We start from the raw sequence: 72089 nt of genomic DNA, 5'->3' as shown, positions 1-72089 counted from the left end.
ACAACACACAGGGTTGCACAGACGGGCAGTTCCTAGATAGAAAGCTTGTTCTTGGTATCTACGTTAAGGTTTTTGGACAAATAAAGAGTGAGCTTATTTATAATGGTTTTGGCGAGTGTTTTTCGTAAAAGTAAAGCTCCGGAGATACCATTGATTGGAGCTCAGGCAATCACTTCACATTTGTTAAAATTAAGTGATTTTCGCGTACATTTAAAATACTAAAAGGCATGTTTCTTTACGCTGAAAGTATTTTTTTTTAAATAGCGAGCGTGTTATTTTTTTATTTGCTTTGGGTTTTTTGCAGAATTTTCGCTGAAGCAAGGTTGAAATGTGTCAGTTTGGTTTTGCAAGTATTACGTGTTAAGGTCAAAATAGTTGACTACATCAGTTAAATTCAGGCCAGAATAGATCAACGTTTTAATAGTCTTAGATGTTGTTTTCCTGGGTCTGAAAATTCAACGAATCGAACCGTGATATAGTTATTTTATTAATTACTAAGCTGTGTCCCCGACGTTGCCCGATTATATAGAGGTGTGTGTAACGGGGTTGGTTCAGCAACTAAAGCCTTAAAAAAACATTTAAAAAATGAATGAAAACAACTCAAAATAACAGGAAGTAACCGTGCGAGCGCAAGAAATAGTACTACTAGGCCGGATCGAGTCAGGAAGACGCAAGACGAAAAAGATGGACGTACGCAAACCGTCTTATCGCTGCGACAAACGTTATTGTGATGTCACAGGGATTCAAAGTACCCTGTTTTATTCGACGTCATTGCGCAAGTCTAGAATAACTTACACGAATGTCGACAGTAAAAAATCGACCCCTCATTGCGAATAACGGTTCAGTTGATGGTGAAAGAATGTATCTTTTTGACCAATTTGCGGGATTTATCTTCCGAGACATACATCTTGAAACGATACCAATTTTGTCACGTCCAGACGCGTCTGACGGAAGTTTTTCGAGACATAAAACACACACACACACACACTGTGCCTTTTATATTATTGCTTCTTACAGCTTTCAACACATACACTGTTTAATCTGTTCTAATATACATTCTTACATGTATAATTTTTTCTGTGATTTTTCACGCTGATTTTTCCAAAGGATTTGAGAATTACCGTTTATGAGTGATGAGTGTAAGGTAGTATATTGGAAAATATCGTAGTAATATTTAGTAGTAAGCATTTGGTGAATTTTATTACTTAGTTTTACATCTCATAAAAAACGTGTTTCAATTTGACTTGAAAACGGAAATATTGTAGTCAGTTCGAAAGCAAAAGGGAGAGTTACTCAGGCGTGCAGTTCTAAGAAAGCTACATTTAGTTTTAGGCACAAATAAATATTGCGAGATTTTATTGATATTGTTTAAGCTTTACGAGTGTTGTGCTTGAAGATATTTCAAAGGGGACCATCTATTAGAAGCTCAGCGGATCACTAGCTATGTAATTGACTATAAAACATAGGCAGGCTCACAAAGTATTTTCTCTGGGAAATCCTTTGAAGTGAAGCAAAAAAACATACAGTGCTTGACTACAGAGTCTATTTCGAACTTTGTCAACGCTTTAAGCATCTCCTGTTTAGATATGTCAACAGTACTCAATCTTAGAAGGAACTTTACTCTTATGCAGGCAGGACATTGCATCGGCAGTGACATATCTTTTCGAGCGGAACATTAATACCACCATTTTAACATCGACCATTGAACGATATTTGATGTACGTATTCCAATTACCTATGCAAACCCATGGATATATACCGGTGGAAACCGAATGTATCTTTTTTGTAAGGTGGTAGGCTATTTGTACAACTAAACGGCAACTCTGCCAAAGCATATATTATCACATCATACGTCAGTCGATTGTTGGGGTTTTGCTTTTTTTACTTTAAATTTTAAGGTTAAAGATTTCTTTTTTTTCCAGGAAACTTTTAACAGTGTAAATACACTTTGTTTTTACCAGGAGTTAATTTTCCTTCATTAAAGAAAGTTTTAGGTGACATACGGATACGTTTCTACAAAGAAAAACGTAATTTTCTTTAGCCATTGGGATGGGATTGCGTTTGGTAACAATTCTGTGCTTACACCAAACAATTTATTACAAATAAAAGTCTTAACGTGGGAAAGAACTGTGGTATTCATTCCAAAACCCATTTTAATATGGCGTTCTCAATATGATGATTTTGCAATTACAGCAAACTGAGCTACAGCAACGCGTACCAGGGTAAAGCTAGTATCTCTCTCTCTCTCTCTCTCTCTCTCTATATATATATATATATATATATATATATATATATATATATATATAAATATATATATTATTTTTTTGTTTTTACGATACGCTTTGAATAGATTCAACTATTTACGATAGTGATTTTTACTTAAATGCGAGTTGAAAATTTCCCCTTTAACCAATCTGGTAACCCCCACATGGTGAGCGGTATATATATATATATATATATATATATATATATATATATATATATATATATATATATATATATATTGTTTGTTTGTTTTTAATAATTTATATATATATATTATATATATATATATATATATATATATATATATATATATATACATAGTATAAATTTGATTAGAAGTGTATTCAATAGATACAATGTCCGTTGAGACAAAATGATTATTCATATTGTTATTTTTCATGTCTCAGAGGAGGGAAAAAAGATAAAATATAATTATGTTTACATCTCACGCAACATTACATCAGAATGTTATGATGGGGAAGTCACTGCTATAAGATAGTCGTGATTTAGCTTTTCTTTACTCCATTTCTAATCTTCTAAAAAGGTAAGAATAAACAAGATTATGTTATATATATATATATATATATATATATATATATATATATATATATATATATATACTACCGTGATAACCACTTATATATACCCATCTTTTAACGCCAGTGTTATTTATATACATTTATATATATATATATATATATATATATATATATATATATATATATATATGTATACTTAATATATACATAAAGTACATATATATATATAATCTTGATAAGCACTTATATGCACTACTTTAAATAAATATATATATATACATCAAACGCATTTTAATCTATATTACATGTATATATATATATGTATATATATATATATATATATATACACATATACACATACTTGTTTATTATTTTATATAACCGCATACACATTTGTGTAAATTTTCAGTATTTTCGCAGACAATGTACCATACGTAAATAATGTTAGGTTGTAAGTTTCGATAAAGTATATGTTGTTGAGTAACTAAGAACGTTAGGAGCTATCATGTAACCCCAGAACAAGTATTGTTTTAACCCACGAAAATCATTAATTACAGGATATAGCCTTACGAATCATCACCAAGATCACATTATTTCGTTAAAAGACATGATCTAAAATTTAGTATCCGTCTTATATATCCGAAGCTTTTCTCCATGCACAATAGTCGGAATGCATGTATGCTACAGATAAACAAATACAACATTAGTTTTATATCACATTTAATATATGAAACTAAGGCCGCTCGTAGGCATCTATCTTTTAGAAGAGCCGGTAAAATACTCTGTTTGGTAAGGTCCGCATTTACATTTTTTTTTTTAATTTGGTGCACTTTCATTTAATATATCGCCGCCATGTTATATATGTGTTTTTAATTAATTTTAATTGGCTGTGCTCGTCAAAGCTGGTTTTTTTTTGTCATGCTCAATGGAAATGAGAAGGAACAACTATTCTATCAGTAAAATCCCATTAATTTATATGTTAAGTACACTTCTGATATAGTCTTTCTTCAGACTGTTTAGGAGTTCTTAGCCTGCTGTCTTTTTGATCGACCATACTAAACTAAAGACTGTTACATGTAATGTGAACAAACATCTCTTGGCACAGCCGTCTATTTAGTGTACCGTTTTTAATAATCTCCTAATTTAGACGATTAATTTACGTTTATATTGTAGTATGTGTTATTCAATTTGTTATATACTTGTTTAGGTTTGGACTACGAATAAACCATATGGACATTATTGTTCATTTATTGGGACTTTGAAGGTTAGATTATATACTAGACTTATTCGACTCATTTCATATAATAAAATACCGATTGATAATTTTGTTTTGGTGTTTAAAATGTAAACCGAGAATAAGATAACATTAATATTTTTCTTTGAACGTAAATTTATTAAAATATGTTCCTTTTAAACTTAGATAACACAAGTATTTTCTCATATTAATTCTTTAATTTTCTAATAGTTCATACATATTTGGTATTCATTGTAGGTTTAAAATGTTAAATAAGTTCAATGGTTGCACATATGTTTTCACCTCTTACACTTTTTTAAACACGGATTGGTATATCTCTACATATACACAAATATGTTTTTAAATATAAATTGAACGAGTTAGGAAACATCATGGTTTTGGAGATACCCCCTTAACACGATATCAACGTGCGAGATTCGCATTTTCTAAGATCTACAAGAATATGCGTGAAAGAAGTACTGCAATCGTTTTGGTATAAGAGGCACAGATTTCTTCGAAGATTCCTTAGTTTAAAATAGCAAAAAAAAAAAAGAAGAAAATAACTTCGGACTTTCAAATTTTAATTTTAACTAATTATTTTCAAATTAAACTGTTTCATAAAACATTGTCTAAATCAGTCAAGCAACATTAATATTTGTCATTGTGTTTAATTATTATAAAGTTGTCGCGTTAAATAAAATACTGCATTTATTGAAATAAATAACTGACGTATTTCTATTTTGGAATACTACAATTCTATACATTATTTTCTCAAATATGATGGAATTCAAATTGCATCCCGAACGAATCAACTGACATATTTAGGTTTCACCTATAAATATGTACCCAAGCTCTTTAAAAACACATTTTACTAGATTTAAAACTATATTATAAACTAATTATTCTAATTGTGTCTGAACAAACTATTTCTTTAAATGGCATTTATTATGCCGGAGATGAAACAAACGTTTAATTTCTTTAAATAGGTTAAATGTTTATATAGTAAAATAATATAATCAGTTTCGTTTGCGCTAACATTCCATGAATTTTAAATATGTCGATATGCAAATGTTTTCATTTAAAATATACTAATGGTATTTAAACAGATAAAAGATAAGCATGATAAGGTTTTAACAAACGATGAAAGAATTAGGTCGTGTGAGTGAAATGTCAATGAATTTATAACATGATGCAACAGCATTGTTTCGGAGATAGACCCTCTAAACAATAATATAATACAATATAAAAGAGGCGGTGCTATAAAACTGTTTAATTTTTACGGGTTTCGTTAATATTATAAGTAGACCTGTAATGTACAATGAATAAAGTGCGTCACAGTATAAAAGATGCAATATTCTTCGTCGAATTCTATGACTTCACAGATTCAAATCTGGGCAAACTTCGGGATTATACGTTTTATTTTTAACCGATTATTTTCTAATAAAACAGCCTCAGAAATGGTTTCTTCAACATCATCTTAATTTACTATATTTGTAATTGTGTTTATTATTTATTAGCGTTTCTACTAACAAGCATTTGTTGAAATAAGAATCTGATATCCTTCTACTTGCGAATACTACACTTCCACACAATGTTTTCTTAATATACTCCAATTTAAATTATACCTTAACCGAATCTACCTAAATATTTGTTTCAACTATAAATACAATCGCCCTAAAGAATGTGTGTGTTACATGCAAGAGCTGTCCCCTTCTCATGTAAGTAAGAAGACGTAGCAGATAAGTGAATATGATAGTAGGATAAGGCTAGAATTGAACCCTGCAGGCAAGTGTTAAAGATAAGGGAAAATGGGATGTAAGAAATTCAGTCTATTGTCAATTCTATTAGAAATAGTTAAATATTGTTAATTCTATTAGAAATAGTTAAATATTGTTAATTCTAATAGAAATTGTTAAATATTGTTTATGTCGGAAAAAGAGTCGATTGCCCATTTTCCTAGAAATCAGGATATTAAATATGTCAGTTAAATAAATGCACAATCCGGCTTAAAATATATTGGTTAAAAAAGTTAAGACTTGGATTGAGAATTATTTGGTTGGCAATAAGGTTCTTTGGACAAAAAATTGTAAATTTACGTTAAGTAGTCACGACCGTAGACACACTTCTGACCTCATAAACAAACGAAATTTCTCAATATAAGAATCTGAGTGTGTGAAGTTAGGTAAGTGAATATGGATCAGATATTCAGAGCAGATCAAACACGGTGATAGTCAGTAAGAGAAGAGAGCCAATTAGAAGCGAATGGATGGAAAGAGACCATCTAAATCAAAGAGTGCCTTACTGAGATCACCGATCGGTCGATGAATTAAGAAACCAACTATGTTTGCAACTGTTGTCTCTTGTCGATATTTCTCACAACAAAAGGGTGAATGTGGTTTTATTATCATATTGAAAGAGCTCTTGTACAACCTTTCAAAGCATCATGTGTCCGCACTTTCATCAACAATAATCTAACTTCGATATGTGTAAAAAAGATTCATCACAGTCAGATATAAATGTCTCCATCATTATCATCGTCATTGTTCTGCTTGTCCGTTAATGTGTTCTACATGATTTACCCTTGCATAATATTTGCGTAAAATTTTTACAGGAAACAAAATTGTTTCCATATATATACTTATGTACACGTATGTATTTTTGTTTATATCTATCTATCTATCTATCTATCTATCTATAAAAGTGAACGTGTCTGTCTACGTTTTCCTACGATATAGCGCTCTCAATTCCTATGATATAACTCTGCCAATTTTCAGTCTACAGACTCGAAATGTATATAAAGGGTACTGAGATTTCGGAACATCTTTTTTATCAGTTGTTGGCCAGTAAATTGCCTGTAAATTGGTAACATTCACAACGATTTTACCTTTGAGAACTCTACCAAACAACTCCGAAAAAGTTGGGACAAACACTTGAAATTTTAGATGTAGGTTCCTTAGACATGGATCTAAGTTAATAACTTGATTTGATCCCAAAACAAATGATCGAGGGTCATAATAGGGGTCTAAGCTTAAAATAATTTGACCTGTGCTCTACCAAATTACTCATATATTTTCCCGTCTAAACATTTAAAATTTTACATAAAGGGTATTCAGAGATAGGGCAACATTTTAATCGGTTTGCGACATTTGATATACAGGTTACTGAGATTTGGGAAAATTTTTGAATTCCGTTTTCGGCCAGAAATTTGGCTGTTAAGGGGTCAAAGTTTAAAGATGTGACCTTTGAGAAATCTACCAAACTCCTCCGACAATTTTGGGACTAAACACTTGATATTTAAGATTTAGGTTCTTTGGACACGGATCTAACATAATATTAGCTGAGCCCAAAACAATAAATGTTAAGGGGAAATAAAAGGGGGCAAAATTGAAAACAATTTTACCTCTGCGGTCTCTACTGAATTATACAGACAGTTTCTGGTCTAAACATTTGAAATTTCACGTAAAGGTATTCAGAGATAGGGCAAGCTTTTTAATCGGTTTGGAACGAAAATGTTTAGTTACCAATATATAAATGTATGTATGTTTACATGTCTGCCTAAAACTTTCGACAAATGGGGCGGATTTTACCAAGCTCAGTAGCGTTTTCAACGTCAGCATTTCAGATGACAGATATCGAAAAATTGGCTAAGAACATTCCTATATTCACCTTAAACTTGCCACTTTCCTACAGGGAGGTTCGTTTTTTCGCCGATATTTTCGAAAGTAATCCTCTCTTTCCGATTGTCTAGCCTTGATTTAAACATAAGTCACCTCTGGTTAGGTTGTCATCGTAACAGCAAAGCCATCAGTTTTCCCGGTTCGTTTCCTCCTTCGCGGTACGGGTTCAAAACTGCCTTCCTACTACCGCTTTTTGTTTATTTACTTATGTTTTGCTCAACAGACACCTCCAAATACCCGGGCAACGCTATATATATATATATATATATATATATATATATATATATATATATATATATATATATATATATATATATATACTTGTTTATTGTTATATAAACATGCTCACATCCCGCTGCTACAAATAGCCACTTGTTTCAATCAAACAACAGATATCAGGCAGCGACTTGACTATTCAAAAGTTCAATGAATAATTGATTTTTATTTTAAATACGAACTTTTTAAAAGTTGGAGTTAAAAAACTTAAAACACAGCACTTTAATTATAAGATGTAAAGAGGGAGGGGCAATTTAAATAAAGTTAAAAGATTATAATGGAGAGAGAGTGATTAAAAAAAGAAATAGAGAAAGAAAATAAATAGAGAAAGAAAATAGAGAGAGAAATATATATATTATGGAGAGGAAAAGAAAATAGATATAAATGGTTATTATAAAGAGAATAAGGACTAGAAGGGAAAAGAAAGAATGATGAGATATAGTTAAAGAGAGGAAGAGAGAAAGAGAGAAAGTAAGAATTTGACAGTATATAGAAAAAGAAAAAAAAGATCTGCATGTCAACCAATTTATGAACAATTATGCAATTCAGTAATGAGAGGTTATTACAAATACAAACAGAAAATACAATCAAAGCGTTAGAAATGAACATGTCAAAAAGACAGTGAATGTATCCAACCAACATATTTATCATGTCACATACGCCAACGAGTAATATCAGTGCAGAATAAACATACGTCTACAATTAATTAAGCCCTTTATACTAAATGATATAATTTTAAAGTTTTCACGTTTTTATTAAATAAATATATAAATAAAAGACAAGAATAATAATGATAAAACAATATTAAAATTATTAATAATAATAATAGTAATAATAAATATAATAGCAGTAGTAATAATAATATTAATAATAATAATAATGATAATAATAAACAATACAATTAATATTTATTATCTTTTTTAATATAACATATTTAAAAATACGAGGGGATTAAATGAATTAAGTAGGACTAATAATTATAAATAATAATCTAATAATACGTATGTACATAAAAAGAATACAATACATATATACATACATATACACATACATACGCATACACATATACATATATATATACATACATATACATATACACATATATATATATAAACGCATGCATATAAGTAAAGGTGTAACTCTAAACTATTAAATTGAAAGTTTAAGCTAGTTAAGTATAAATATAAAGTCATATTAAATCACAAATTAATACATTCAAGACAGTATTACTAAGAACATAGAAACAAGTACACTTACATATATATATATATATATATATATATATATATATATATATATATATATATATATATATATATATCCGGGCAAAAGAAGTAATTAAATCCACAAAATACTCAAAAGTAGCGGCATACAGGTAGAGCGTAACAACAATAAAAATAATAAAATATATATGTATGTACCCACAGAGAACTACCAGACATGCAAATAAACATATATATATATATATATATATATATATGAACATACATACAAAAATACACAAATAAATGCACACAGTCACATACTAATATACAACAACGCACACACACATATATATACGCACACATGAATATTTATAATTCACATAAACTACATATATATATATATATATATATATATATATAGAGAGAGAGAGAGAGAGAGATAGAAATACATATGAACACGAATTATTTGGTAAGAGTACAGATAGATGCATACACACATAAAAGCATACAAATAGATTGAATAAATATGGGATGGTATACAAAATAATATAGAAATATATAAATCTAAGTACACACGGTCATAAAATAAACACATAGACACATACATATAGACACGCAAGTATATAAGATAGGGGAAGTAAAGAATGAAATCAGGCGAGGAGAAAGTATATACATAGTATTTTAATAAATTATAGAAATCAGTGACAATTTTAAATTTATTTAAATTTTATATCTAAACTAAATTACTTAAAATATGGTTTTTATAATGTTTGTAATTAATTGAATTTTCGTGCTTCTTATTTAATAATTTATCTCTTTCTCTAAAAGTAAGTATAAATACTTTCTCATGAAGACATATGTAGCAAGGTGAGTTTAAAGATGAACAGGTTTTAGCTTTCTTTAAAATTTTCTAATTTACTATTGGGGAGACACCTTGCTCTACTAGTTCATTGTGATATTTAGACAAGGAAGTTCTATTTTTGTACTCATTATTTTCAAAAGAGCACTTGTGACCGGTAAATCTTTCTTTAAAATTGTTATTTGTCATTCCTATGTAATATTTTTTTTCATTAGGATTTTCCTTAGTAGAAATAGTTGCTTGGTACACTACAGAAGTAATTTGCCAATTTACTTTAATAGGGGATTTGGATTTAATTCTACAGTTTAAAAAAAAACAAACATAATAACAAAATATTAAACAAAAATAGCACACCCATTTCTACCGAAGGGTGTAACTGTAGAATTAAATCAAAATGCCCTATTTAAGGAAATTGTCAATTGAGAAGCGTTTCGAGTTCCGTTACAATTCGTGATTTTTTTTTACTCAAGTATTTGTAGTGAACTTATTTGTGTTATAACATCCGAACATGGTTCATTTTATTTGCATTATTTTTAAATTTGCAATTCTATTAAAGATACATATGTATATGTATATGCATAAACACACAAACACATACATATATATTCATATATATATATGGGTATATATACATATATATATATATATATATATATATACATATATATATATATGCATCCGTCTTATAACTGTATATCTATTAAAGTGAAAGCGGTTGTGTGTCCGTGTAAATTTATTTCCCTATGCAATAACTCTGTCAGTTTTCCATCTACAGACTCGGAATTTTATATACAGGGTACTAAGATTTGGGAAAATCTTTTTGATCAGTTTTTGACCAGAAATTTATCGATTAAGGGGAAAAGTTCAAGGGGGTCTTAATAGGGGTGAAATAAAAAAAAAGTCCTTTTCTTTTGCTTACCATACACCTCCAAACACCCGGGGAAGGCCGGGCTGAAATTATAGTTATATAAAAGATTAGTACGTCACATACTCCCCATTTTTAATATACGCATATACACATACATTTATGAACAATACATAAGGCCCGAGCAAAGCCGGGTAAAATTGCTAGTATTTATATATATATATATATATATATATATATATATATATATATATAATGTGTGTGTATGTGTTGGATGTGATAACTAATGGCTACACATATGCAATCATGTTTCAGTGATCACCCTGCCAGGGAAAATCACGTCATCATGCCAAAATATCCACGTGGATATTCTTGGCCTGATTAGGTGATTTTCCCTGACAGGGTGGTCACTGAAGCATGTTTGCATATGTGTAGCCATTAGTTATCACACCCAACATATTAATATTGCTTTGTATAAACATTGAGCACTCTTTGGTTGACACATTTTGGTTTTGCTTAAATAATACTACAAATAATATGATATATATATGTATGTGTGTATATGTGTATATATATATATATGTGCGTGTATATATATATGTGTGTATACGTATATATATGTGTATATATATATATATATATATATATATATATATATACGCCAGTAAATATGGATATGCAATTACATTAAATATTTACTCATGTTCAAATTTTCACCGATGATTTATTTTCCTCTAGAAACATTTATTTTCAACGTACTTGTTAATTGAAATATTTGTGGCTCTAGGTCCCCGGGAAACAGATTAGGAAATGATTCCATATCTGTTTAACGTTAATTGAAGCCATTTAAAGTGTAAGCAAGTATAACCGCTCTCGTGATAAAACTCGTCTTATTTTCAAAATCCTCTTTTTGTTTTACTGATTTCAGAATTATTGGTTTGTGTAAGGCTTATCCGAAGTTTTACACAGAAAAAGATTAGAAAAGAAGATTCAGCTAATCGCTTATAAATTCATCCAGTAAATTATTTAGGATGAGCTTGGATGGGCATTACATTTTTACAGTGTGTCTTATATATCCCTACCTTAAGAATTTAGGTAACCGCATATATTAATGTGTTTTTGAGTAAAAGATTTGACTTATGACCACCGTTATGCATCGTGCACCTGTTTAAAAGCTGGACAGATTGAAGTTGATGATTTTAAACGAGTTCTTTCTTGGTTTCTAGAAACTATCTCAATTGCAAACCCCAAATTAATTTTGTTCCTACCTCCTGCGAAACTCTTATATTCTAAGAAAACATGTTCTTCCGAAATTCCAACCGCTATGTTTTATGTTCCGACGGTCTAATTCGCTGCCACTCTTACTAAAAAAATCGATCTACTCGTTTTCCGGAAGTCTTTAACCATTATTGTCTGTTATGATTTAACGGAGGGTTAGAAGCGCCCTACTACCCTAGTACCCGACATTTTATTTTACTATCTGTAAATATACCCTGTATACGCTCAGGTTTTCAATGAATAAAATCCTTAAAATTATTTCTTCTAAGAAACATAACATTAAGAATGAATGTGGTATTTAACGTAGAACGCACAGCTTTAAATAAGTTCAACAGTAGTTGACAGTTTACTTTATATGTATTGTATCTGTGTTTTTTTTAAAGATTTGTTGTAAATGTCATGCTAAAATAAAATAACTTTATTAAAATATTATTACACTGGTTACCAAAAATAAATTTTTGGTCTGAGGAGAGAAAGAGGATAGCTGTTTTTGTTAATTTTGGTGTGCTGAATTCAATATATATATGCAAATGGTTACGATTTGTCTGGGACAAACGAATAAAATGTTTGATCGCGAATAGACTAGTATTTAGGCATATAATATTATTTTAGTATTACTATTTAGACTTTTCTTTGGCTTTAATGCCAATTTTGGAGGTATATCTCATTTCTGCGTAGTAAAAATAAATAATATTTGATATGCCTATTGTGTATCGTTCGCGAAGGTGATCGTGATCACGCTATCGATATGTGAGCTCGAAGATTACGTGTTTAACTGATTAAAGCTCTGAAGTATTACTCGCATATTTGACAACAGTTCGTTATCCTGTAGCAGATGTGCTAGTTTTCCCCAGTATTGTTTTTAACTTTTTTCCACTTGTGGCACATCTTAATTAATTGATATAATCTTATATTTATTGCTTATTGTTTAGTCATTCATTATGAGAATAAGTTTTAAACAATTGTTCGTTAAGATGCTGACAATGGATTAAATGAACACGACATTATTTAAAAAAAAGAACTCATTATTGAAAGAAAACTCAACTACTTTTTTATATTATAACTGAAGAAGATTTTGGTGTCGGAGGCTCTGAGGCGTACTTGTATTTTGTTCAACTGATGGGAGTTTCTAGGGAGAAACATCAAGGTTCGACAAACTCACCCACTGGCATTTTTCAGGTTATTAACCGCGATGGGATAGGAATGTCAAATCTTGTAACTTTTTGCTAGTAATTACTTGCTTCTATATTGGTTATATCACCATATTTGTGCCAAATGATACCCTGACCTGCTTTCATTGAACGCGCTATGTTCAGACTAAGCTCACTGGAAACCGCAAAAATCCTACGCCCCTATCCACTGCGCCACTAAATGGCTGGATTTTCTGGTCTTTTGGTTCTAATTTTTGTGTTCTTGTCTGGTTTTCAATTGTTAGTGCTATAGCGAATGGTATCATTATTTAGAAATCATTTGAAACTAGTGGGACCTGTGGAAATTCCACATGCATGTAATATATTACTGTTTGCATTCTTTAAATGTGCAGTATAGATGGAATCGCTCTAATATTATTGTTGTTGTTTTGTAAAAATGCAAAAGTATTTATCTAAGTTAATACTAACATTGCAGATGTCTTATATATTATTATATTTTTATATATTATAAAGTTGCAATTTCAAAATTAAAACATATATTCATATGATGTGTATTAGCTTGAATGGAAACGGAAATGAAAACTTATTAATGTATATATATATGTGTATATATATATATGTATACATATGTATATATATGTATATATATGTATATGTATATATATATATGTATATATATGTATATATATGTATATATATATATATATATATATATATATATATATATATATATATATATATATATATATATATATATATATACTTCAGAATCATGTAATGCAATAGATCGACAGCTATGGAAATCCAGTGATTATTGGTCTTAGAAAATACTATTGGCTGCAAAATAAATGAACATAAAATATTTTTTTTATTCACAAATTGAATTTAATGTTGTGTGGATTTTGAAACTCATATACGTTATAATAAATAAATATAAATGTTTATGATAAAACAGCTTTACCAGACTTATACAATAATAGATTTAACGGACTCATCATCTAAACAAAGATCAAAAACCAAGAAATTATGCAAACTTCGGATTCTTACCGGTGAAGATTCAAAATATGGATTGGATTCCTTTACCTCATTGCAACCAAAAACTGTTTCGGATTTTACTCTAACATTTACATACGAAATCCCCTATCCTTTTCGATGTGAACCAATATATAAGTTTCCTTACTCTAGTTTAAAAAGAAAAATTAAAAACGTTTTTTTCAGATTTTCTATGTTTATTGTATTAAGCAGATTACGTATAAACCATTATACTTTCACCTCTGAAGAGATGAGTAGACATCAAAAACTTCTTGTATTCTTGGTCTTGCATATAATAAATATTCTAGATTTTCACTTAACCACTTCCCGTGTTAGAATTTAAATTACTAATTTATGATATATATATATATATATATATATATGTATATATGTATAGTACTTTAGATCATGTCATATATATATATATATATATGTATGCATATATGTATATATAGTATGTCAGGTCGTGCATGTATGTATTTATGCATGTATGTATATATATATATATATATTTATATATATAGTATGTCAGGTCATGGCATATGATACTGGTACCATTACTACCTGCCTGATGTTCGGGTCATCGGCGACTAAACTGGTACCCACACCATACTCCTTTGGTGAGAAGTGTGGCTAGTATCCCCGAAGGATTAAAAACAAGACCTTCGAAAGGGCGAATGAACCCTTTTTCGGGGAAACTGAAACCCAAACTTATAGAGCATTCTTGGTAAAATTATTTATGCCAATAAATAGAACAACATAACAGTTAAACGACCCGGATATTAGTGTGACATAGAAAATAAAACATTCGCTATCGTATTTATATATAGAGAAGGCTTCATAATTTGTGCATTTATTTTTACGGATTGTCACATTACAGTTGTTGTTATTTCACAATGGCTTAGACTGAAAACATCCAACCCCCTCTGCCAGGGGCCCTTACAAGAGGGGTAGGTTATATATTAGGTTTCATGAATAAATATTATTATGACGCCTTCATCACAAAAGATTATAAAAGTAAAAAAAAAAAATAATACTTAAGAGTTTGTTCCGAATCTTGTACAGGAATAAAGAGATATTATAATTCAGTCAAATAGCTCTGATTAATGTTATCGTGCAGGAAATAAACGCTGGCAATCTATTGTCCCCTTTTGAAGGCGACTGGTAAAGAAGAAATCATTTACATCTCGTTTCCCAAGTAGATTTGCACCCTAAGTGTCGTCAGCGTATTTTTCTTTTACTAAAAAATGTTGAAGCCTTACAATTAATTAAATTAGCAAAATTTGTGCTCCAGAATTTATTTTTCTAGATAGTCACCGTCATTCCCAATGCCCTTTTGCCATTAATTCAATGCCTCATCTACGTTACTCTCACACATACATGAAGGCGGTTTCTTTCGTAGATACTCACTATCAATATCTGCATCAAATTGATTAAATTTTTAAGGTCACGAATGTATAAGGTCACTCATAAAGTAATGCAATTTACAATCCCCTCGGATCGATTTGGGTTGAATAAACAATAGAACGCTCCTTTTCATATATGACTGCATATGTTGTTTAAGAATTTTCATTTTAGTTTAAGAAATAAAGACGTGTTCTTTTTTACTTTGAGAAGTTAAGCAATAACTCTGTCACTCTTCAGTTGCCTTGTCCCACTTTCATTTCACCCGGATATGAGCAACCAATTCCATTCGAACAAGGAAGTGTTTGAATATATGTGACAGTTTCAGTCATTTGGATCTGCTTAAAAGCTTCAGCGCTCACTCATTTTTCGCCCAAATTTCAAACAACTATTATAGTTTATAGATCACCTTCTCATCTATATAGTGAGAAACAAATCAATTTTCTTTAACTAAAACAAAAGTTATGATGAATTTTCTTATGTTTAATTTTTGAGCAGAGTGCGCACCTGATTATCAATGTCTATTTTAAAACCGAGGGACACAGTTTTGAATTTAACAAAAAATGCTGTTATTGCCTTCGTATATTCAAAACGGTCTCTGAATAATATGGCTGAAAAACGTCCGAATAATAAAACCATTTATTGCATTAATAGTACAAAATATAACATATAAAATTAATAACCAATCGACTAAGCAGAAACGACTTCTAAGGTGGCATATTGTCTCAGTACGCTTTCTATATAATTCATTCACCCGCGAGCTTTGCCATCGCTTTCCATTGTATGTTGTTTGAATGTTTTCATCGGCCATGTTTTTTATATTTTAAATAAAAGTTTCAAACATACCGTGAATATTTCGCTACTGGAGATGTTAATCAACTTGAAATTGGTTGACGCTCCTTAAAAAAAACTAATTTTGTTAGATTGTATATGTTTTATATTTTATATTTTTTAAAATTATTTTTTGTTTTATGTTTCGCATTGTTGAGGTACTTATGTTTTGAAATAACATAATGATGGCAGCTCGCGGCTTGTGTATTATTCGTAAATATTCATTAATGCTTCAGCTGGCTCGTTTTATTTCAAGAAATACAAGGTTTTTTGTTTGCGTTTTCGCGACCCGTCATGAATGCTGCTCCTGTTGTGCACTATCATCGATACACAGACTGCTTAGAGCATGGTATACCATTATATAGCAGATTACTCAATAAGAATAGGCATTAAAGAAGAAATATATATATGTATTTTTATTGTTTTAGCAGACTAGAAACTTTTTATTTGTAAATAGCTGACGGCATAAAAATGCATTCTTGCATTTAAAGAAACAATAAAATAGCGCTCATATATATGTATAAGCAATGCCCATTGAACTTCATATATGTAATTAGTCTGAAAAAAAAGGAACTGCTATAAGTAAGAGTTAATTAAACCTCGGAATCCAAATTTCATAGTTACGCATTTCAAAACTAAGCATCGCATTTTTAATGTATTCCCATTGTTATTTGCAACGGTTGTAACGATGTTTGAAAAAATAATAATAATCGAACCGTAAAACTGACAGGAATGATATAAAATTTTAAATACAGCGAGTATAGAATTCCGTCTTTTCTTTCGATTTCCTCTAATTTATTTTCATTTGAATAGCAGCAGTATTATAGTGTGTTACATTTCGGTGCCGTTGACGTAATAGCAATCAGTAATTTATTTCGTTCAATAAGGCCGGACGAACATTGTTCGACGTGATTTAATAATTTAAATTAAATTCTCCATCGTCAAATTAACCGATCCCAGATCGGGAATCAATTAAGCATTTTTAATATAACCATGACAGAAAAATTAAAAAAATTATACACATAGAATGCACCATATAAAAAAATATATATATATTACAAAAACATAACAATTATTAGATTTACGTTAAGAATTGTAACGCAAAACAATATGTTGTGTGTGGTAAAATATACCACTAATAAACACTGGCCAACACAACAAATATTAACAAGTAGCACAAATAGCAACAGTGCCCCTTGCTACTAACAACAGCATGTTTGTATGAACACAATAATTTTTTGTCACTACGCAAACACAAATATCGTATAAAATGCAGAACACACAATTAGTCATGCATTGGTAGCCCAGTGAAGTCCCTGTACACTAAATTAAAAAGCATTGCCATACACATAAATCGTCCTTCCAGAAATATTAAATAACACTACTTAATCAATAAAAGTGGATATCCTTGTGAACGAAACACCTTTGGTAAGCTTTGGATGTAATAATTGATTTTGCTCGAAAACTAAAATCCAAACCAGGTCAATGACACGAGTTAGGCCCACATTTTTAATATAATACAAACATACATAACATCTTGAAAAAATAAATAAAAAAGAAACAACGAAATATGTATCGGATAATTTACAATGGCATACATCCGTTGATCACGATGATCACAAAGGCAAATAGTCGAATATCAAATTACAAAAAAAAAAAAAACGACTACATATATGTGTATAGAAATGTATAATATATATACACTTTGGACATATGAGTAAATGAAGCGAGAAACATATTTGTGATAAACAAAGCAATGAAAATAAATAAATAAAGCATGTAGAAATATGTAACCCCCTCTTATATATATATATATATATATATATATATATATATATATATATATGTATGTATATGCATATCTATCTATATATCTACAAAAGTGAAAGTGTATGTATGTGGGTGTTTGTCTGTGTACATTTCCCTACGCTATAACTCTGTCATTTTTTAGTCTACAGACTCGAAATTTGATATACAGGGTAATGAGATTTGATAAAATCGATCTGATCGGTTTTCGGCCAGAAATTATGCTGGTAAGAGGTAAAAGTTCAGCGATTTTTCCTTTGAGAACGCTACCAAACTCCTTCGACAATTTTGGGTTTAAACACTTGAAATTTTAGATACAGATTCCTTGGGCATGGATCTAACTTAATAACGTGATTTGAGCCCAAAACAATAAATGTTTAGGTGGCATAATAGGAGTCAAAGTTAAAAAAAAATTACACTTTTTTTTTCTCAACATAAACCTCCAAATACCCGGGTAACGCCTGGCACCCATGCTAGTATATCTATAAGAGTGAAATCTTCATCTCTTGATGTGTTTGTGTGTGGATTTCTGTGTATATTTTCTGCACAATAACTCTGGCAATTTTCAGTCATGGAACTCGAAATTTGATATACAGGGTATGATAAGTTGCGAAAAGCTTTCTGTTCCGGTTGCGACCAGAAATCTGGCTGCTAAGTGGTAACAGTTAAACAAGTTGACTTTTTAGAACTCTACCAAACTCGTCCGCCAATTTTGAGTCAAACCACTTGAAATTTTAGATAATGGTTCCTTTGACATTGCTCTAACATAATAACTTGATTTGAGCCCAATACAATAAATTTTAGTGGTAATAATAGAGATCAAACTTAAAAAGAATTTGACCGTTCGATCTCTACCATGTTACTGAGAAAAAATCTGGTCTAAATATTTGAAATGTAACATAAAGGGTAATCAGACATAATGCAAAATTTTTAAAAGGTTTGGGTCGATAATTTGAGGTACCCGTATATGTTTAACACATATAGCATGAATAACAGGAGGCAGAGAAGTGAGCAAACTGACAGTAATCGAGAGTAATTGTCATGTCTCTATTGTTATGCAACACACCATCAACCCATACAACTAACGCCCCTTTGTCGATAGACAAAAATCTTAACCGTAAATAACACCTAATTTGATGATAAATTTTACTGTGTGTTTATTTCGGGATAAGCAAATATAATAATAAGATGTATATATTATTTTAGCAAACGTTTGAAAAGTGTAACTAGAAAATTTTATACACATTCAAAAAAAACAACAATAATACGAGAAATCTGTAAGGGGTTGAGGCCCCCTTGATCTCAGAAAAAAATATCATGCTTTTTTCTATTCACTTTTCTAAACAGATCTTATTGCACAAATAATAAAGAAATTCGATGAGAGATTCTTTTGAATTATATGAGAAGAAACCAACTTAAACAATACAAAATGACATAAAGAATAGAAAGCAAGAAATGCCAATCCGAAAGATCGATGAAGGGCCAGGAAATACATTGGTATCCATCTTCAGTAATCGCCACACGAATACGTGACTTCTCGCTGTTCGTTTGAAAGGATCAAAGCGAACACGTCATGTCCACAACAGGAAACTGGCCGGTAAAAGTTGCCTGGCAACAAAGTCTTACAATTAATATATATATAAATATAAATATATAAAAAAAAAAAAAATATATATATATATATATACATATATATATATATAAACAAAGTAAAAACAACAAAAAAACTCTAACTCACCAAATGTCTTCGAGAGGTGTGTTGTTTTAAAACCCACATCTTGAACAGACGGCGCTTGTATAGAATTAGATCGACTCCGATTCCGGCTAAATACAACAAAGAAAGCGAGCCTAATAGTAGAATATATAATCAAAATAAAAATAAATCACAAAAAGGTTTATATTTTTCCTTTTGGTGCAAGGATCGAGATATTTAATTTTGAATAAGAAGGCAAAATGCTAGACATCAAAATATTATTTTTTGCCGATGAAACATTTTTCCTTAAATAAAAAATAAAAAAAATATATTGAGTGTTTTAAAATAATTACTGAAAAAAAATAACGATAGATAACAAGTTTATTGCGATATGGGATGTCGTAGATTACAAAACAAACATGGTCGTCCGATGATGACGTCACGTGGTAATTTAAAATTTCGAAATGCAGTTATAGGAACGTAATGCGTTTTCAAAGCTTCTTGACACAAAAAAAATAAAAATAAAGAAAAAATAAAGACACTTATAATACCGAATTTTTATTGCATCTACATTTCATCCATCTTCATCAAGTGATATAGATGCATCCTAAATATTCTTTTCCTTGTCTGATCCATACACATTGAACTTCTCTCCCCAAAACTTTGCCAGGCCAACGCGCGGTCCATTGTAATTTTGTCATCAATAGAAGACACAACAATCTGTCGCAAATATTTCGTTGACATAAGTTTTACTTGACATTTAACAGTTCTCCAAGTTCTTTCACTTAATACAGCTTCCATGATGCTTTTCATCCCTTCATGTAGGGAATTTACATTTATTTTAACAATATAACTAATTTTGCGATGTTTAATGAAGTTAGTCGACCTTTTAAAACTGATGGTGTATTACTATTTGGCAACAATACATGTTAATTTTGACTATATAATTACAATGGTTTTGAAGTTTATGCTAGTTGTTGTTAATTTAGTTATTACAGACTAATATCCCTATCTTTGTGGCTGTTGTTTCACGACGATTTGGCCAACTACTCCTTTGGGCTTCATCAGGTGGGAACCGCGACAGGATAGGAACTCCGAATCACCTAACTGCATTCTCAGCTATAACTGTCATCCTTAATTATTGTCGTGTCAGCACGTTTTGGCCAGGTAAGCCCGTGCCCGGCTTTGGATAGTATTGAAACCGCTATCATCAGACAATTCTCACCTGAAAGACTCAACGTCTCTATCCACTGCGCCACGGACCCCAAGGGCGATCAAGAGTGGATTAGCCATTGAAAGATAATAAGGAAGACAAAAAAGTAGGATTACTGATTGCCGCATGAATTAAACGAAAATCAAAATATCGTCGTTTTGAGGTGCCTTCTACGCTCATTCTGTGCAACAAAAACGTACCGTTGTTCGAGCGGATTGTGACGTGTGAAGAGAAGTGGATGCGCAACGACAACCGTCGACGTTCAACACAGTTGTTGGATGCCAGAGCAGCTCCACAACACGACGAAAAAAGAAGGTTATGTTACTGTTTTGTTGTCTGCGGCTTGTTTCATTCATCACAGCTTCTTGAATCCTAGCAAACCGATTAAGGCGGAGAGGTAATGTCGACACATTGAGGAAATGCATCAAAAAATTCGACTTATGTGCCCGTAAGTGGTCAATATAAATAGACCAATTCTCATCTATAACAACGCTCGCTCACATGTTTCACAACTGACTCTGAAAAAGCTGAACGAGTTGGGGTACGATACGCTGCCTTCTCCGCCATATACACCGGATCTCTAGCCCACCGATTATCACTTTTTAAAGCATTTAGAAAACGTCTAGCGAGAAACATGCTTGAAAGTCGAGATGATGCCGAATCAGTCTTCAGTTTCTTCATCGCTTTCAGATCTCTGGATTTATATCCTAAGAGGAAAATAAACTTGTTTCTAGCTGGAAGAATGTGTCGATTCTAATGGGTCTTGTTAGGGCAATTAAATTGTTATCTTTTGAATATATATATATATATATATATATATATATATATATATATATATATATATATATATATGTGTGTGTGTGGGTGTGTGTGTGTGTGTGCGTGTGTGTGTGTGTGTGATGAGAATAGAATCCCGTTTGTTGTTTCTACGGTAGTTTTGTAAATCTCGGACCGGTGCGTTTGATCACGCGGAATTCACATTAAGATTTTGTACCTTAGAAGCGCTGGTTGAGTTTGAATCCAATGAAATACGCATTATATTCGTTTGAAGGCAAAACATCGCATTAATACAAAATACACAGACATGTATTTTGTTGGAAATTTATATTCGAAATACATTTATGAATTTCACATTATGATGGATGCGATAGAGGTAAAATAGTTTCGTTTGTTTTCTTTTCCTTATAAGGGAAATTTTTTCAATAATGTTTTATAGTTAAAGTGTTTTCTTTTATTCAATAAGTCTTAAGAAAGGCTGTTTTTGTTAAAATTTTCCAGCGACATTATGTTTGGACTTGTCCGAATGGTCTTGAAACAATTGTAACTAACAATGAAATACACAATCTGTTGCTATCAACCCATTCTTTAAAGGCTTAGTTTTGTTAAAACAGTATATATATATATATATATATATATATATATATATATATATATATATATATATATATATATATATATGCATATAATATATAAATATAATATGCATACATACACCCCCTCACACACACGCACACACACACACATATATATATATATATATATATATATATATATATATATATATATATATATATATATATGTATATATATATATATAAAGCTGCCCACTATAGACGTAAATGTTGCAGTTTCAATCTCTTTTAAGGAGAAGTTGCCAGTCTAGAGGCACATATGAGTTTTGATGCAACGAAACATTCCTGTATCCAGATGACTATGTATTTCAGCCGCCACACCGTCTTTGGATAGAGGATTATCGTAAACGTATCTCACCAGCTGCTTTATTGGCTATAAATCCACGCCCGCTCTTTGTTTTTGTTACGAACAACCAGCTCGAGGCTTGTAAACGTATTTACTCTAATGGGTACTAGTTAGGGTTATTTTCGAGCACCGGTGGCCGAGTGTCTTTTTAGATGTATATTTGTTGAGGTCATTTGCATGCACCGATCTAATGGGCGATCGGACGAAACAGTGCTGTGCGTGAATGTGCGTGTGCACATATATACATATGCATATTATATAAGGTGCTTGTCCGGGTTTGCCTGGGAGGACTTTTTAAATTATTATTTCGGTTATACATTACATCGCAGTGGTATGACGTAAGCTTACATTGTATTATCCATTGCGTCACTATTATGGCGGTATCTATAAACCATAGTATATATATATATATATATATATATATATATATATATATATATATATATATATATATATACATAGAGAAATAAGAAGGATCAAACCGTATTATGTGTTCATCAACGTTTCGTCTTGATTCCGAGACTTCCTCTGGATAAAAAAAGGCGACACTTTGATGAACACATAATACGATTTGTTCCTTTTTATTTCTCTACTTTTTCGTAATACTATTTGCAATAATTTCATCATATATATATATATATATATATATATATATATATATATATATATGTACATACATACATAGTATATTATATATATATATATATATATATATATATATATATATATATATATATATATACTAGCAAAGATACCCGCACATCGCACGTGACTTTTCTGCACACTTAGGTACACAATTTGTGGGCACCTCTCCAGTAAGTGGATGTTGTAAGATGGAAGTACATTTCAATTCGATGTTTAAATCCTGTCTAACACATTGAATACTCAGATCATATCAGTTTTCCATCATATCCTTTTGTAGAACTTTTCATTGAATATCCCCGTGGTAAACTAAATTTCTGCTTCTTTGATTTGGAGCTAGAATGTAGAGTTTTTCTGAGCTTCCTGCCCGGCTGATGGAGGCTTAGAACATGCCGTTAGTGACGCAGTCTGATGTCAAGTCTACGCCAATGGTTTTAAACGTCTGATCTTGACTTTTGTTATTTATGCTCATTGTAAAACACACCTTCACAGGAAACATTTCTAGATAGTACAATTACAACAACGCCCCAACATCCCACCGGCCACCGCCGATATCTCCCACCCCAATAAACACTAAATGTTTTTTTTAGTGGGGGGGGTCAACGTGTGGGTGCTCATGTTAGGCAAAATTATCATAGAAGAATGACCTCCCACTTTATTGAAACTAACATTTCTTGAAAAAGTCCTAGCGTCCAGGATTTCATACCATGCAAATGGTAAATTTGCGACTGGTTTGATTAGCAGATTTGGTGTCAGAAGAAAAAAAATCGGTGTGTGTCAAAGAACCAAAATAAATGTCTTTTTTTATCATAAAAATAATAATTTGCCCAATCATGAGAAAGTGAAAGGAGGTCTGGGATCATTTTTCTGGCTCGTTTGACTCTTTTTGGTGTTTTTTAGTAAACACAGAAATAACTTTTTCCACTGCTTCCGACGTAATAGATGTATGGAAACTAAAGCCGCTTTCAGGGCTGCCAGCAACCATTGTAAGAAAATAATAAAGAACGCAAGAGAGTTGTATGCTCAATCCGTCAAGTCTAAAGTAGCTGAGCAGCGGCTTGGTCCCCACCAGTTTTGGCAAATACCAAACAGAATCCTGAAAAGAAGCGTGTGCTCTATCCCAACTATCATCAATGGACCTTAGGTAATCTCGTCAGCATCAGACAAAGCCAAACTCATTGCCAAGCACTTTGAAGCTAATTCTACCCTTGCGACCAAGGCCGCCAACCCGCAATATGTCCTCCTGTATCTGAAACCACGCTATGTGATATACATATATCTGGACGTGATGTTGCCAAGCTAATCAAACACCTTGATTCCTGTAAAGCAACTGGCCCTGACGGTATTCCAATCATAGTACTCAAAATTCTTCCACCAGAACTAGCGCCCATACTTATAAAACTGTTTAAATGTTGTCTTAAGGAAAATAGGTTCCCATCACCCTGGAAAATTTCACCAGTATGCCCTGCATTAAGAATTCAGGTGATCGCTCATCCCCCTTCCATTACAGGCCAATAAGTCTCCCGTGCGTCATGAGTAAGTTGCTGGAATCTGTGTTAATTACAGAAGTAATCAAGCATCTCAACAAAAATAACATTTTTAGTGACACTCAATATGTTTTCCATTCTGCTATATCTACAGCAGCTGTGCTTACAGTTATATCTCATAGGATAAGAAAATCCCTCAACGGAGGCAACATTTCTAGGGCAATTGCTCTTGAAATTTCTAAGGACTTTGTTAGGGTATGACATAAAACTTTACTTCACAAGATCTCTAGCTATGGTATAGCTGGAAATGCCATCTAAATTATTAAATCATTTCTTTCTGATAGGTTCATTAGAGTAACAGTTGAAGGGCAAAAATAAGAGGATCACAGTATTAATGCTGGTGTCCCTCAGGGGGCCATACTAGGCCCAACAATTTTCTTGATCTACATTAATGATCTTCCAAATCCCGCCCTTACATCATTTGTAGACATTTATGCTGATGACACTACCATTTATGGTAGCACATCTAAGACAGTAAACGACCAAGTTATCTCCGATTCTCTCTCTTCTGATCTAGAGCACGTGGTACAATGTGGAAATGAGTGACTGGTTACATTTAATGCATCTAAAACCACGCTTCTCTCTTTACACCATCAACATTCTGATCCACATCTGCCTTCAATTGAAATGAATTTCTCACCTCTTTAGGAGCCCTCAAGTTTTGACAAACTTCTTGCCTTGACCATTACTCCTGATCTTAAATGGAACACGCCCATCAAATATGTTGCCAAGGCCGCTGGAAAAATGGTGGGATCTTTCTATCGATCCAGTAGATATCTCACGGCTAATGCAATCATCTATCTATATAAGAGCTAGGCACGCCCAAGGATGGAATACTGTTGCCACTTATGAGCAGGAACTGCTAGAAAGGACTTGTCCTGCCTTGATAGAGTTCAAAATAGACTTCGTGGCCTCGTAGGAGATGTCCTTTTCTCTTCCCTGCAACGTCTATCTCACAGAAGAGATGTTGCGTGTTTGTCTCTGGTATATCATTATTTTCATGGAAAGTGTTCGACTGAGCTTCAATCTATGGTTCCCCCTCGCCAAACTTTCACAAGAAACACTCGTTTAGCTGAAAACACTATCAATATTTCGCCCACTCTTTATCTGTGCCTTAACCTAAACGTAGATTCCATGATCAAAGCGTCTTTCTTAGAGCTGCACGCCTGTGGAATTTGGTTCCGTTTTCCTGCTTTCCAGATGTCTACAATATGGTTGTCTTCAAGTTTAACGTAAATAACTTCTTGATGAGCCGTTCCATATAAGTTAACAAATTTACCGAATTTTCTATTATTAATGATTACTATATTGTCCAACTTCCACTGTGCACTCTTTAACCCTTATCCTTGAATGGTCTTTTGGTCTTGATAATGTGGTGATGCCTGTGTAAAAAAAAAGAAGAAAAATGCATGGGCTGCCACCTTGCTTGCCAAACTGTAGTGATTACGTTGATAATAAATGTCTGCAAATATGAATAACTACTCGTTTGCGTAAGAAATAAATGCAATATTCGTTCTCAGCGTCATGCAAAACATACAAAAGTCTACAATTGAATTGTGAATGCACCGGGGTCGGTAAACTAAGAAAAAATACAGATTTATAGTAATAATTATACCATAGCGATGTATGTGATATCATATATGGTAACAATTATATTTTATATTAAACCTATAAAATTATAAAACTCAAATGACCTTGTAACGGGTATTGTAACCAACGATCCGCTTTACGACATCCGGTCGCGTATGCGTACATAAACATAAAAAATTAACAGCGTAAACAAATAAACATAAATCGCTACTTTTGTAGAATTCGACCTTCGCACTAAAATATTCACGCTTTTATTTAGAAATTATTTTTAACATGGAATGAGTGCAGATGTTTTGCAACTATTCTCTATTACAACTATACTGTCACAATTTTCTTACAAATAAATCAGCTTTAACCCATTGACAATGTATTGTTTTAATGTGTACGTTTTCAGCGCCCCAATTTTTTTTCGCGCTTAAATTATCCCAATAAAAAATTGCTAATACTTTCAGCATTGTTTTTACATCGTTCATTTCAGTATTACGTTTAAGTTATTTTAACGCAATTTTCTTACAAATAAATCTACATTACCCGTTAACAACTATAAAAACATTTTAAAACGTATTGTTTAGAGTACGTTTCAGTGCCCCAATTGTTTTGTTATCGTGTTTAAATTAACAGATATATCAAAATTTGAATTTAACTTTAAGTATTATGCTATCTATCTAGTGCTCATTTAGCTAGAAGTGTGGCAAACAAATCATTTATAGTTCAATGTCTGTAATTTTTTTAATCAAAAGTAAACAATTATAAACAGAACGATGAATTATATCGGCGTAAAACTATAAAATACAGTGAAAAACCCCGGATAACTCAACAATAACAAATAAAAAAGTTTGTACTCAAGCAGAGAGTGATCTAGACGTAAATTCAGCGCACGCTCGGCTTTCTCCGGAACATGACGTCAACAACCGGAGTAAGCCGAAAAAATTAAGCCGTCTGCCGAAACATAAATCTGAAACAATGACGATGTAGGGCGATGGATTTCAACGCGACGCGCGTTCGTGCGAGTTGAAAATTCAAAACAGCAGACGACAATTTGGAAGAGGAAAAAATGAAAATAAATTATTTAAAAAAAAACACACCATTTCGTACATTAACGTCAGAAAAAAACCTCCAAAAAACATCAATTTACAGGCTTTAGTGAGCAGCTGGAAACACAAACTGGTATCCTCGACTTTTGCTAAGAAAAAAAATACTGCTAGGGACGAAATCTTGTGCACGATGTGGACAAGAAAAGGTAAGCGATGGCTATGCCTGGAGGTGTCAGGCTACCACATGCCGAACCTTTACATACTCCGGAGTGGTACATTTTTGTTTTTGGCAAGTCTAGGCTACAATTGCCATTGCGGACGTTTGCGCGAGCAACACAGAAATACCTCCAGCGCGAATGCGGAATACGATTTACGGAGAAACACCATTAATAAAACACCGGTCTGAGGAAACAAAAATAATATATGTTTTAATATAAAAAAAGAACAAAATCCCACCCAGTTTGTTTCATTTTTTCCAGTTTTCAGGTTTTTCCTTGAGAGAAAAAAAATAATAATAAAAAATACGAAATAAAAATAATACCCTAAAAAACAAAGACATTTTTTTTCATTTTTCTTGAAAAAAAAAACCTTTACAAAAAAGTGTTTATTTGACTTATCTTTGAACCTTTTCACGAACGAACAAATCGGTCAATGTCAAGTTTCTTTCCAACTCCTAAAAACACATTTCAAAATGTTTTCGGTGGCGCTGAAAACGAATATCACATTTAAATTTGGGGCGGATTAGTAGTTTTCATAATATGAAGACATTTTTTTTTTCAAAATGTAGGGGACCAATTTTCTATATGAGTTTAACTTCTGGCCACGTAGTAATTTCTTCATATCAAAACGAATTGAACTGATATCCGTTTTCAGCATCACCGAAAACCGGCGCTGTTTTTTTTTTTAATTTTTTTGCTAATATTCGTTCATTTTTTCATCTCATAATATAGGACGCTAATTATGCTGTAAGTAAGTTTACAAAAACATACATTTTTTCCTTATATGACTTGTATAGTTGGTAACAAGTGCTACAGCAGTTAAATATTTCTCAAAAAATATGTTTACATTAGAGGGGTCTGGAGCACGCTAATGTAAACAGAGTTTATGTGAAATATTAAACGATTCTGCTTTAATGGTTTAATGGTTAATGTCGGCACGTTACTTACGAAAAAACGGTTAATTCAACTAGAGAAGCGCCTGTTAAAACAATAAAAGTTCTATAATTGAACACCTACCTAATAAAAACGCGCAGGCAAGCTTACTGACGACATTATTAGCGTCCTAACTCATAAAAAAATGAACGAATCTCATAGTTATAAAAAATAAAACAAAATAAAAAAAAACACGCCGGTTTTCGGGGGTGCTAAAAATGAAAATTATAGTTAAATTTTTTTAATGATATGAAGAAATTATTAGATGGCCAGAAAGTGGCTGCTCATTTTACGTCAAATTCATATGGGACAGTGATCCCCCACTTTCTGAAAAAAAGTATTTTTTTTCATATCATCCCCTAAATTTAAATGTGATATTCGTCTTCAGCACCGCAGGAGATACGTTGCAAGCTTTTATTTTATCCTTACTTCCATGGCAGGTGCCCGTCTGAGCTCCAAACCCTGGTCTCCCCTCGCCGATCTTTGCCGAAAAAACACATGTCTAGTTGAAACCACCGTCAAAAATTTTTTCCCACTCTTTATCTGTTCCAAAACCAAAACGTAGATTCCATGAGCAAAGCTTCTTACTGTGTTTCCATCTGCCTGTTTCCCACCTGACTACAACTTGGATGTCTTCAAGTCCAACATAAACAAATTCTTGATGAACAGCCCCCCTTAAGTAGACACTTCATCAAATCTCAACATTAACGTACTTTACACGCAATAACCCTTATCCTCGAATGGCTTCCGGGACTCGATAAAGTGGTGACCACTTTGTAAAAAAATAAATAAATAAATAACACTGAAAACTTGTAAAAGTCGCCATTTTAAAGTTTTTTGAGGAGTTGGAAAGAAACTTAACATTGACTAAAATATCTTCAACATTATTTATCTAAAAAAAATATGGTGCTAATGCAGAGAGTGATCAACGCTATTTTTTTAAATCGAATGACCACGTTTAATTACAGTTTTATGGTATTTGTTATTCAATTGTTAGGTTAAAGTACAGAATAGGTACAAAACACCCTCCCCTCCCGATCTTAAGAATGGATTTCTAAATAATAACGTTATTATTTCAGCACGGATCACTCTCTGCATGAGTATATATATATATATATATATATATATATATATATATATATATATATATATATATATATATATATATATATATATATATATATATATATAAAGCAAAACAAAAAAATATTATTATACAATTTTTCTCTACAGTTAATACAATTTAAAATTTAAGGTAGGTTTTCTTTTCTTGTTATGCTTTCATCGGCGACGCTCGGCTTACTTTCCTCAGCGCCGGTCGGTTTACTCCGGCAGTTGACGTCATATTCCGGCATGACAAACGAGACCACGGCCTCATGATAAACGAGACCAGGCCCTCATGACAAACAAGGACAAGACCAGGGCCTAATGACAAACGCCTTTAAAAAGATGGGTGGTCTAAGCAACAATAATAAATGCAGGTTCTATAGCACTGAGGTTGAGAGTGTGGACCACCTGAGTTGCAAAGTCCTACTTGGAGATGGATATTATACAGATCGCCATAACGGAGTTTGCAAATACCTTCACTGGAAGATATGTAAAAAACTCAACATTCAGTGGAGTAAAAAATCCGGGGAACATATACCCGAACGAACAGTTGGGAATGACAACTGCACCATTCACTATGACTACATAATCCCTACTGCTACATATCTAGAAAACGCAGCTGTTAAACCAGGTATAGTGATTTGGGGCAGAGCAAAAATAAAAGCGAGCATAATAGAGGTCAGTGTACCCAATGATACAGGGCTTAACAGAGCTGAGAGTGAAAAGATAACAAAGTATCAAGGACTTATGTATTATATGAAATTGGAAATTAAAAGACATTTCAATTATACCAGTTATCATAGGAGCAACTGGGCTTATGAATAAGAACTTTAAAAACTACATAGCAAGCGTACCCGGTGGACCAAGGGCAAGTGAAATATAAACGATTGCACTGAAAGGGACGGCTAGAATCCTGAAAAGATCTCTTGGTTGGACTCACTAAATAAGGGGTAAATGTCAGACATCTGGTTGGATGTTCCATCCCCTAGAAGAAATAGGTTAAGAAAAATGAAAACAAAAAGCCAGGTGGGCTCTGCGTTCACTCTGACAGACAGGAAGGAACACTAATATATTAATCATAATATATATATATATATATATATATATATATATATATATATATGTGTGTGTGTGTGGGGTATATATATATATATATATATATATATATATATATATATATATGCGTTTGTGTGTGTTAGTGCGTGCATGTGTGTGTTTGAATGTACAAGCGTGCCGATGAAAATAAAGAAACACTCGTAGAGAAAGAGAATATATAAAGGGATGTATTACTATCAACTAAAACAGATGGAATTTATACAGTGGCATTTATACATCGACGTACATTTTTTTCGAATAACAATCTAGTTTAACTTTGCGTAACCCCATAAAATATATCTGAACATTCCATTATATAAACTGACCATATATACCTATATTGTGCATGAAAACTGTTGCCTGTGACGCTATGCCTTGATTAGCCCCAACAATTGAATTGCGGCCAAAAGGAAATGCAAAAATATGAATAATGTGTAACATTGAACATGTCGTGTTTTAGTCGCGGGTATATTTATAAATGCACACGGCTCTTAAAACATGTACACACAACGGTTCGCTGGTAACCGAATCATCGAGTTCCACTTTTAGAAATGGTTTCCGCAAAGAATCCGTTTGTCTGCTATCACTCGATAAACTATATCTATCCGTAAATAATTACTGAAGTATTCTTTAAAGGTTTTTACTCTGGATCCGCCGAGTTCTCTCTGTGGTTATGGACATTCCAATGCTAAACGCATGAAAAGTATGACATTTTACAACGCATATGTAGCCATCTATAACAGGGAAATAGTATTTATCTAATCACATTGTGAAACACACAGTGTCCTGTTCTATGACCGTCATACAAACGGGCAGATGTATAAATTACTAGGTTATTTAGCCAGATATTGTAATATGAAACAATCACAAAAGAACTGCGCTTATTACTGATGTCACATGTCAAATGATTTTGACCTTAATAGAGCTGAACGGGAAAAGATAACAAAATATCAGGGCCTAACAAATGGTCTAAAAACGGCATGGTCCCTGAAAGTAATACACTTTGTACCAGTTGTGATGGACGCCACTGGCTTAATAAAAAATATTTTCAGAATGACTTAGAAGCAATCTCTGGAAGACCAAGCTGTAACAAAATACAAATAGCAGTTATACTGGGAAAGTCATCTATTATTAAAATAGGTATCGGATATAAATTTTACGCAAAACAGAATCAAGTGTTAGCTACAGGAGGAAGTCCCTTGATCTTTTCTAACTTAGTGAAGTAAAATAAATAAAAACACAATTGTATAGCGACGTAGCTAGAAAACGGTGATATGGGAACATAATAAGAAGCAAGATAAGTAGAAAGTTATGTTCGCAATTTTGCTAGGTAATACAGAGCTGATGAGAAACGATGAGCAAATACCAACATCTTATGTGAAACAGTGCAATAGAATTACACTTTAGGAAGATCTCTATTATTTAATTAATTATAGGAGAAACCAGAGTCTTTCAAAAGAGTTGCAAAATCTCCCTGTTAAATATCCACGGCAAATTAAGTGCTAGAGGGATTCAAACTATAGCACTACAACGGACATTAATAGTCTTAGAACGACGTCTTGGTAAGAACTATTTGAGATAGCAGGTAGATGATTTACATCCGGCATGGTGCATATTCTCCAGCTTGAAGAAAATGTATTCGAAGGATGATTATAATTTAAACACATTCTACACGCCATTTTCGAGTCGCTACTAATTTCTATAGAATTATTTTTTTTATAAATATAACCTGATTGAAGACAAAAGTTAAGAATATTGAAAAAAAAGATGATCATTTTAACGCCTCCTATACACCAACGTTGAGGGTATTTTGTGTCTCCCTAGATACACTAATAAATTGGGTTATTTATGTCCATAATATTATTGAACGCATCCGTGCATGAGGTTATTTAAGTCTATGAGAAAATTCTGTAAACTATAACAAAATAAAATCGTATTTACAGAAAGAACTCGATTCCATTCACGCTGGCATTCACTGGATCAGTGATTAAAATTGCATATCAATTAAGAACAGATTTTTATCTAGACCAGATATACTCTCTTTCTAAAATCCTACAAATATGTATATATATATATATATATATATATATATATATATATCCTATAACACTTTTATTGATAGTACACACATGGCACTCTAGTCTCTTTCGATTTAATCTCCTTGGCGGGCCCCCAAATCTTCTTGGTTGCCTCACCGTTTTTACAGCTCTTTATCTTTTCAATATTCTCATAACGATAGCCTTCAGTGTTTTACTTGAGCTTGGAGAATAACCGAAAGTCACAGGAAACAGAATTATAACTGCCTTGATACACAGCTAGGTCATGACAACGTCTTGCTTTCTGATCTTCTCTGAGAATCGGTGGGATAAACTTCTTTTAACTTTTCCCTATCTTCAGTTTCTCGAAAAGAATTGTGTAAACAGTTCGCAAATTGACATCAAAATGTGCACATATTGTCTCTGTAAACATATTACGGTCCTTCTCCATGAAACCCTTTATTTGCCCAACCAAATCTGGTGTTCTGACGTTTTCACTTTTTCAGTACATCTCCTCGCCCGAACAGATCTCTTTCTCAATCCATTCAATATTTTGTGCGACTGAAATCTAGAACTCGATTCATACAAGTTTGTCCAAAAAACGTGTGAAGTATTTCATACGTTTTTGTAGCATGTTTTCTCATTTTTAGCACAATTTCATTGCATATCGTCGTTAAAAGTGTCTTCACGTCCAGATTGTATTTTTTTTTATTACCAGCTTTTATTATGTTTAGCAATAAACTTTCAATATTCTACAATGATATAAACGCCAGTACCAAAAATCCTGCAAACTTATTGAATGCACCCCGTCGCCAAGGGCTACAATATTCGAATTCCATTCCTTATTCAAGTTAAATAAACATGCAGATAGATTGCTCTTTAATATTAGTAACAATCATATGTAATAATTAGGGCCAGGGCAACGTCATATTCTTTGAATTGTTTTGACTCTCAAGTGTGTATGCGTTTATATCTTATATCTTTTTTTATAGAGGGGCATGGTTCTCAGTTGATTAACTCTTTCCAGCCTTGTCGGATATATACTCGAGAGTCAAAACAATGATGAGAAGTATTCTGTTGGTATAGCCCTAGTAATAATTCTACTGATTTCAGAGATTTAAAAAGAATGTGATTAAACGAGGAAATCTAAACAAAAACCGTTTGCTGATGTAACAAGTTAGGAATTGCTACAAAATTATATATGTACATATAAAGCCATTTTTAACGCTTAGATGTTAAAACCCTATTCTTCTAAAATATTCCAACGATCTTCTTTTTATATTTCAGTCATCGATATACGATTGACTAAATAAAGCCTTACTATTTTGCACATGTCTTTTAAAATACCAGCGGTAATTGATTACTTATTCGTTGTTTATGATTTTTTCTAGGATGATTGTTTTATTTTACTATAACCCTAATCATGCATAGTTTCAAATTTTTGCATAATGCCGTTGAATTAAGGAAATAAGGTTCTAATACACAGATATATATATATATATATATATATATATATATATATATATATATATATATATATGTATATATATATATATACTAGCCTAGCAAGTAGCCCGAAGTTGCCCAGTCTTAAATAATTACGCATAAATATTAAATTTAAATTCATAGGAAAACTGAGAAGTTTGCATGTGAGTATTATGCCCATTTCTATACAGTTCACTTCTTGTAAGCAAACATATACCTGAATTGATGTTGAAGCTAATACATAAATGCCGTGAATGAAGTACGATAACTATTGGACAAGCCTGCCACGTTGTAGGTATTTTCAACCTACTAATACTTAACATAAGTAATCTGTAATGTGGACTATTCGCGCATGCGCACTCAGGAAACTGTTAGAATCCAGATAACGACGCAGTGATTCCCACCTATAAACAACCTTCGGAATGATTGGACTACCGATATGAAAGTTTATATGTAGGATTTTGGACCTTAAGCTAATTTTCGATTTGGTAGTTTGCTAATTATAATTGCTGTTTAGGCGTGGCACTTTAAATAAACAGTTCACGATGTTAAATGCACTGGACGGAACATATTTTTATGCACACACTTATATTCATAGTTTAAATACGTCTATTTTTTAACTGTTAATATACGTATCAGCTAAATTATTAGGATGGATCGTTAAACGATTTGGTGCCGGTTTTAGCTCATGGCTAATGCCACTAACATGATAGTTTAAAACCTTTTATAAATAAATATATTACATTATGTAAAATATAATAATCGATAGGTAATTTGCTCTATAATGATAGATATCTTATCTGCATGAATAAGCCTGGGTGCCCGGTTTTGTCTGCTGCTTTTAGGTATATGTTGAGTAAAAATAAAGAAAGCTCAAACTGCGAATGGGGGAAAGGAGTGTAAAAATCGTGATGACTACAGCTGAATCCCTCGCCAAACTGGATGTGCCAAAAGTTTAAATTAAGGTTAACCAATCAAAACGAGGGTATGGCTTTCGGAAATATCGGCAAAAAGCTTGTCCTCTCTGTAGAAAAGTGGCCAGTTGAGAATGAGGGAATAAATGTTTTCAGCCAATTATTCGATATATGTCGTCCGACGAATCGAGTTTCAAAACGATCTTGAGAAAATCGGTCGCCTTCGTTCTAAGATTTAGGAGGACATAAAAAGATACAATGAAACAGACAGGTGATATTAATATTATAGATGTAAATACCATATTTAACGCCTAGGGAGTGCTAAGCAACGAACAATGAAATAACTGCAAGATAGAAAACTATGTAATCCGTCAGAATTATCTGATGATGTGATTGTCATGGATTTATTATCTCTATAATAAATAGCCGCATACTCATTCCAAATGTCATATACATATAATTCAATGCCCTGGTAGTAAAGTGCCCTGAACAATGTTGAGTTCTTCGACCGCCGTATTTTTGTTAAAATCTTTACAAACTCGGACTAAACTTTATTCTTTACAGAAACTATCTATGTTAGGAAGAGAATTTGCAAAAGAAAGCAATAAATATACTAAGATTATTTCCAGAAATTTATTCAGTAAAAATAAATGCAATTCAATTTAATGCGGTCATTGCGTATTGTTCCAGTATTTAGTTGAACGGACGATTCCGTTTTGTATCATTTCAAAAAGATCCATACATTTTAATATCTAAACCATTTAAATTGAAAACTCTTTATTTTGTTTGTTTTCATGAAATGTAATTTTCTAAATCCAAGCAGTTTATGCCCGACTTGGAATATGGATTGACGTCATTTTTTACATAATAAACTCTAAGATACAAAACCAAATTTCAAATTCAATCGATTGTCATATTTCAACGATACGTAACTCTCTGAATGTATACTTTTTGTATGCACTTTAACTTAGTAAATCTTAATCTAAAAATGTATATACATATATATGTATATATATATATATATATATATATATATATATATATATATATATGGGTGATGTATATCTTAAGAGCTGAATATGAATATATATATATATTTATATATATCAATATCTATGTATATATATATATGTGTATATGTGTGTATATATGTATATATACACACATATATAATTATATACATACACACGCATATATATATACGAATATATATACATATATGGATATATATATATATATATATATATATATATATATATATATATATATATATATATATATATATATATATATATATATACATAAGAAAAAGACAAAAAACTTAAGTTTACACTTATTACTTTAAAAAAATATAAATATGTAAGCATTTTACAGTCCGCTATCAAAAACAAAGAATGTTGATAGACAGTATGTAAATAAAAAATAAAAGAAAATATTGTGATTATGCATCTTTTAACTTATTACTTTTATACAAGATTGCACTCTTGTTGGGTTTGGGGAACCAGATTAAGGGACATTACAAACAATGCCGGAGTTTTGGTGCTATTTAACAATCTTTCGTATCCATTTCTAATCATTTCGATTTTCGGTCGATTTCTCGATTGGATACACCAGAAAGATTGAGATTAATGATTTCCCCTATTATATTTAAGAGAAAGTCGTTGCATTTGGAACAACAACAATTACGATTAGAGATTCTTTGTCGTCGGTTGGTGGATATTGTAAACTGATTTAGGGACGAAAATTTCGCCATTTTTATGTGAATTTGCTGCTGCGGATTTTCTTTTCTGGGGCTCCCTAATGTTAAGTTGTTTGTTAAATTGACGTTAACTCTAGAATCCTTTAATTAAATGTTAAATATAAACAGGTAAAACTATAGAGGAATAAAAGGCGAATTAAATTAGGTATAGGTTGTTTAAACAGTTACATTAAATTAAGTATAAATGTGCAGTTTAAAAAAAATTACAATTTACAAAGGTACAGCACGGAAATATAAAACTATTTCTGTTTAACAGATATCCTGTACAAGACAACATAGTGATATGATTACAAAAGATCCAATACTTCACATAATGAACTACATATAAAGCAATCTATCGAAATTGATTATCCCAAAAACGCTAAAGGGCAGATAATATGATGCAATCGTACAGAATGTCACATATTATTACCCATTTAAATGTAGATTTAAATATTAGTCATTTCTGTTCATTATTCTTCAAATATCAATTTAGTTTTTAATAGATCGTCCACATGTAAGTAAATACGTGAGCGACTTTAAGTATGAAATCCGAGAAGATGGATCATCTTTGATAAGTTCGGGAAATCTTTTTTTTCTTCAAAAAATATTCAATGTAAACCAAACTAATTAAAAGAAATATGAAAGCAATAATAAGACACCCACAGCACTAGAAGAAAAAATGTCAGAGCCACTAAAAGCTTATTGCCACCCGAACTCCAGTGAAGGACTATAGTCGATACCAGCGTGAAACAAGGAGTGAGCGGCAATATCGAATACTCAACTTAATATGGAAAGATTATTAGACCACTGATCGGACATGTTCTCAATTACACCATAGGACTACCAGCTCTTATCGACGTCGATAAATCTGTGGTGATTGCATATTAGAAAACGACAACAATAACAACAACAACAACATTAATAATAATAATAATAATAATAAGAAGAAGAAGAATAGATAGAAGAATAAGGCACATGAGTTATATATATATATATATACACACATATATATATATATATGTATATATATATATATATATATATATATATATATATATATATATATATATATATATATATATACATCTCATTCCATGTATAATCGACAAGGGGTTAAACCATGTCCGACACGGATTTTTTTCAAATTTGCTACACTTATAGATCTCCATGGAAGAAATTGATTGGCACCTGTTACACATCTCAAAATGAAGGGTTTCTGAGATATGACCTTGACCTTCTTACAAACATGTCAATTTTCATGAAGTGACTAAATTTTAAAGGCTCTGTTCTTTATGGACCTAAAAAGTTCATTCATATATCATTCTAAAGTAATCGGATAGATCTACAGATTTTTCTGGGGATATTTTTTTCAAGGTCAAATTTTTAAAAAGTTGACCTCCAGCTGGACAGTTTACCTGAATTATCCCTGAATTATTATTTTTTTTTTTTTTGGTAATTTTGAGGATAATTTGTCTATCTTCTGACAATATATATTCCAAATGTCATTATGGGTCTCCAACTAGAACCATTCTTACAAGCGTTTATAAGAAGTGGGCTGAATTTAAACTGACGGAATATTATGATATTTCACAATATCGTCACGTCTGATATCTTTGTAACGCTGTTTGATGCTGTTTAATATATACATAAAGATCATGGTCACAAAAGCTATATAAAAAATATGTTGATTAAGCTGAATTTACTACGATTTTTTTTAAATGCAACACATATTTTTTTAATGGAAAAAGATGATATTATTAGTGTAGGGATAATTAATCGGAATCTGTAATCGAAACTTTTGGAAGTATCACAATCAGAAAACGTTTAGCCTAATATGCCATTTCAAAAAAAAGATAAAATGAAGAATATTTATTTTTAAGCAACCAGTAAAAGTAAAACTTACTAACATAAACATGTAATGTGGATTTATTTCAGCTGTGTGATCCCCCATAAAACGAGACCTTCCGGTTTTGTCCAGTTCTTAAGCATTGACAAATATGATAAGAAAGTGCTACAAGGTATAAAAAATACTTTGGTTTTTCAATATGTTAGTGAAAGTGTTATCACCTCTATGCAAGACAAGCGTTCGTTTGATTTTTAAGATCCGGGATATGAACTTAAACTATATCAGATGGCGAGGCCTCAGCTTGCCGGTTTTCGGGAGTATGGAGACACCCTTTAATTACCATAGCTCGCAGGTCCACTCTGACCCAGACTGGTAGTAGCTGCTATGGCCCCAACTATGGTTTAATAGAGAACGACTTGAAAAAAAAACAAATATACTCTATTGAAAAATTCTTCTTTAAAATCACTGGATTCGGCCATAAATAACTTGAAAAGGGTTGATATGCCATAAAACAAAATCACCAACCAACTTTGATTTTTAAGTATATGTTTGTTAACTCGTAGAGACATCTTCCTGTTTACTGGTTATAACAAACAAGTTCTTTATATATAGTAGGGGAGTGGTAAAAATAAAGAAGCAATAAAATATTGTAAAATATTAATATTATTGTAAGCACTTTCCCACTTAAGTCTGTCTTGAAACGGATAAAACCCACAAATTCAAGATCAACATTTTTTCAGGCACCGTATACATGTAAGTTATATTTTCATGTAAATGTATAATTTAAGTAGATATTTTTACTATATATATAACTAATACTTAATACTATCATCATCATCATCATCATCATCATCATCATCATCATCATCATCATCATCATCATCAGTATCATCATCATCATCATCATCATAATAATAATAATATCTTATTTTAAATAAGTCGTCGGCAAAATTCTCCCAAACAAAAGTGGTATTCTACATTTTTTGGTACTCCTTGAGCATTGAGATCAACGGTGACCTAGATTATTTGGTTATTAGTCGCTCCTTTACAAAGGCTAACACACGAGCTGATATTTTTTTAATTATCTTGGCTTACATTTTGAATGAATATTAAAAGGAAATTAACCATTTATTGATAATTTCTCAATTTTACATAGTTTTTAATTTACATGCGTGGATAATATTTAAGTAAATATTAAAATTACGTCCACCTCCACATTGTTCTTTTAAATTGTATAGATAATAATATTAGGGGGCAGTGTCGGCCGCAGAAAAGTCGTTTTGTTTATCGCACTTAGATTTTCGGATTCAGCATAATCGAATGCAAATACAAGTCGTCATTTTAAAGAGAAATTGTGGAGGTGGATCTAATGTAAATATTTACTATAACGTGTACTGTGGTATTCGTTTTCAGCACAGCCAAACACCTATAAAAGTCATCATTTTTAAATAAATTGTGCACGTAGACTTAATGTAAATTTGTTTATGCTACGTGGGCTCTGTTATGATCAGATTCGTTCTCAGCAATCTCGAATACCCCTAAAAAAACAAATTTGAGTGGTTGGTGTTTTGTAGTAGCTAAAACCAATATTTACCATTTAATTTAATTTATTAAGTCTTGAAATGGAAACGTATGGTTATATAGGTATGGGCAAAAATGGGGGGGGATAAAGATAGAGGTACTAAGATTTGAAAACCAATTCATCATATTTTTTGTAGGATTCCGACTACATTTTCGTTGTATTTAAAAGATTAGAGACTTAAGATAATTTCCCAAAGGAAAAACTATATATTCGTACACATGAAAAAAAGTTGTTAAAAATGTTTTCACGACGAGTTGCCAATTAAGCTAAATTTTGGAAGTAAATAAATTCATTATAAAAAAAGCCTTTAAAAGATAAATATTAGCTTTCTGGGTCTATTTCAAAGATAATCCGTAAAGAACCGTCCTAAGATATTGAATTGAATAAAAAAACATCTTGTTCGTACAAAAAATGGTTTAATTAGCCCTTAAGGGCCAAATCATTCTGCTGTTCTTGAAAACGTACACATAAAGATTTGTAAACATAATTATACGGAAACAAAAAATTACAGCTAATCAAAACGCTGTTTCAAAATGAAGCCATGATATTAAAAGGAGGTAGGGGTGTCAGTTTTCTTTTTTCCCAGACGTGCATTCGTACATTCCTATTCTGGACGTTTGTATCAATTTTTATAATTTTTTTCAATTTAATTATTTTTTATGTTCATGTTTTTAAATTATTTTTTTACTTATTGTTCGAGATTATATACAAAATTATATTACGCCGAAAGATTCACGTTAAAATCATGCATATAAAATTATGCTAAATCTGTAATTTAAAAAATAAGTAGAAATATTTTTGCCAATCTATTTTTTGCGAAAATATAAAATAAACAATCCTTAATGCAATGGTAATATCGGTAATTCGAGCACTCTATCTTTTTCGAGTTATATCGAATTCATTAATATTAACATTAGAGGCTTTTTCCGTAATAGTCTTGTAAAAATTGACTTTTTTTGTAATTTGAAAAATTTACGATGCTTTATTTTCATAAAAAAGCCAAAATAAATTCATTCATTTTATACTACAGAAAACCATTACTTTAATAAAGGCATTTGATGTTTAAAGAAAAATAATCCATTTACAATAAGATTTAAATAAAAATAATGGGCTCGATAATTTTACCTGTTCATATTTTACTTTTAATTGAAATATTTTAGTATTCACGTCAATTAAAAAAAAAACGATCTACAAATTTAGGAGGCAAAAAAAAAAGTCCGCACCATGGAAAATTGTTATTTAACTCTAATTTTAGGGCATTAATGCAACACTAAAACCAAGAGGAAACCAATGATCTAGTTAATATTTAGTAGCATAGTCCTTCTGCAATTTGATAGCTTGCAATCTGTTGCGAATTCCTTTAATCTGACTGCGGCAATACTCCGAGGAATGGGCACCCCACTTTTCTAATATTTTTTATCCAGAGTTCTGCCAAATTTAACATTTAATCAGCGCGTACCTATTGCGTGATGTAATACCATATGTTTTCGATTGGATTGAGGTCTGGAGATTGTGCAGGCCAATCCAAACACGGAATACCATGTCCTTCTAGGCACCTCTTGGCATTGCCATCCCTGTGAATCGAAGCATTATCCAGCAAGAAGATGGTGTTATCGTCCCAATTTCGGCCCAAATAATGCAGAAAATGCTCAACATATTAATGTACTTGGGCGAATTAATTTTACATGTCAAGCAAACTATAGTATCTGGATCATTGGTACTAATAATGACCCACACAAAACCTGAATATCCACTACCTTGCAGCATTAAAACTGAGCACCTACGATTAAAATATTCGTCTGTCCTCCGGCGGGCGTACTGCCTACTGGCACTGCCTAGCCTATTAAACGTGCTTTCATCGCTAAAAAGCACTTTTGACCAAGATGAAGAGTCATGATCTTGATTGCATCTGATGAAGTCCAGACGGCGCTTCTGTTCTTTACAGAAATCATTGGCTTGCGTCTTGTAACATGTCCTCGCAATTTAAATACCTTTAATTTGTTGGTGACAGTAAAACGGCGAACTTTTTAACAAGATTGCACTGTTGTTGGGTTTGGTGAGCCTGTTAGAGGTAATTCAAGTGCAGCCAGATTAAGGGGCATTACAAACAATGCCGGTGTTTTGGTGTTATAAAACAGTGTTTCGTACCAATTTCTCATCACATTTCAATCTACGGTGGATTTCCCGATTGGATAAACTAGAAAGATTGAGATTAATGAGTTCCTCATGATCTTTAAGAGAAAGTCGTTGCATATAGACTAAATGTTACGATGTATAACCTGCAACAACAACAATTACGATTCGATATTCTTTGTTGCCGGTTGGTGGATATTTTAAACTGGTGAAGGGGCGAAAATTCGCTGGTTTTAAGTTTATTTATTACTGCGGATTTCCTTTTCTGGACCCCTCCTCTCCGTAATGTTAATTTATTTGTTAAATTGACGTGAACACTAGAATCCTTTAATTAAATGTCAAATATAAACAGGTAAAACTATAGAGGAATGAAAGGCGAATCAAATAAGGTATATGTTGTTTAAACATTAAATTTCGCATAAATTTTCAGTTTAAAAAAAAATACAATTTACAACTTTCTATTTGCCAGCACCGTATATGAATTAAATAATATAAAAAATGTTATATATATACATATATATATATATATATATATATATATATATATGTGTGTGTGTGTGTGTGTGTGTATATACATGTATATACATGTTATATATATAAAAATACATAATTGTCGATGAAATATTTTAAACTAGACAATTACATTTTTGATACTCGTGTTATATTTTTACGTTATTGCTCTGCTTACCACATTGAGCCCTCATATCCGGATTTCCTACTGGAATTATTCCATTATAACACTATGTATATATATATATATATATATATATATATATATATATATATATATGTGTGTGTGTGTGTGTGTGTGTGTGTGTGTGGGAACCGTGTGTGTGGGAACCGTGTGTGTATGAAATTGGTTGCCCATCATTTAATAGTTGCTTTTTATTTAAAAATGTATTGTTTGTTATCAATTCTGACCTCTTTAAGCGTATCGTTTTTAATTTAGTATTTTAATTTAGTAAGCTTACTAATCTATTGATCGAACATCTCCTTTTCGAGCTGAAGGAATAAGATAACTTATCAGAATAGTAATTAAAAGGAATTATTGGCAGTTTTTTCAGCTCATATTTTTATGAAACATGCTGCTGGGGATGGAGCCAACAATTGCATTTTATAGATGACTAGCGGGGGTACCCGGCGTTTCCCGTGTGTTTAGATGTGTCTGTGCTCGGGCGGCGTAGGGTAAATATTAACAAAAGTATAAGCGAAATAATCACACTGTTTAAATATTATAAAAAGATAAGGTAAAAGTTTAACAAATAAAAAAATCAAAACAAAAAATCTAACGTAAGGCAAACGAACGATGTTAATATGTTTTAAAATGAGAAAAACAAAAACATGGGGGGGGGGCCGAAAAAGAAACGTTAAAACTGATTTAAACCATCTGAAAAATGAAAAAAAAACATTGAACGTGAAAAATAGCTTAAATAACCTGTTTCAATATTAAACCTTTAAAACTCGAAAAAAAAAAAACAAAGACATCTAACACCAGCTCACAACCTTTAGATATTGACGCCGCGCTATTATCAACTGAGCTAAGAGGAGGTTGACGAAATTAGGTCGATATTTTCAATATTACAAATAATAGATTTTCCTACGTCATTTGCGCATTCGTAGAGCCGTCTTGTCATGAGAGGACAGTTTTGGGCTACCCACCCGGTAGAAAAATGGTTAGTTTAAGGTGAAGAAATTAATGTTTTAGTCCAATTTTTCAATATTTGTCGACGGAAGGTTTCATTTGAAAATGATACCGATCTGGCGAAAATGCTGGCCTGTGTCGAAAGTTTTTCGCGATACATGCAAACACACACATGTTCGCTTTTATTATATGGAGATGAAACGTTGTTCTTTTTTTTTTACTATCAAAATTATTTAATTACAATGAGGATCACACAACACGTTTTTACATGTCACTGTAATGCTAAAAGGGGCCATATATTTATGCAGCATAAATATAATTATGACTCTTATATGACTAAATCTTGCAGTGTGTCATCGCAGCAACACGTTGTTTACAATAAAGTGTGTCACCACCTTGAGCATGTTAAATACTTAATCGCAAGGATGCCGCTATTATTTCATTAAAAAGAAAGGGGCAGGCGTCTGGATATATTATATTGTCACTTTACTAGTTGGTGATCCTGTGATTCTTAGTTCTGGCGCACCCCATCATCAATGAACACTTAGATCTATATTTCGTGAAAATGTTCACCTCCAAGATCCGCAAAGAATGAACGAGTATAGAGTCGACACATTCTACGTTAATGTTCCTGGTCCGCTGAGCAGGAGGAAAGAGAAAGTCATTACAATGACTCTATATCAATAATATAATAGTAATAGACTCATTGAGACTAAAGCTGCTTTCAGGACTGCCGGCAACCACTGTAAAAGAGTAATAAAAAATGCAAGAAAGCTATATGCCCAGTCTGTTAAATCCAAGGTAGCTGATCAGCGGCTTGGTTCTAACTAGTTTTGGCAAATAACAAATAGGATCCTGAACAGAAGCGTGCGTTCCATCCCAACCATTATCAATGGACCAGAGGTCATCTTGTCAGCGTCAGACAAGGCCAAACTATTTGAAAGAACTTTGCAGCTAATTCTAACCTATGCGACGAAGGCAATCAACTCCCCATATTTCCTCCTATAACACAGAACAAGCAAGGTAACATACAAATATCCATGCATGAGGTCGCCAAGCTAATCAAGGATCTAGATTCCAGTAAAGCAACTGGCCCTGACGGCATCCCACGTATAGTGTTAAAAAAAGCTTCAACCAGAACTTGCTCCCATACTTACGAAACTATTTAAGCGCTGCCTTAAGGAAAAGTGATTTTCGAATCCCTAGAAGGCCTTATCAGTTTGCCCTGTATTTAAGAATTCAGGTGATAAGTCATCTCCCTCTCAGTACAGACCTATACATCTCCTGTGTCTTATAAGTAAGTTGCTGGAATCCATGTTAAATGGAGAAATAGTCAACCACCTCAGCAGGAATAATCTTCTTAGTGACACATAATATGATTTCCGCTCTGCAATATCTGCCGAAGATGTCTGATGGTTCTATCCCACAGGATTAGTGAATCTCTTGACAAATACTTCCTTTCTAGGGCAATTGCATTGGACATATCAAACGCCTTCGACAAGGAATGGCATAAGGGTCTACTTCACAAGATTTCCAGCTACGGTATAACTGGAAATGTTTTCTCAATCATTAAATCATTTCTCTCCGATAGGCTCATAAGAGTAGTGGTAGATAGACAAAAATCGGAGGCCTGCAATATAAATGCTGGAGTCCCTCAGGGATCAATCCTGGGCAAAACTCTCTTCCTGATCTACATCAATGACCTCCCTAAACACATACTTAACTCATTCGTTGACATCTATGCTGATGACACGACCATCTACGGCAACACATCAAAGGCTGTAAATGACAAAGTTCTCTCTGATTCTCTCTCCTCTGATGTCGAGCGCGTGGTTAAGTCGGGGAAGATGTGTCTAGTTACCTTTAATAGATCTAAAACTAAACTCCTATCCTTACATCACCAATGCTCTGATCCCCATCTGGCATCACTTGGGATGGATGGCTCTCGTCTGGGTGTAGCCCCGTGTTTTGACAAACTTCAGGATTTGACCGTATCTCCTGATCTGAAATGGAACACGTACATCAAGTCTGTTGCCAAGGTCGCTGGAAAGATGGTGGGATCCTTCTACCGCTCCAGAAGATATCTCACTACTGATGCAATTCTCTATCTAGATTAAAGCCAAGTACGTCAAAGGATCGAATACTGTTGCAATATCTGGGCAGGAGCTGCTAAAATCAGCCTATCCTGCCTTGACAAAGTACAAAATAAACTTCGTGGCTTAGTGGGGATGCCCTTTTCTCTACCCTGCAACCTCTCTCCCAAAGAAGAGACAATCTCTGGTCCCCCCTCGCTAATTATTCCCGAAAAACACCCGTCTAGCTGAATCCACTGTGAAAAATTCCCTCCACTTTATATCTGTGCCTAAATCAAAACGCGGATTCCATTAACAAGGCTTCTTTCTTAGAACTGCACGCCTGTGGAACTCTGTTCCGTCTGATTGCTACCCACCGGACTACAACTTGTATGTGTTCAAGTCCAATGTTAACAAATTCCTAATAAACCGCCCCCTTAAGTAAACACTTTATCATATCTCCACACTAACGTAATGTACTTGCAATTACCCTTATCCCTGAGTGGCTTCCGGGCCTTGATAAGTGGTGATCACTGTGTAATATATATATATATATATATATATATATATATATATATATATATATATATATATGGTTTTATACAGACAAATCAATATGATGATTATAAAATATTAAAAATTAAAATAAATTTAGCTAACCAGGTCTTGTTTCTCTCTCAACAGAGTTAAATCGATTAAAATACGATTTAAAAAAAGTAGTCATGAATATGGAGGGAGCGTAAAAAAATAAAATAATAAAAAAAACGAAAAATAAGCAGGTGGAAAAATTACATAGAAACTAAATCAAGTCCTAAAAGATGGTATATTTGTTTGCAAAGAGAGGATCTCAGAGATGTAATAAAAATATTTTCTAGAATTTGTAGATGAAAGGGTGAGGTCGACTTAGGCAATATCGGCTAGACGTCAAGGTGGAAAAACTTTTTGTTAACGGCACGCTTTACTATATGTACGTTTCACCTGTTCCCTCTGAGACTTAATTTATTTAAAATTTCTCCAAAAATATATGGCGGAAAAAATAATGCGAGGGAAGGAGTTCGCAACAATCGAACAGTAATCTTTCTTTGAATGTTTTTTTTTCTTTTATTTTACTTTAAAAATTTCCTTTTAATCCTAAAGTCTTTAGTTCATTATAAACTTTGACAAGTTTATTCTTCATGACTTGATATGTAAAGCCGTACATTATTCCTAACAAACATAATTTTCCGTATTTTGTATGGTTTAGTGGGGGAAGAACTGGCTGGCCACCTTTAATGCATCTAAAACCAAACTCCTATCTTTACATCCTCAACGCTCTGATCCCTATCTGGCATCAATTGAAATGGATGGCTCGTCTAGGAGAAGCCCCATGTTTTGACAAGCTTCTGGGTTTGTCCCTTATTCCTGATCTGGAATGGAACAGGTACATCATGTCTGTTGCCGAGGTCGCTGGAAAGATGGTGGGATCCTTCTACCGCCCCAGAAGATATCTCACAACTGATGCAATTCACTATCTATATAAAAGCCAAGTACGTCCAAGGATGGTATACTTCTGTCATATCTGGGCAGGAGCTGCTGAAAACAGCATATCCTGCCTTGACAGAGTGCAAAATTGACTTCGTGGTTTAGTCGGGGATGCCCTTTTCTCTACCCTACAACCTCTCTCTCTCTCACAGAAATGTTGCGAGTCTTTCCTTGTTTTATCATTATTTCCATGGCAGGTGCTCGTCTGAACTTCAATCTCTGGTCCCCCCTCGCCAATCCTTCACGAAAAACACCCGCCTAGCTGAATCCACTGTGAAAAATTTCCCCCACTCTTTATCTGTGCCTAAATCAAAATGTAGATTCCATGAACAAAGCTTCTTTTTTATAACTGCACGCCTGTGGAACTCTGTTCTGTCTGCCTGCTTCCCACCGGACGACAACTTGGATGTGTTCAAGTCCAACGTTAACAAATTCCTAAAGAACCGCCCTCTTAAGTAAACACTTCTATTAAATCTCCACACTAACGTACTGTACTTGCAATAGCCATTATCCCTGAGTGGCTTCCTGGCCTTGATAAGTGGTGACCACCGTGTAAAAACAAAAAAATCTGAATTCCGCAAAAAAAAAAAAAAAAAACAATCGAGAGAAATTCAAGTCTGGACTATTTCAGTTGAAATAAACAGGAATACATTCAGGGTCGTCTCATCATCATTAACGCTCATTATCAAGCCAACTGCAATATTGTGGAATACGTGCCTTTCTTCCAGAGGTTTATTAACAGTATTAACGTCCACGGATGAAAACGATGCTATGTCAATTGCATGCCACTTAGTACACTCTCGTTCCAAAATGAATTAAAAGTTACGAGGACTAATTCGTCCCGCATCGTGCTTAAAAGTTCCCGTCGAAGCGACACATTTAAATACCCCACCATGCCGCCATGGTGTTAAATGTGTGTGTCTCTCTCTCTCTCTCTCTCTCTCTCTCTCTCTCTCTCTCTCTGGCATATTCTTTTCGTCTCGGCTTCTTCTTCCTTATTAAGTGTGTTAGTTGTTTTACTGCATATCACCCCTTTTCAGGACATTTAATGCCAAATCCAGTTACTTTGAAAAAAATGTTTTTTTTTTCGCAGTAGATATATATTTTTTTTCAAGTCGATTTCTATTTAACCCACCGTTGGGACCCTAACAGGTACTGACACCCTGAGTCAGTTTGGACCTGGGAGCAATGGCAATTAAAGGGTTACTCCACACTCCCCAACGCCCGCAAGCTGGGGCTTCACCATCGGATATAGTTTAAGATCATATCCAGGACCTCCGTTCTTATATTGCGCTGTAAAATAACCTGGCCCAATGGATTGGCCATTTGAATATGTAAAGTGCCCCGATTCTAGTTGCTTCGTTGCTGATGTTTCATATCATGGAAAAGAAACGGAAGTAAAATGAGTATATTTTTATATAGATTACTACAATTAACATTGTTTATAGCAAGATATATTTTAATTCGAATCTAAAACGACAGCTTGTCTTGCTTTAATTTGAACACAAAATGTATATCCAACGATAAAAGCACACATTAAAAAGACGCATGTGTAGCATATATGTTATAGAATAAATAGGTTAACAAAATATGTTTTTATCAGGCACATGAACAAAAAGTAAAGTAAAACAACGGATTAAAAAAAATAACTCAGTACGAAAAGTCTGACATTTCCATAAAACCTGTCACGGGCAAGACGAACAGGCGACTAAAACGCATTTACAATTTCTAGGCGAAAAACTGGAAAAGTTAAATAAACGAAGAAAAAAATACACGTAAAGTGGGTATAAAAAAATAGAATAAACGCAGCGTGTGTTTATATAGGAAAGGTTCACCAACAATAGAGGCTGTAGGTAATATAAAAAAAATATTTAAAAAAGAAAAATGGAATAAACTACGTTGGAATAAAATCGAGAAGAATATTCATAAAAGATAAACAAACCGATCTCATGAACTAAAATGAACTGTAATCTCTTCACATAAAATAAATAACATAGCAATTTATTTTTAAGAAGATTCTCAATTAAAAATTTCTTACATTATAAATAAAGCCAATCCTTCGTTTTTTATCTTGACTTATGATTCCTTATGAAATAAGATTAAAATTATAAAAACCATATTATATTTATAGAGTAAATAAAAAATAGTAAAAATAACCTTTTGGTTCTTACTTCTTAGTAATGTAACAACGACATCTAATTAAATGAGAACACCCCTTTTCAATAAAAAATGGCACTTGTATCTGTAACAACAAAATCCTGCAATTTGTAATATATATTTTACCGGAAAAAATATTTCCACGAGAAAACTTAATAGCAACCCGCACAATCCGTTTCACCTCATTTCATTTCATCAGTTTAATATACACGAACTGGGAATGTAAACTTATCGGCTCACGACACATTACATTCGAATATATATATATATATATATATATATATATATATATATATATATATATATATATATATATATATATATATATACTGGCATTTCAGCGCGGGTGTTTGAATGTGTGTGTGGAGCAGAAAACAAAAACGTTGGCAGAAGGAAGGCAGGATCGGACCCGTACTGCGAAGGAGGATAACATGGAAAATCAATTTGACGTATTTGCTATTACGACCACTGTCAATCCGAAATTCACATAGGTTTTACTTAAGGCAAGACAAAAGGGGATGACTTTCGAAAATATCGGCGAAAAAAGCGATCCCCTCCCGTAGAAAATTTCCCAGTTTAAGGTGATGAAACTAATGCTTTTAGCCAATTTGCAATATTTGTCTTCTGAAGGGTCGAGCTTCAAAACAATTATGATCTTATGAAAATCCATCGCCTCTGTCAAAAGTTTTAGACGGACATGCAAGCATACATACGCCCATTTATATATTGAGAGCTCAAATTTTCGACCCAAACCGACTAAAAAGGTTTCCCTATCTCTGAATACTCTTTATGCAAAATTTCAAATGTTTAGACCAGATATTATCTGAGTAATTTGGTAGACACCGCATAGGTCAATTTTTTAAAAACGTTGACCCCTATTATGACCTCATGACCTTTACTCTTCTGGGGAGATTGGTAGAGTTCTCAAAGGTCAAATCGTTGAACTTTGACCCTTAAAAGCAAAATTTCTGGCCGAAAACGGATGAGCAAAATTTTGCCTAATCTCAGTACCTTGTATATTAAATTTCGCGTCTGTAGACTTAAGATTGAAAGAGTTCTTGCGTAGTAAAATGTACACACACAGACACGTTCACTTTTATAGATATACTAGTATTTCAGCATGACGTTTTCCGGGTTTTTGGTGGTGTATGTCGAGCCAAAAAAAAAAACGGTCAATTTTTGTAAATTTCATCCCTATTAGGACCCCTTAACAGTTATTGTTTTGGGCTCAAATAAGATTATAAATTTAGATCCATATCCCTGTAACCGTTATTTAAAATTTCAAGGGTCTAGACCCAAAATTGTCAGAAGAGTTAGCAAGAGTTCTAAAAGGTCTAATTGGTGAACGTTTACCCCTTAACATCAAAACTTATAACCGAAAACCGATCAGCTAGTTTCTCCCAAATATCAGTAACCTATATATAAAATTTCGAGTCTGTATACTAAAAATTTACAGAATTATTGCATAGAGAAATGTAGACAGAAAGGCAGACACACACGTACACATTCACTTTTATATATATATACTAACATGCGTGCCCGGCGTTGCCCGGGTGTTTTGAGGTGTATGGTGAGACAAAAAAAAGGTCAATTTTTAAAACTTTGACCCATATTGACCACCTAATATTGACTGTTTTAGGGTCAAATCAAGTTATTAAGTTAGATCAATGTCCATGTAATCTATATCTAAAATTTCAAGTGTTTAGACCTAAAATTGTCGGGGGAGTTTGGTAGAGTTCTCAAAAGTCTAATCGTTGATCATTAACCTCTTAATCGAAAAATATCTGCCCGAAAACTAATATCGATTTTCCCGAATCTCCGTACCCTTTATATCAAATTTCGGGTCTGTAGGCTAAAAAATTGACAGAGTTATTGCGTAGGGAAATGTACACAGATACAAAGACAGACAGACATGACGGAAGTTGTTTTCTTGTTTGAAAACAATAGTCTGTTTATTTTCTAATTTTTTAATTTTGTTAAATTTGTTTTTAGCTTTTGCTGACATTCTCTTTCTCTCTTTCTCTCACTATATATATATATATATATATATATATATATATATATATATATATATATATATATATATATATATATATATATATACTAGCATTGGTGCCTGGCGTTGCCCGGGTAATTGGAGGTGTATGCTGAGCGAAAAAAAAGCGGTCAATTTTTTAAACTGTAATCCCTATTATGTTCCCGTAACATGTATTGTTTTGGGATCAAAGTAACTTATTAAGTTAGAAACTATATCTAAAATTTTAAGTGTTTAGACCAGAAATTGTCCGAGGACTTTGGTAGAGTTCGCAAAGGTTAAATTGTTTAACTTTGACAATCTAATTGCCAAATTTCTGGCGGAAACGATCACATCGATTTTTCCAAATTTCAGCACCCTGTATGTCAACTTTTGAGTCTGGAGACTTAAAATTGATAGATCTATTGTGTAGGGAAATGTACACATACACACAGAAACACAGATACACAGACAGACAGATACACCGACACGGTCACTATTTTAGATAGATTGAGAGATAGATAGATAGAGAGATAGATAGATAGACTAACAGATTAAGAAAAAATATATACGTATACATAAATATGTATGGAAACAATTCTTTGTTTACTGTAAAGATTTTACGCAAATATTATGCAAGTGTAAATCATGTAGAATATTATTAAACTTAGTAGTTGACTCTAGATGATCATCCTTTAAGAAAACCGAAAAAAAAATTAATGGGGAATTAATTAAAATGAATGTTTTAAAGAATATGCAAATTAGCAAGATCTCTTGCAGATGATATCAATTCATATATAAGAAAATTGTATTTTTTTAAAACAAATAGAAAACCGGGTGTTTAATATGAATACCAATACCCACAAAAGTAAAACGAATTTATAAGAGTATATATATATATATATATATATATATATATATATATATATATATATATATATATATATATAAGGAGAAAAATGGAAATGTTATTCCGACGAAATAGAGAAATTAAAAGAAACCAACCGAGTTATGTGTTCATCAACGTTTCGTATTTATTTTGAGACTTCCTCTCGATGAAAGAAATTAAGAAAACAATAAACACCATTACAATTATTTGAAAACTTTCGTGTGACAACTGTAACGATGTTTCATTTCAGAGGCGGAAAAAAGCTTCGGAAATTTAAAAAAATAAAGAGGGGATGTCTTGTACTATTTTAGAGAGGGAGACCTTAATAACGTCATACAGTTGTTAATATAATTTTAAAAGAAATGAGGCAGTAAATATTTTTTTCTGGATTAAGATATGTTCGAAAAAATGGAAATATAGATGTGTAATGAATTTTTTTTTCTTATATAATTTATTGATTGATATTATCAGTTATTATTATTATAGGTTGTGTTTCTGTAGTGTGGGAGCGATAACCTTTGTCTACAATTAAATTATGTTCTTTTAATAGAAGTTACTTATTACACGCACTACCTTATCCACATTGTTTAATTGCACTTGAATTTGAGATAAGCATTGATTCACGAAGTCTTCGTTGCGGTTTCTTTTAAACAAATTTAACTATTTGTCCTTGTTTAAAATCGAAGCTATCAGTATGCTGCAATGAATGAGAGTATGTTGCATTAGAGAATTACTATTTTCCCCATGTTATATGTATATTGAGCCGTTTTTTCCAATTTCCGCTGAGGTCTAACAACATATCTATGACAGCATGATACGCCTGAAACAGTGAATGTGCCTGCATTGAAAGCTGGTTTATTTAGGCGTGTCTTTTTTGTTGTTTTTAGTAGTTGTTTTATAGTTTTACATGTGGTCTGTATGATTGGAATTCCTAGTCTGTCTAGTGGGGATCAAATTACTTTATTACTGGTGTGTGTAGGTAAAGGAAGATGTATGTTCATGAGGGAAAACTTTTGTGTCTAAGATTTTGATTTATTTATCCTGGAAAATATTTGTGTGGCTTTTTGACTTAGCATTTAATATGAAATATGTGGCATATTGTAAAGCTTTCGAAACTTGTGTTAGGTATTTAGATTCTTCGTCCAAATATTCTGGACTGCAAATTCTATATGCACGTAGGAAAAAAAACAATTAGTATAGTTTTTTTGTGTTATTATGGTGCAAGTAGAAATGTATCTAATACAGTTTTCTGTGTAGTTTTGCGATAGTTGTTTGCGGTATGATAATTGCCTTGTGCGGCGTTAATAAAATGGTCCGGTCCCTGACTAACAGACGGTTAACATCATCGCCCTCATTAGTCTCTTGACCACACGGAGCGAAATAGGAAGAGAAAAGAAGGATATCCAAAGCGTCTGCGCTAAAGAAACACTCTGTAGAGATATTGCTTTCTCCCTTTGTCAAAAATGCCGTTCATTGTACGAGGGAGTTCAATAAGTAATGCCCCTGATACACTTCCAATTGTATGATCTTGCTGAAATTTTGAATGTGCAATGATTTATATATCTACGGGTAATGTGGCAAATTACAGCTCTGAACTAAATGTGGTTTCTGTTTTACAGGTGTTTGAACTGAGTCAGGTGTTTAATGGAGTCTGTTGAATGTCGAGCACTGATCCGGTTTTTGTAATTGAAAAGATGCACACCGCAGGAGCCTTTTGAAGAAATGAAAGAAATTTATGGCGATAATACCCCATCATATGATCCTGTAAAACGTTGGCATCATAATTTCAAACATGGACGAAAGTCTGTGGAAACAGCTCCCAAACCTAGTCGCCCCCGCTCCGGCATTGATTAGGCATTTACCCGTCAAGTTGAGGCTGCCATTTAGGAAGATCGTGACATTACAATTCGCCAAATAGCTCAAGATGTAAAGATTGGTACAGGGTCTGTGGAAACTATAATTCATGGCCATTTGCATATGCATAAGGTGTCTGCCAGATGGGTTTCCAAGATTGCTCACACCATTCTAGAAGCGAGGACGCGTCGAGTGCTCGAGGATTAATTTAAAGATGAGTCCAAGTTTTTTAAAAGACTAATTGCACAGGACGAAACCTGCGTCCATCATTATGATCCAGAGAGAAAATCCCAGTCACTGCAGTAGAAGCACTTGGACGTACCACCTCCAAAGAGGAAAGGGTGCAGCTCTCCGCTTGCAAAGTCATGCTCACAGTCTTCTTAGACCAGGACAGAGTAGTGATGACAGCTTTCCAGGCAAAGGGTACCACAATTACAGGAGCCTATTATGCTTCACTTTTGAGGAAATTAAGGGAAGCTATCAAAATCAAGAGGCGGGGCAAGATAAGCAAATTACCCTCCTCCTGCAGAACAACGCTCCAGTCCACAATTCGCATGTCGCCAGATCAGAAGCACGGGCGTGTGGTTTTGAAATTTTCACCCATGGCATCCTGACTTTGCACGCTCTGACTTTCACCTCTTCCCAGCCATGAAGTTGTTTTTGAAAGGAAAGCGTTTCCCAGATGATCCATCCTTTATTTCTGGAGTCACTTCGTGGTTGGAGGATAAAGCTGAGGTGTTCTACAAAAACGGTCTCCAGAGTTTCATCAAACGATGGGAGAAATGCATAAACTGGGTGGTTTCTATGTTGAGAAAACTTATAATTGTGCTAAGTTTCGTTGCTCTACTGCTATATGAAGTGGGTCAGGAGTATTACTTAATGCACGCCCCTCGTAAATGAGGATTGAGGGACAAAATAGAATCAGCGAGAATTAGAGGCTGCTGAGAACGCATTCAGAACATGCTACGAGAAATCATCGCGAGAATGACGAAAGAAGACCCAGTAAATGGGGAATGTTACGTCAGCGACTGAGACGCGGGGGTGATTTTGTGCGATGCCAGCAGCCTTGCATTGAGCGTCCTATTAGAGATGGGAGGTGTAACTGTGGAAGACGTGGTGTTGCTGAGAGAAAAACGACTATTCTCATATCTACGTTGAAAACTGGAGGTCGCTATGAAAGGAAACCATTTGGCCCTGAAGTGGGGATTGAAAACAATTGAAATCAAATCCAATTCAGCAACGGTAGTTTCATGGAGCAGGTTCGCAGTGATTGGCGATAAGAGAGTTAGTATTAAAGGTGCTGCAGAAATGCTGATGAAGCGCAGGCTCGGAGCACTCAGAGATTTGATAGCGGAATACCAGAAAAAAAAACAAGGCGGATTCGATGACACGGGTAAAGAAGGTCTGGTTGCAAGAGGGAAAGTAGGTTTCCTCGGTATGCTGTGAAAAGGAAATAGTTAAAAAGTTACATGAAAAGCACCACTTTGGTCAAGAACGGGCATTATTCCTGGCAAGAGAGGTTTACCCGGAAACCACAGAGAAGGAAGTCAGGGAGGTAGTGGAGCACTGCCAGGAGTGCCAATCGATAGACCCCGGACAGTGCAGACACGAAGTAGGAGACTTACACATTGCGTAAAACTGGAAGCGGTTGTCCATTGATATGACTCATTATCGCCATTACATGTATCTGTCGATGGTCGACTGTGGACCGGGGAGGTTTACCATATGAGGAGAGATCAGTGCAGAAGCTGCATGGGCGATCCGAGGGGTCATCGAAGAAATATTTTTGGAGAGAGGGCCGGTTGAGGAACTGTTTATGGACAATGGCCCCGCTTTCCGATCAGAAGCCTTTAAAGAGGTATGTGATAAGTGGGGAGTAAGGAGATTTGTTAGGGCAGCGTATCGGCACGGTCGCAATGGGATAATGGAGAGGAATCATCGCACCATCAAGGCTGTCGCGGAAAAAAGTATATGTTTCACCCATGTGGGCGGTGTTTTGGTACATCTCACCGAAAACCAGACAAAATAAGACAACTGTGCCTCATAGAGCCATCTTCGCATATAATTGGCGGCATCCGTGCAACAAAATGGTAGGAATTGAGAGTGAAGAAGCTACCATTAAAGTGGGTGAGTAGGTGTGGGTGAAGCCCTCCAATGCAAAATGTACCACGCGGTAAGGGAGGGGGTCGTAACGGGAACGCAGTCAAAGAACAACGTGATGGCGAATGGCGTTCCCCGGCATATCCTAGACCTGCGTCGTGCAACCCTGCCAGTGCGCAGTGATGGAAGTGAAGAGGAGGAAGTCGAGATCCACCAAGAGACTTACGATGCACCCCAATTCGACTTAGCCCCACATTGTGGTTCTTTACAACTGGACGAGCATATCTATAGTAAACATGAAAACGTCAAACCAAAGTTGTCCCCCAGAGGCCTCAACGTGAGAGTAGGAGGGTTGCTTGGATGAAGGATTATGAAGTGTCTTATTGATCTCGAAGATCAGGGGGCGTGTGGGGTATATGGTTAAAAAAACGTACCGGGCGTATCTGCATTGATTTGTGGGAAATAAGATGGAAAGGGGGGATAGCTAATTCATATACACGAAGGGCATCTTGGGAAGACAGAGCATGATCAGAGAAGCTATTTTATCCCCTGTCTCTTCCTTTTATTCCTACATAGGCGGATATAAAAGCTGGGAAAAATTCCTAGGAGGACACAAAAAGAAAAGAGTCGCGAACATATTCTCTTGAAAATATTTCGTATTGCTGACGTTCAGATTGTGCAGTGTGACATTGGTGGCGAGTTGCCAGGTGTGGTCAATTGGAAAAGAAGAGGGCAGAAACGTGATGTTGTCGAGCGAGTACCTCACTCCTACCCGAACCGCGGAACCGGCTCCGGACTGTAAGCTTAGAGAAATTTTAATTTTGATCTACTGAACTGTCATTCCTAGGCTTTTGTGAGCTTCGCGTAGTTGGCATTTGACTGGCATTCTCAAAAGTTCATAATTAACTGTGGTAACTCTCTACTTTCGTAAAAAAATAAAAGCGGTGGAAGTGAAGAAAAGGAGAGACAGTATATAAATAAGGCTCCATTTATAAAAGAAAATGTTATATAAACAGTAAGCTCTTCCTAAAAACAGGTTATAATTTCAATCAGTTTTGTTTATATATATATATATATATATATATATATATATATATACATATATATATATATATATATGTGTGTGTGTGTGTGTGTGTGTAAGTGTGTGTATTTTTATTCGATTACGAAATTTCAAAGTAATGAAAAAGATGTGAAATATAATCGAATGTTACATAACAATACCTTAGTCGATTAAAAAAATATCACGAATGGTAATACAACACAAGATAAAGGTGGACACTATTCGAATGTTCTGAAATAAATAAGTCAATTTATTTCACTGGCAGTTGGAACCATTTGGCGGGACACATTCCATGTTAGGTTCGTTTTTATGATTAAAATTCTACAAAAAGAATTATATTCCTTTTTACAGACCTATATCCTTGAAAACATATGTCTGTACGAAAAGCCCTTTAGGTTTCGTTCTTTTTGCATACGTGGTGTTTCTTTTTTTTAATCGATTTGTTTGTTTTATAACATTCCGATTACTGTTCACCTTTTTCTTGGGTTGTATTACACTTAATATTTTTTTTTAAAAATCTACTTATGTATTGTTCTTTTAACATTCGATTGTAGTTCACTTCTTTCTCAATATATATATATATATATATATATATTTATATATATGTGTGTGTGTGGGTGTGTGTGGGTGGGTGTGGGTGTGTTTGGGTGTGTGTGTCTGGGTCCTAACCAGGAAGCTTTAATTTTGTTGCTTCAAAATGAATATTGTTTATGTTTTTGTTGCATTGTCTCCTCTATGGCCTGGCGAGGCCATTAATATATATATATATATATATATATATATATATATATATATATATATATATATATATATATATATATGTATATATATATATATATATATATATATATATATGAGCAAACAGTAAATAAAATATTAAAAAAAAACCCTTTGAAATGAGTTAAAAACACTAGATAAATGGATAGTCCTTAATCCGCGGAGTTTCGAAGAAATACTCTCCTACTCAGCAGAGGGTAGGAATTAGCAAAATACGCGATCGGATTTTGCATGCAGAAGTATTTGAGGAAACAACAAGTAAGTCAAAGATCTTACTTGAAAACAAAATAAGTTAAGCAGAGGGAATATGGTAAAGAAAAAGGTGATAACACATGAATGGATAGTATGGTGGAAAAATAAAAAAAAAATCCAGTGACGGTAAAATCCAAATGTGAACTTCAAGAAAGTTAAAAGAATTTCCATTTGTTAAAATCCAAGGAAATCCCGTAATTGGAAGAAGATGGTCCATAATAACTCAAAGGCAGAAATCCATGGAATAAATCACAAAATGTGTACAAGGAAAAAATAATATTAATAAAAGAAAAATAAGATGTGTTTTTCACTCTACTTCCGAGACACAACACTATATATATATATATATATATATATATATATATATATAAATATATATATATATATATATATAGGTTTCGAGTCCTTATAACAGTAAATATATATATGTGTGTGTATATATATATGTATATATATATATATATGTATATATATATATATATATATATATATATATATATATATATATATATATATATATATATATATAGGGTACGAGTCCTAATAACATGTATGGACGCAGATTACTGTTTTAAAATAAATAAGTAAATGAAAATATTATTTGTTTAGGTTAAACATTTAAAAAAAAATTGGCAATTTCTAAAAAAAACATCCGATCTTCAAGGTGTAGACACTAACCTCAATATCGTTTTACAAGATTCAACAACAAAATAACTACGTAAACATATACACGATAAAAACTAAACAGAAATCGTACATGGCATCATAGCGTAATGGATAATACATAAGGTCCAGGATTCGAGTTCTAATAACAGTCAGGCTACACTGAAGAGGGGTAGGTCCCCGAAAAATGCATGTACGTATATTTCTTTTTAAAAAATAAATGAATATATATATATATATATATATATATATATATATATATATATATATATACATACATATATCTATATATATATATATCTATATATATCTATATATATATCTATATATATATATATATATATATATATATACGAAAAAGACGTATTAGGGAAACGTACTTTGATTTACTTGTTTTGTGCATAATAATATAAAGAATGTTTGCTTAATTTGTGCTTTTATTTGTATCCCATAAAACAGTAGTTTGTGTAAAACAAAGAGAAATTTTAAAATATTCGCTCAATTCTTTCATTTATTTATTTATTTATTTATTTATTTATTTATTTGGTGGGAGGGCCGGTAACTCCGGACAACTGCCCTTTTTCTCACGCTTGTCTTTTTAGCTTTTTACTTAATTGTAAATCTGTTTTCGATTTTTTGTTCACAAAACTTTTATCTTTTTATCTTTTTGATTTACTCATTTCAAACAAATGTTAGCCTCAAGCTATCTGGCGCTAGTAATACAGCCAAAAAAAGCACATTCACTTTTGGAACGAATCCCGTAATTTATACTAGAATGTACACTCCCATATATTATCGTAATAGTGTTTTTCTTATAAGTGCTGACTGTGGTAAAGGGTTTAATGACACAGCCTGACAATATGTGTGCAAGTTCGATCACAGTTCGTGTAATATAAATACTTTTGATTATTGCCAACTTCTCTTTAGTATTCAGTATGTGTCTTGCAAATATTCTAACTCAAGAGATACTGGGTAAATATATGTAAATGTTATAGCCTTACTTTAAATAAGAATACAGCAAGACGCACGGGGTTATGGGTAAAAGACAAAGGGGGTTATTTACAAGGGAATACATGTGAAATAAGAATTACTCGACATCTTTTCTTCTTCTCTTCCTGTCTTTTTTCTTTCTCACTCAGTCACGTAAGAGGGGCAATATATATATAGTTCATTTCTTCTATGATAGGATGTAAGGTTATTCCATTATATCACCATTCTCCCAAGCTAAATTCTTCCATAGAATGTTGCTTCTACCATTTTTTTCCTTTTTAAACTTTCTGAAAATATTCTGTCCTTTCCCTTTTCCTTTTCACTTCTCCTCACCATTTTTGTTTGCCGATAACACTGGGCAGCATTTGGAAAAACAAATTTGCAACAGAAATGTTATTAAAATTTTTCATTGCAGTTTCGCATAGTAAACGCATAAAGCATACCCATTTTTTAAGGAGGTTCTCATTTTTTTTGTAACAGTTGGCACAATATTTATCAGATTCATTGTAAAGAATGCATCCAATTTGAAGTTAGAAAACAGCTATTCCCCTTAAAATGCACGCTTTCGCGACATTCTCTTTTGTGCTGGCCTTGCAGGAGATGTTGTCCAGCTTCTTTGAAGAGACCAGCAGAAATCAGCCATCATGGTCACACTCCAATTGCCTTGATAGCGGCGCTCCATATCGGATATATCCTGATGGAACCTCTCTCCCTGTTCCTCACTGTATTCACCCAAATTAGCAGGAAAGTAGTCAAGGTGACTGTGCAGGAAATGTATTTTGATGCTCATGCGTGTGCCAGCAGTCTCGTATGCTTGAAGCATATTCTCAACCCGTTCCTTCTAGTCATCAGATTTTCTGTTTCCTAAAAACCCTGTCACAACTAACTTAAAACATTCCCAAGGTTTTCTTTCACGAGGTGTCAGTGCTTCATTAAATCCGGTATCAGACATAAGTTCACGAATCTGTGGTCCAACAAATATGCCAGCTTGTACTTTAGCATCACTGACAAGAGGGAATTTATTGGAAAGGTATTTAAACCCTTCTCCATCTTTCGCAAGTGATTTCACAAATTTTTCATCAACCCCAGCTTTATGTGAAGGGGAGGCAGAAGCACCTTCTCTGGTGGTACAAGTGGTAGTGTTTTGACGTTATGGCGGCCAGGAACAATTTCCGTCCGTTGTGGGCATTCCCTTTGTCGGTAATGTACGGAATCTGCACGGCTGTCCCACAAGCAAAAAACCATGAGGAGTGCTGAGCGCAGTGTTTCGTTGACATATATCGAAACGACCGGCAGCGTCTCATTTAATTTCTGCGTGGGGAAGAGGTTGACGCTGACACCATGTCCCCGGTTCCGTTTCCCGGACAGTCTTGAGCTATATGGCCGGCTTCCTTACACCGGTAGCAGCGAACGGCCGTTGGTTGCTGCCGGCAGTTCCTTGCAATATGGCCGTGTCCATTGCATTTGTAGCATATGATTCCGCCACGTGGACCGGGTCCCTGATACGGTTTCTTATCATTCGGCGTGGACCGGGCAGCAGCAATTACCGGTTCCCTCATCTCGGAATAATTCTTAATTACAGTCCTGGCCCGATCCACTAGGTCATTAAGGGGCAACGAATCCGCACTTGAGCTGGCTCATAATAGTCGCTTTGCTTCTGTCGGGAGTCCTGCTAGGAATTTGCATGCTAAGGCCCGCTCGGGCAGTTCAGCAAACAAGACCGTTAACTTGGTGAGTTCTGCCAAGTATACATCGACCGTTTCGCCCGGACGTAGGGTCCTTGCCTCAAGTTGCTCCCAAGCAGTGGCGGGGTCAATCGCAAATGCCTTGAACAGCGCCGCCTTAATTGTCTCGTAGTCCTGTTTGCCCTCATGGCTGAGCTGTTGATACACGGCAAAGGCGCCGCCGGACAAGCGCAGAGGGACAACACGTTCGAAGTTCTTTACGCCAGACAAAACACAATGTAGCTCCAACTTTTCCACCCAGTCAAGTACCGGGGTTGATCCATCGAACTCCGGTATAAATTTGAGGTCAATTTTCCCCCATTTTTTCACAAGTAAGTCGGATTCTACGTTTTTAGGCGACTACGTGTGAAAAGAAATAATAGGCTTGAAGTTGTGTTCCAAGTTCTGCAGAAGGACAGGTCCTGTAGAATCAGCAGAAAAGAAAGTCCTGTAAAGTCAGCAGACGAGCAAGTCCCAAAAAATCACACACACACTAAGGTACTCTTAAAGCTGCAGCAGTTCGCCGATACGATCACACTGACGTCGATCCTAGAAAATACACTCCCATGTTCCAAACACACTCCCTATATCCTTCCGGCGTTCGTCCTCGGCCAATCAGCAGCCAAAGAACACGTGGGGCCCAGTGATGATCGCACAATCTACAAGATGAGGACGGCGCCATTTTGGAATTTCTTTCATGTTTCGGTCATGCACGTACGCACACCGTAGGAGCGTTCCAAGGTAAGGCATGACGCGCAAACACGTGGGCGCTTCCTCCCTTCATTTTCCTCGATTCTACAGAAACATAATTTCAGCTGGGGATAATTTGGCATTTTTATTTGGATTTGGTGTTATCCTATATATGGCTAAGACTGTTTGAATGCTTTTTTTCCGTGTCGATGTTATTATTCTTTTTTAAAGCCTGTTTAAAAGTATCAACAAATCTTTCCGCTTGTCCGTTTGATCAAGGGTTAAAAGTAGGTGTGTATTGTGTTCAATGGCTAGCGCCTCACAGTACTGCTTGAATTATTGACCTGTGAACATATTGCCATTGTCACTAAAAATCGTTTTCGGAACTCCCACCCGTCTAAATTCCTCGTCGAGTTTTTTTTTATATTGTGTTTGCCGCTGGAGGGTGTTTGTATTTTAAAAAAATCCTGGCAATTGTGACATACTATCTACGATTACTAGGCAATAATACCACTTCAGAGGTCCTGCGTAATCGATATGGATGAGTGTCCAGGGCACATCTGTTTCAGACCAAGGTTGCGTCCGTATGGGGGGATCTTGCTGCTATGTGGTAACTTTTACATGATTTCACCATTTTCTCAATGTCCAGATCCATTCCAGGCCACTATGTGAATCCTCTCATTAGTACCTTCATTCCGGAGATTCCAGGTTGTCCCATGTGGAATCCATTTAGGATTTTATTTTGTAATACTTGCGGTATTACCACTCTGTCTGCGTACATCAGAGTTTCATCACACATAGAAACTGGAAATATTTTAATCCTTTTTTCTATTCTTTTCGTCTTGCCCCACTTGTTATTTTCAATCGTATTAATATATTTTTCAGTTATCGCTGCTTTCTTTATTTTTTCATGTGTAACAGAAAGCTCCCTAACAGTATTTATTAATATATCTGTGAGTTCATTTTCTTCTTTTAGTGCTGCTATAACAGTTTATTCAATTTTAGTTTTATTGGGGATCAATCTCGACAACTATCTGCGTGTGTAATTTTACTAGATGCTAGGTGGTTCATTTTGAAATTGTAATTGAGCAAAATAATACTCCATCTCTGTAATCTATTTGCCGTATGAGTAGGAATCCTTTTTGTCGAGCTAAAAAATCGATAGTAATGGTTTATGGTCCATTTCCAAGACAGAAAGATCTTCTGGGAATGAATCTATGAAACTTTACCACGGCATACACAATCGCCGGACTCTCTTTTTCGATCGGACTGTACTTTCTTTCAGTAGGTAATAAAACTCTCAAGGCGTGAGAAATTGGCTTACTACATCCATCTTCCATTCTGTGTAGAAACACCGCTCCTAATCCGTATTCGCTCGCATCTGCTACTACAATTAGATCCTTTTTCGGATGGTAATGTGCTAACGCAAGATCCGATAACAAACATCTTTAATTTTTTTGAATGCTTCCTCACATTCTTTTGTCCATAGCCATTTTTTATTCTTCTTCAATAATTCATTTAATGATGCTCTTAGTACGTGCATATTTGGAATATAAAAATTATAGTAATTTTCTAGACGCAAAAATGACTGTAACTTCATTACATTGTCTGGCCTAGGCATGCCTATAATTGCTTCTGTCCTATTTGGGTAATATCTTCTACCTTTCCAATCAATTATTTGTCCCATATATTCAATCTTGCCCATATCAAAATTACATTTTTCGAGAGCCACTTTAAATCTATAGTCTTCTATTTTTTTGAATACCTTCCAGATATGATTTTTATGTTCTTCAACAGTGTTGCTTCTTACGAAAATGTCGTCTAAAAATGCTATTACAAAATCCAAGCCTAATAGCATGGGATCCATATTTTGTTGGAATAAATTTGGTTCTACTTTCAACCCAAACGGTAATCGTTTTAGTGAAAGTAATACTTTATGAGTATGCATCGTCAGGTATTTAGAACAATCTTCGTTGACTTTGACCTGCAAATATGCTTCTGATAAGTCAATTTTTCTGAAAAATGTTCCTCCATTTAACTTAGAAAATATTTCCTCATGGGTAGTCAGTGGATTGCCATGATCATTTAAGGAATCATTCAGCCCCGTCGAAAACTCTTCACATGCCCTGATTTTTTTTTCTTTTTCGTTTTCACATCAACTGTGGGTGATGCCCATTCAAAGTAGTCCATTTTTTTATTACTCTGATTTTTCGAGTCTATTTAATTCTTTCTCGATTGTTTCTAATACCGAATACGGAACCTTCCTTTTGGGTTTAAACACCGATTTCGCTTCATTTTTCAGCTCAAATTTCACTTTCGTTTTTGTGCAGCAACCAAGACCTTCAGAAAGTATATTTTTTTAAAATCCTTCTTTTAATCCCCAACAAATCTTCCTGGCAGTTCGGGACTTTAAGATCCTGTCACATTTACTCTTTTGCAAAATGAGTGTATTGGTTTCTCCCATAAATTGAAAAAGTATCATCAAATCTATAGCGAATAGATTATGATTTTTCCAGGTATCACATATATTTTAATTTTTAACGTCTTATCATTCAGGGACACATTAGTATACATTTCACCCTTAAATGTTAATCTATTTTCAGACATTTCTCTGACAATTTTCTTTGTTTTTATGCAGCCTGGGAGAACCAATTTTCTTCCATGTTGTTTCATCAATAAAGGATATGCCACTTCCAGTATACAAAAGACAGTTTACTTTCCGGCCATTCAATCTAACTTCAATATATTTCCCTTTTTTACCATCCACGGATTTTTTTTTAATCAATGGTCTATATTTCAGCCTTAGTTTATTTCTCCTTTTTGCACACTGTTGACGTGTGTCCTTTACGCCCGCACTCATAGAATATTTTGCATTTAAAGTAGCACTCTTTTGTGAAGTGATTCTTTCCCCCACATGTCTTACAGTATTTTTACATAGTGCTCACCTTTGTATTTTGTCAACATTTTTCTCTTCGATAATAGTATTATCTTGTTTTAAATTTACCAGTTTCTGGCATTCCTCAGTAATTTCCTGTAAAGTTATTTCTATGTCTTGGTTCATAATGGAAAATATCCTAGAACGAATCTCTTTATCTTTCGAGAATGTTAACCCTTGTACAACTATCAAGCATTTAAGCATGCCCTCTTTTAGGTGTTTCAATTTTAATAACTCGCATTGGGCATTTACTCTCCTTACATAAGCGATAAAGTCTTCATCATCTTGTTTAAAAATATTTAAACACCTATAACGAGTATAAAATAAGCTATCCCGTCTCCCGACTAAGTGGGATAAAATTTGTATAGTATCTTTAAAAGAAATATCTTTGGGTTTCCTTGGGGGTATAAAATCAGTATACTTGATATTTTTATGAGAACCCTTTTTCTTCATCCGACCAGGCCTGGAATCGTTTGGAAAAACATTTTTCATATCTACGATAATATGCTGGAAACGTGAAGCTATTAGTTAATCATATAAAAATTCTGTCAACGACTTACCAATTCCTTCCAGAGTGAACATACACTACTTTTTTTCTTCTTGTTTCATTAATATTGTTGTTAATACTTCATTTTGTTTTAATTGTTATTTTGTAAAAATTCCCTCTGGCTTTGTAGAGCTGCCAGTGATAATTGTATCGTTTTTGTAAACTCAGCTAAGTGTTTCATGTTGACGATCTTTTTTAAAAACAGTAATTAAACAAACGATATACAGTACATGCACAAATCATAAAAACAAAATCACTGATATTTTATTTTGAAAACCAAAAGATTTTTGCAACAACACGAAATTTACACTGAACTAACAGCATGAAAGCGTTCTTTTACGCCACAATTTTCTTCTGATGAAACAGAAGACATTTGAAATGGACAATTTTCAAACATTGTTTTTTTCAATGCTTCCTAAAATGCCAATTTCTCGTTTTTTTTTAATAAAAAGAATATAACTTACTGTTTGTGTGTGCCTTAGCTTTTTTCAGTAGTTGAATTTTTCCGTGCAGTATTTTTTTCTCTTTGTTTTCCAATATGCATTTAGCTTAAAACTTCCGTTTTGTGAATTCGAATCCTGTCACCATTTGTTATATAATCAGTATATATTTAAATAAGAATACAGTAAGCAACACGGGGTTATGGGTAAACGAAAAAGGGTTTATTTACAAGGGAATACAGAGTTACTCGACCCATTCTCTTATCCCATTCTTGTCTTTTTTCCATCTCACTGAGTCAAGTGAGAGGTTCAATTTATCTATAGTTCATTTCTTCTGTTTGAGCTGGACTTATGTTGATTAAACTGCGGAATGCATGCTGCCTTTGAACAATGGCAGTTGCGCAAGTCGAAGTAAACCATTGGGGAGAGTGGGTCTTGCTATAGAATTTCCGCATGGGAACATGCGCTTCGATTGAAGTTTGGAACCAATCAGTCGTCTCGTTTGCACACTGTTCAGCAGGAAGAGAAAAAATATTTCCCCATGAGGCGTCTCTGATAAGATCTATGATGGCTTCCCATTCAGCCTTTTTATCATATCTCATTGTTTTGAGCACTGGCTCTTCAGTTTTGGGTCTAGAGTTTAGGGGACGTTCAACCATTATCACTGCATGGTCAGCGTTCCCAAGTGTGCTGTCGGCTTTCGTTATACAATCATCAGGAACTGTGGCCAAAAACAGATTTAAAAGTGATGCGTGTTGTGCTTCCTGATCAGGGAAACGGATTGGGAAAGTAACAATGTGTGATAGGGAGTGAGATATAGAGAAGCTATGTGTCGCGCTGCCCGCTACATCTGTGAAAGTAGAGAATCCATGCCAGTTGTTGTGATGGACATTAAAGTCACCGAATACATGTACTTGGGCGCTAGTGTCGAAGGAGAGTGCTGTGTCTATGCTGTCAGATACTTTGCTTATTATGGTGCAGTCTTGGGTCGAGGGAGAGCGGTAGAGAAAGTAAAAGTAGCTAATGTTGTGTTGCATAATTAGTCTAAAGCACATAAAGGCTTGATCATCCGTTTCTAGGTTTGTTTCTCTAGTCAAAGGAAGGGTATTACGAATGTAAACTCCAAGTCCGTGCATATGTCTGTCAGAGTCCTTACGGCAGAGTGGGAGATATCCAGGCATGTTAAAGTAGTTAGAAGGAGGAGTGTAGGTTAGTCTCACTTAGTGCTAAGATACCCGGGGTATTTGTTAAGAGAAATGCATCAACATCAGCTAAGTTAGTTCTAAGCCCACGGATATTTGTAAATGCAAGCCTCAAGGGAGGAGGCAACTTGGATTTGTTTGACCCTAAGACTGGTTTAAGCTTATTTTTAGATTGTACTGTCATCATATTTTTAACGAGTTTTAGTTAGGTTAGGGAGAACAGAACAGGAGGTTATGCAGAGTATCACACATGCATCACAAGTAGACCATCAGCTGACCCTCCATCAAGTAGGACTGTGGCCTCAGGAAATCCCACCAGGGATGAGTACAGGGTCTCTTTCCGTGCGCGACATGGTACTGCAAACACCCCGATATTATACAACTGTTGATGGCACAGCCGCTCTAAGCACTACCAAAGAGTTAGGGATCCTGTACTACCAGTCGGAAACAGCAGCCAGTAACTGTCAATCAGGTACCCTCAACCCATCAGAGGAAGGTCAACCCAATCTAATTGCTCAGACATATATGGTACTCAAGCACTCTCAAGTGGCCAGCTTCAAGGTGAGTGTCGGGAGTGCGGAGACGGCGTTCAATTGCCCTAGACAAAAAACAAGATCTACCACTGGGTGTTTCTGTCGAATCACTGTGATAGTATCTCTGTACCTGACTAATAGGCAAAGAAGGAGTATGGAAGCCGGGCGATAGACATAACCTATCTACTCCTTAAGAAATTTAGGTTTGCAAACCGGTAATTTGTTGGAGTCACCAGCTCTAGGAAGGTTGTCATCTAAGACTGAAGAGGCCTCCCTCCCATTTGGTTTAGTTTAAGTATTTTCCTTCTCCTAGACGGATGATCTGGAAAGATCTACTGGGTCCGTCAAAACTGAGAGGGTTGGCTCCGCGCCTTGGTTCTAATCCAGGTATTTCTGCGAACTCGCGTGGTTAGTTAATGTTACTGGGTTAGTTTGTAGGGGTTATATATCTACTGAATAGTTAGTTTGCAGATGTTATATATCTGCTACATAGTTACGCTCCTCAAAGTGAATTAGGGGCATTGTTATTTCATTGTTACTGGATAAATGGGTTGAGTAGAGCTCATGCAGTGTAAGCAACTATGATTGTAAGAAGGCTTGTTAGGAGATAATGTGGTTTGAGGATTTCCCTATATATATATATATATATATATATATATATATATATATATATATTATTTATGTTAGCTTGGGTCTAGGATAACATTAAAATGTGAGTAGGTGTTAAAAATTGAACTACGAGTTGTGCCCAAACTCTATTTTAGATGTCAGCAGGGCCTGAGATGCGAGTGCAATATAGTACGGATAAAACAGTATGTTTTGAGTCATGTGTAATTTGGTAAATAGATATATGTGCAGGTTTTAGTATGTGCGAATAAAGTTGAAGGTACAAAGTGAGTTTCTGTTATTGATAGAAGATAAGTTCAGCTTTCAAGTAAGAGTTATGGACATTTAGCATAGCAAGGAGCATTGGTTCAGTTTCGTATTAGCGTTGCAAATCTATCTAAGAGGAGACATAGTTGTGTAATACAGTGCGGTGTGCTTAGATTCCGAATGCATACTTTGGCTGTTAAATACCTAACTGGAATAGGAATGAACTCTTATGAATGTCTAATAGGTAGAATAGTATAGATGTTTAGTGATGGCTAAGCAGTTAGCATGTGAGGGTTACGGGCTGGAAGTTGAGGATTCCACTACAAACGCTGTGAAATGTAGGAGTAAAGTGGCGGTTCGGTGGGAAGGAGCAGTTTGTTAGCATTCAAGAGACAGGGGTTATTAATTTACTTGAAACAGATCTACATTAGGATTTAGAGTGGCAGGTAAGTTTTTTTTTTTTAATTTTTTTTGCCCATGCAGGTTAGACAGAGGTAATCGTCTTGGAGGTAAAATATATATTGAAATTTCGTAGCTAGCAGTTAGGTGTTTTTTTCCAGTTACAAGAACTAGTTCATGGCGATTCGGAATTCGTATTCTGTATTGATAGGCAGACATTAAGGTCCCGCACAGAGCATAGCACCCACTCAGGAAAAATAGTCCTAGTATCACAGCTAAGATACTGCATATTTCATTTACGAATAGTGAAAGTTAAATTGGACGGCACTTTTTTTTGCACCTTACCATGGCTGTTAACATTAAGTATCGTACTTAAATAAATTATTCTGTCATCTAAATAAGCTAAATAGGAATTCCCCCTCCCCACTACTACGTCGATGTGACTTGGTAAAAAGGAAGAAAAATTTGTCAGGATATTGTTTTAAAATTAGTGAATCAAGAATGGTCAAGATGTGTGAGAAATAAAAATAAAATAAAATTACATAGAATCATATGAGCACAAACGAAAAAAAAGGGTTAGATTTGTTTGGCTTAAAAAATAAAAATAAAAATCAATAAATAAATAATATATATATATAAATAAATAAATAAATAAATAAATATATATACATATATATATATATATATATATATATATATATATATATATTTCTTACTGATAGTACATTATCACTTAATAGCGCGGAGAATCGCTGCTCTCTCGTCAGTTCTCTAATTTCGGGGTTAGCCCTGACATCTCTCCCTAACAGGAATGAACATAAACCTACTCATGGAAAGATTTTACAAGCCTGCAATCCTACAAATAAAAACTCGTCTAGTTGTCTGTTGTTGTGAGCAGACTGGCATAAAGCTAATACCTTATTTTTCTAACACACACAACGCTAAACTAAAAACACATACCGCTGTATTCCCCACTTAGTGTGTCATATTTAATATTCATACTTAATACACTGCATCCTCTTATGTTAAACCTGCAATGTGTATATTCCTTGTGAATATATTTATGAACAAAGGTTCACAAACATGACTTATTGAAGTGTTATACACAATAAATAATGTAGAATAATAGTCCAAGGAAATTACAGGAAATCACTTAAAGCGGGATTAATTTTACTTGGACAAGTAAAATGAGTTTGAACGTGTTTGTATTGAACTCGTTTAAGTAACGACCATTTCTTCGATTCCATCTGAGAAAAAGTAACGCAACTTTAATTTACGAGAGAAAATCGCCAATCGTCATGAGAAAATCGCCAATCGTCATAGTTTGGCTTCTCATTGTGCAAAGGATATTTGCCGTGAAATGGCCTCTATTATCGTTCTCACAAAGAAGAACGGACTCCACTTTCACAGAACAATAAATGGAATATTTGTAAACGGCCAATGCGATTATCATGGGAATGATTTTCGAGTGTCTTCCGCCGCTAGTCACGTAAAGACAATTATTTCTCTGCTCCATTCTTAAAATGTATGTTTTGTTTTTGTGAATATAACACGAAAAAAATATTGATCAAACCCTCCAAAAACCACACCAGCGAAGCAATTAGACTAGGTAAGTAATACAGAAAGAAATGGTCGTGGATAATTAAGGAGGATGGACAAGAACAAGAAGATCAGTAATACGACTTTAACTGAAAAGGAAGCGTAGTATACTGAGCGTTGAAAAACTTACTTCCACTCAAATTTCCGAGAATAACCCGGATTGT

This window comes from Euprymna scolopes, chromosome 27, assembly GCF_053919585.1.
Source record: "Euprymna scolopes isolate OS-2025 chromosome 27, ASM5391958v1, whole genome shotgun sequence".
NCBI classification, from domain to species: Eukaryota; Metazoa; Mollusca; class Cephalopoda; order Sepiida; family Sepiolidae; genus Euprymna; species Euprymna scolopes.
Note: the sequence above shows the minus strand (reverse complement) of the source record.